The sequence below is a fragment of the Sinohyriopsis cumingii genome, chromosome 15 (assembly GCF_028554795.1).
Source record: "Sinohyriopsis cumingii isolate HCF-2022 chromosome 15, ASM2855479v2, whole genome shotgun sequence".
Taxonomy (NCBI): domain Eukaryota; kingdom Metazoa; phylum Mollusca; class Bivalvia; order Unionida; family Unionidae; genus Sinohyriopsis; species Sinohyriopsis cumingii.
This window is the reverse complement of record NC_142975.1, coordinates 150,683,023-150,755,111: the sequence shown is the minus strand read 5'-3', so window position 1 is coordinate 150,755,111 and position 72,089 is coordinate 150,683,023. Positions and strand designations below refer to the sequence as shown.

Genomic DNA, 72,089 nt, shown 5'->3' with positions numbered 1-72,089 from the left:
TTTAAATTTTACTCACGTAGCAGATTTAAAGAAAAAGAAAGAAAGAAAGATAGAATATTGATTTTCATTCAAATCAAAAGCTTCATGAAAATTTTGAACCAATTTATGTAATGCATAATTGGGTATGATGCAATGGATACGTATTTAGAAGCCGTAGGGTCATCCCAAAATATGTTTAGGGATAACTATAACACCGGAATGACCGTCAAACATATGGGGAAAATAGGCAATTGTCGGACCCTAAAAAGAAACAGAGTAGTGATTAAATGAGTAAGAGAAGGTGTGAAAGAATGAATAAATGTACAGGTGATTAATGAATAAATGTACAAGTGAATAATGAATGAATGACTTAGTGAGTTGACGAGGGAATGAATAAATGGTAATTTTAATGATTTTAGTGCCTGACACTCCGTGATATAACAGAATCAAAAACCATGTTGTTGTACATGGAAAGGTACATTAATTATTTACATTTCCTAACCTTTTTTTGGGGGGTGGGTGGGTGGATTATATGGATGACGGTAAGAATTTAAACGTCAAGATATGCTACAAAACTGAATATGATGTTCAGAACATAAGCAAATTTTAGCATATGAAATAATTAGAAAATCTTCATGAAGACAGACAGGTAGACAGACAAAAATCACAATAATATGCACATAACAATCCACTTGATCTGAACAGTTACTCAAAGCAATGCATTCTTGAAATATGCTGTATAAAGTGGCAACTACTGACGAACATGAAATGTGTCATCGAAAATGACATACGTGTATTTATTTATACAACATATAGCATTGCGAGAGATCTGTTCAGTCTGATAAGTAGAATTTTGATTTCGTTAGTCAATGAAATATGGTGAGATAGATAGATAGATAGATAGATAGATAGATAGATAGATAGATAGATAGATAGATAGATAGATAGATAGATAGATAGACAGATAGATAGATGGATGGATGGATGGATGGATGGATGGACGGACCCACGGACGGACAGACAGACAGACAGATAGATAGATAGATAGATAGACAGACAGACAGACAGACAGACAGATAATAGATAGATAGATTTTTATTTTTTAAATTAAGTCATTCAGCAATAAATATATTTCAAAATGCTATACCACACACTTTTCTTCGAAGCAGAAATATTTAATCCAAGCTTTAACAGTTTGCTATTCAAAATGTTCTCCGTGTATCCAAACCCGTGTTTTGTTTATTTTGCTTTATTTCTTCAATTTTTGTGGGAGGGGTGTTTTCATTTCCGGGTGGAGGTTGTCCATTTTAACCCAGATGCATTATGGCCAATTTGTTTAAGCGTCTCTTCAATCATATTGTATTTCAAATCTTGTTAACTCAATATTTGCTCATCTCTGTATTGTATTTTCGAAACACTTATACCAACTGACGTGCAAATTACTTTAGCTTTGAATTGTTTACTAAATAATTGCCTTGTGTACACAGACAAGAAGACCCTTTATAATGGAATCGATAGGTTTTTAAAATGCCTTTTGAAAAGCTACTTACACCCCACAGAGATAGCTCATGACGATGATTTCAGACATCGGCGACTGCCCTTTTATCAGTAATTTAAAGAGTTATCATTTTCTTATAACAGATTCTGACCCGGTGGACCAGTGGCGTAGTTAGGATGTTTGGGCTCCTATGCAAGTCCCTATGTAAAGCTACCATTGGGCCCCTGCAGCGTTCATAAAAAATTTGGGGGTCAAACATTATGGTATTTGATGGTTGGTATATTGTCTGTTCCTAGTTTTTTCTATAGTGTGAAAAATAATTTGTTCTGATTGGCTCATTGGTTTCTTGTATTAGTGGGCCCTTATGCTTTGCATTCTCTTTCTATATGGTAGCTCCCCCCCCCCCTGCGGTGGACTAAAGATAATGAATTAGTACCGATAAACGTTTATTAGAGGAATTCCAATCTGATCTTAATTTATTGCTGAAAAGTTTCTGGTATCTTTATACCGTACATCCCTTGTATTTAACCCAGCGCATCGTCGTCGTCGTCTTTAACTTCATCGTCGTCGTCGTTATCATCATTCGCTTTTAAATTTGGGATAAATACTTGACCTATCGACTATGTCAGGACAACTCATAAGAAAATCAAATTATACAAACGTGAGAGATTTTATTTGCAAAATTGACAAATATACCTAGCTGGCACATTTTGGTACATAGTGAAAATGTAGTCAAGTAGTTTTTTCTCTACTAGACAGTTCTTGCGTTCGGAAAGAATACATTTAAAAAAGTGATGACGTACGGTTGAACATGTGACTGGCAACTTGTCTGGTCATTGCTCCACGTAAATCACTTCAACATGTGACTGGCAACTTGGCTGATCATTGCTCCACGTAAATCACTGGTGAGCCGTATATTTCAATAGGTCAGTTTCGACTTCTTATAATTTACCGATAGTCGCACTGAGAACATTCTGCAAAGATAGAAGAACTCGAGTACAAATGTACATAGAGATATATATATACATATATAGATATATATAGATATATATATACATATATATAGAGATATATATATATATATATAGATATATATATAGATATATATATATAGAGATATATATATAGATATATATATAGAGATATGTATAGATATATATAGATATATAGATATATATATAGATATATATACATAGATATATATAGATAGATATAGATATATATGCATAGATACACACATATATATATATATATATATATATATATATATATATATATATATATATATATATATATATATATATATATATATATATATATATATATATATATATATATATATATGAATATATGCGCTATCTTCTTGTAATAAGTGTAATACGTGTGATGCGTGTAATGTCTTTACGTAATACATATCTTAAAAATGTTGAAAATGAATTTAGTCCTCGCATAAGTTATGTTGTTCGTAATCTTGAAGTCCAACATTCGCCGACAATGAGAAGAAGCAACTTTGTTAGAGCCGGGGAAAATTTAATTTATATTTCTCACAATTTATGTCAAGATTTAAGGCATATCGTTAGACAGGCGTTTTATATGGTCATCACATATGAGACATTTATTATTTAGCTATGGTTTGGGCTTTGTATGGATATCGCAACATGTTGCAGATGTTGGTGTATTTGTAACAGCATTCTCTCAAATAGCGAAAGATTGTACTAGTCAAAACTGCCACGAGAAAATCACGCAGTCGTCAAAATGTGGATAATATCAAAATTATGGAACATTATTAAATGTTGAGAAGTACCTGTCCATAGGATTACCTATGCATGCCCGTAAAACTCTTTTTCGAGATTCAGATGTTTTAGTGATAAACTTTATATGGAGACTGGTCGGCATGTTTGTGTTACTACCTCATATCGGGGACCCCGAGTGGCCGAATGGTCTAAAGCACTCTCCGTCACGGATCACTGAAATCTCACCTCTGTCTGCGTGGGTTCGAGTCTCGGGCTCGGTCAATGTGGATATGTGAGAAAGCTTGCCGGTAATATGTCGTGGGTCGGTGGTTCTTTATGGGGTTTTCCCGGGTTCTTCCTCCACCATTAATACTGGCCGCCATGTATATCCTATCTTGTGCTGGAAAAAATGGCGTTAAACCCTGTAACAACTACCTCATGTCATTTGCACAATTTTTGTCATCACAGTAAATTGGAATTCGTAGAAGATGAATGTCATGCATTTTTCATTGGTAAACATTATTAAAATCTAGGAGTAAATTATTTAGACAAATCTTGGAATAATAATCCATCCCTAGAGAAATTGTGTGACTTTATGGCAACACAAAATCTGTTAATCACAGGCTTGCATTATTTCAATACCGTTTGCTGTGTCGACAAGAAAATACATCCAATATTTAATATAAACACAATATGTACAGGTGCGCTTTAGGTGATAGATTTTGTCTTTGTTTAAATTATTGTAGTAAAAGCCGCTGGCGAAGATTACCAGTTAAAGAATCTTGAATCCTGATTAAGTGAATTTGAGGCAGAATTCAATTCAGTCGATCGGATAACAGAATTCTATACTTAAGCTTAAGTCCTGACTTAAATCCTGTTGGTGAAATCCGGTCCGATCTAAATAGACTTGGTTCAGAAGACATCCCTTTCAACCAATGACCTTTAGAATAAACGTCCACGAATCCAAAAGATAGTGTCGAAAACTTTTGCTCATCTGTTATATATTCGTAGCTGGTAAAACAACTATATGTATGAATGTATCACCATTTACAAAAATTTTGTTAAGTAGACTTACATTCAACAGCAAACCTACAAAATACTAGCAAAAAAAGCATGAATAATTGAGTTACTCCCCTACATAAGGGCGTGGGGTACTAATGATATGGAAGAATCGGAACCAGTCTAGAAAAAGGTGAAGATAAAATAGTGTAGGTAAGGGCTTGGCTGGCCAGGATTAGTTGATAATGAAAGTAAGATTTGGGTAAAAATAATCTTTCGATAGCTTATTCTAGTTGTAACTGAGAAAAGAGACATTGTTTTATTGATGGAATTCCAGTCCTTGTACAGTCATTAGTTTGGAAACCTCATTACTGAAATAAGCACCTGACTATTTGGTACGGAATTGAAAGCACGTGTTTCAAACACACGTAGATCTAGAAAATGCCGCGGCTAATATGGTTTTCTCTATACAGAAGCTTTGATGAAGGATTTGTCTATACTTATATATGTGGGTCTGATCATGATCACTCAGAAATTTAAAGTTATTTAATTTTTAATGTCGTGGTGTTTGCATAGGTTTACTATAATAATTGAATCAGTACCACGAATCATTAAATCTGGCGTGAGATATCTCCAAAGAAGGTATTAGAAAACTTGAGATTTCAAACGAAAATTAGAAGTGGCAATGCTAACTTTGAATTCTTACGATCTCTTTGTGTCCAAGTAAATATAATTTTATTACTCCAATGTTATAATTAGAAAATTTATTTGAAACAAATACAAGAATAGATTTTTATTTTATAAAACCATTTGATTTTAAGGATGTTTGAAGCGTCGTAAGAAATTATTATTATTATTATTATTATTATTATTATTATTTGCTGTTGTTATAGTTGTCACATTTGTTGTTGAGATAGCGTTATTGTTGTTGTTGTTGCTACTATTGCCTAGAATCGACCATATTTGCCGTATTTTTAGCGAAATCCTTTTTACATACAGGTGTTCGGCAGCCAATGTTTTCATCTTCCTTGCTCTCCAAATATTGCCATATAATTTCCAACTTCCAACGTTTCTCATCAGTGAAAAAAAAATATTCAACAGAGAAAGTCAGTACACATTTACCTACAGAACTGTATTTTTGGTGGTCTAATGATAATTTTCGCTGACATGTTATAGAGAGATAACGACAAATGCCTCTTCTTTTTCCAGCCTTGTTTTACACATTGGCCATGGATAGAGGAAAGATATCGCCTTGTGTCTACATCAATATTTACACCTGATCTCAGATTAAATCCTGTGGTGTTAAAGATCAGCCTATCGTCTGACGTAGCTAGCCATGAAGCTGGAAAATTTCATGCAATTTTCGTTTTCATAAAACAATGAGGACTATAACAGAAATAGAGAAAACTACGGCGTGATATTAAACGACAGGGTTAATATTGAAATAGCAAATTGCATAAAATGCGGCAACTTAATAGCTTGAGAATTATTCAAGGAACCGCCGACCAAATGCAGTACTTGGCACTAAAATGGGTTTATCGTTTCTTCATCGTAACTTTTTCTTTTTGATAAGACCTGGCGTTTGGGGTCAGGGCTAAATGCCAGTTACATTCCTTGTCAACACAAATCTGAGGATTTGTGCCTTAAGACAGTGTTGATAGCGGGTTCAGAAAAGACGAATGGTTACTATGACGATGAGCAGACACTGTAAATCCAGCATGGTCTATTATTGGAAGCCATTTTGGTGTGATGTGGCCTATAGACCAAAACTTGGAAGAAATGGACACTTCCTCTCAGCAAAATAATTCCATCATTTTTAACATGCTTGTCTCTTTCTATTATTCACGGTTGCTCAATTGTAACATGCCGGTCTCGCTGCCGAAAGGGTGATGTCTTGAATTCCTCCATAAGACAACTTCGGTCTGCTACCGTGGTGTGTTCCTTGGTAAGGCATTTTATTCCAATTGCCTTGGCAATAAATAACCTACTTGTGTTGTTGTGCCTTAAAACACCAAACCTAAAAGAAGCGTCTCTGTAATTTGTGATGAAAAGAAATGAAGGAATTCGCTTTTTCATTTTTTTAAGCTTTTCCCTTACGCGCTGTTCATACTTTAGAGAAGAAAAAAATCAGTTTCATTGAAGAATTTTTTTATCTTCCTACTTTGTATTCGTCAATAGTCTTATCCAACACGTGACAAACCCATGAAAATTATGACACAGTTAGCCAAAGCATCGGATCTCAAGGTCATGCACCACAAATATTCCTTCTCAGTGAAGAGTAATTTTCGACCGTTCCCGTATCTAGGTTACTTAATTAAGTCTGATGTATATACAACGCCCAAACCAAATATTTATTACTTGCAATGTGTACACCGACTTTTGCTTACCAGTCAATCTTACACAGTAAAATATTGCGACAGGGGAACAATATGTATCCATATATGTATGTGGTAAAATACAAACACGAATTCCCGTCACTAACTCGAATCTAGATTCTGCACAGATGTAATATTTTCTGGAGAATTAGTTTTGGTAGGAACTGCGTCTGCAATCATTTAAATCATCGTACAATCGAGTATTTAAGGAATTATGTATAAATAATACCAATACTTGTTTATAAATACAGAAATCACAGAGAAAAAGAACAATATCGACGACGTAAAATACATTTTAATTCAACATGGGTGAAAATCGTTGAATAATGATATATGCCACTCGCCGCATGTAATTTATGTCATGTAATATTACTCAACTCGTTGCATAAGTTTCATACCAAACAGACACTCGTATAAGATCACGTATATCGGAAACACGTTTAAATATGATCTGTGCAACAAACAGGAGCAAATGCACAAAATACAAGCGTACCTCAATGTTCTTAAAATGAGAATGTTCTCGAGTGTTTTAGATGTATTTGTTATGAGTTTAATGCCGTTTTTCAGCACATGATAGGCTACACATGGCGGCCAGTATAACTGGTGGAGGAAAATCCAGTGACCCACTGGAACATACCGGCAAGCTTACTTACATACTTACATTGATCGAGACTCGAACACAAGCAGACAGAACCAACACGTGCAGATGTGAGATGGCAGTAATCGGTAAAGGCGTGCGTTTTAGACCACTCGGCCAGCCGGGGCCCCCAAGTGTTTGATATAACATAATTTTCTTTTTTTATAAAATTACTTCTGGTCTAGTGTTAAAGAACAACAGCTAAATATCAAGGGATGAACGAATTCCTATGCGAGAATATGTATAGACCAGAATGAAAAGTATTCGATAGTAGTTAAATTTACTAATTTTTTTAATGTCATTTAGATACAGGGACTTCGGGTGGATGAGTGGTCTAACGCGGTCGCCCTTACCGATTTCTGCCATCTCACATCTGCGCGCGTTGGTTCGAGTTTCGCGCTCCGCCAATTTGTGTATGTAAAAAAAAAATTGCCATTGTCTTCCCGAGGGTCGGTGGTTCATACCGGGATTTACCCAGGCTCTTCCTCCACCAGGTATAAAGGCCGCCTTTTATAGACTAACTTGCGTTGAGAAATAGCGCTAAATCCAAAAGCAACAATAACAACATTGAAATACATAAAAACGACACATGGTACAATTTCATCCACGAACTATTGTGAATACAACGAAATAACTTTATGCAGCATAAAAACGTGCATACATACACACGTTGAACAATACAATAGGTTGATTTGAAAGAAAACAGAGGAAAACCCCTGCTGTGTGCTCAACAAGCAGAAATCAGTCTTGCATCAGGCAACTATGCCTGTACCAATTACTAGCGAATGTAATAATGCTCACTATCAAATATATCCTGATGGTTGGGAGATAACCCCGTTATCAAACGGCGATGGTACGTGGAGATATCAGGCTATGTTGGCAGCACTTGAAGGCGCTCCTGCTAGTTATAAAACAGATGGTTCGCCATGAACCTCACTTAGCCTGAATGCTATAACAATGGGCCCCACTTGTCACTCTGCATTGTGCTCCCTGACTTATCAACGGCCGGCAGAGTGACCCTTACACATATTGTTGCCGACATGGGAAGATAAGATATGAGATGATGGAGGTCGAATACAGCAAGTTTTTTTTGGACTACAGAAGAAGGCGGATTGGCGACGACCATGTTAGACGGCAAGGTGCAGAATGCGAAAGTTATCTGACGTATTCATGTTCAGAGTGAATGCCACCCACATCTGTTCACTACCGGTCTGCGGGTCTGCCTTGTTAGGCATACCTTTTCATTTTTAGAATAAAGGGGGTGGGATGGGATATTTCAAGCAGGAATATTTATTTCCAAGACACATTTTTCCACCTAAAAATATAACAGCAAGTGTATATCGCATCAAAAATATTTCCTCGTGAAACAAAAATATGAAGAAATATTTATAAACGCTTTCCTGACTAATCTTTGACTCCAGTATATCGCCTGGTGATCTGGACTTGGAATGGTCAATATATGTGTGTGTGTACGCGCGCGTGCGTGTGTGTATGTGTGTGTGTGTGTGTATGCGTGCGTGCGTGCGTGCGTGAGTGTGTGTGTGTGTGTGTGTGTGTGTGGGTGTGAAACAGAAACGAACATTAATAAATACGACATAAAAAATTGATTTCTCAGCATAAGATAGGCTACCCGTGGAGGCTACTAGTACTGGTAAAGTCAGAACACAGGAAGCCCCGGTAAAAACCACTGACCTACGGGGAGCTACTAGCAAGCGTTATCACCTACCAACATCGACCGTATCCGAGACTCGAACCCACGCGGACAGACGTGAGATGGCAGTGATCAGTAAAAGCGGGCTCTTAGACTACCAGGCTATACGGTGATTAATGATAATACATTTGCGGGGTTGGGGGTTGGGGGGTTCCATGTAGAACACATAGTGTTCCTAACAATGAAGTATGAACTGGAAGAGCAATGTGTGTGTGGGGGGGGGGGGGCGTGTATAAGCTAGGATCTCTAAGATCGAAATGTTTTGGATACGCTAGAAGAAAGTGTTCTGCTGTATCTATTTCACCACTAGAGCAATACTTATTGTTATAAGCATGGTTCGAATGAAAATCGTAATGTATACCAATATACATTGTTATTCAACCAATACGCGTTGTTATTATACCAATACACGTTGTTATTAAACCAATACACGTTGCTATTAAACCAATACACGTTGTTATTAAACCAATACACGTTGCTATTAAACTAATAAACATTGTTATTATACCAATACGCGTTGTTATTATACCAATATACATTGTTATTCAACCAATACACGTTGTTATTAAACCAATACGCGTTGCTATTAAACCAATACACGTTGTTATTAAACCAATACACGTTGCTATTAAACTAATAAACATTGTTATTATACCAATACACGTTGTTATTAAACCAATACACGTTGTTATTATACCAATACGCGTTGTTATTAAACCAATACACGTTGTTATTATACCAATACACGTTGCTATTAAACCAATACACGTTGTTATTAAACCAATACACGTTGCTATTAAACTAATAAACATTGTTATTATACCAATACACGTTGTTATTAAACCAATACACGTTGTTATTATACCAATACGCGTTGTTATTAAACCAATACGCGTTGTTATTATACCAATACACGTTGTTATTAAACCAATACACGTTGTTATTATACCAATACACGTTGCTATTAAACTAATAAACATTGTTATTATACCAATACACGTTGTTATTAAACCAATACACGTTGTTATTATACCAATACGCGTTGTTATTAAACCAATACACGTTGCTATTAAACTAATAAACATTGTTATTATACCAATACACGTTGTTATTATCTTAAGCTATATGACTTTTGACATTTGATCACCAACGTAATGGTAGCAAGGAGCGTTTTTACTTCTCGATTCAGGTATGAATGATTATTTCCTTCTTTTACAGGTTAATGTTTCCATGTTTGAATCGTAGAGGGTAAAAACGAATTACCCAGTACTGTTTGCTCTACAAAGTATTGATAGTAAAACGTTTTTTGTTCATCCAGTGGAATAGTATCTCATTGTATGTAGGCATAGAATGAACTAACAAATGATTCAAGCGTGCATTATTAAAAATATTATTATTATTATTATTATTATTATTATTATTATTATTATTATTATTATTATTATTATTTATATTATTATGAATTACTTTAATTATTAATGACGATGATGATGATGATGCACAAAGCAGCAGTGTGATTAACCAATTTCTTTTCTCCGTCATCTTCTAAATTTTAATATTTTTCTACATTTTTACAAAGTCTCTTAAAATGAACAGTTTATATAAATCGTTTCTGAAAATTTCAGAAAAATCACATTTGCAAAATGTTGTATCACAAGTATTACAAATTCACATTGGCAAAAAAGTTATTACAATTAATAAGAAATACAAATAAGAACACATTTCTTTGAATCCTATTTTAATATGAGTCATTCTTAAAATAAACAGTATAGTTTCTCTCACATGATATATATGAATCAAAAGATACATTTTTTGCATACCTCTTCCCTACATTTATTCTGGGTTTTGCAGTTAGTTTGTGGATATTGTTGAACTATTTATATTTCCATCATGTGACACAGGTAACATGTGTCTTACTCATCTAACCTTTGAATGAATGAATTTGACAAACAGGAAACACCGAATGATCTCGCTGCTGATTTGTTACAGATTTATAAGGTCTCAATCTGAGAGAATGACATGCAGCATGCGCTTGAATATCACCTTTGACCCCAAAGGCCAAGAGGTCATCACACATTGCCTAACTTGATTTATATTTTATATTCTATAATCTGATCTATATATATTAGACACGAACATCTGGGCTCATCAATGTCTTCGAAGTGGATATCCTCCATAAATTTGAAGTGACGATTGCGCAAAAACTATAACTGACTTGGACGTTGAATTTCATTCATGAGATGGAATTCAGCAGCGATTTAACAAGGTAACAATCATTAATGAAAAATGAATAACAGCTGTTTACACCCCCACCCCCCACAAATCTAATTGCAAGTATACAGTCCTTAATGGCCAATTTCAATAATAAATTAAATCAAGAAGATTGTCTAAGACACTGTCGCAACAGATGTATATCAGTTACAACCGTGAGTAAAATTATGTCCTATATAAATTACGTTACCTTTATATATTGTGCTATTATGAATCATTCAATTACCTTTATATATTGTCCTATATGAATTGCTTTAATTACCTTTCTGTATTGTCTTTCATGAATTACTTTAATTACCTATATATGTTGTCCTATACGAATTACTTTGATTACTTTTATATATTGTCCTATATGAATTACTTGAGTTACCTTTATATGTAGTCAATTTATTATATGTAGTCAATTTATTTCTGTAACGATGTTCATGAAAAAAATTAAAATTTTGAAATTCTTGAGTACACTGTGGAATGTATACTAAATGGGCAAATTAGATAGCACCGAGATCCAATCCTTCATCAAAATAAAACGTTAATTGATTTCAACATAAATCTTTATTCTTGAACTCTCTTTGGTATTAAGTCTCCCTTTTCCTTCGAATTCATACATTTACAGACGTCGGGACATTTTGTCCCAATGTATAATTTTTCAAGCTTAACAACACCTTATATAAATTGAAGAAGAGTATAACTCCAAAATCATAATTGGTAAATATAATAGTTTTCTATCTGGTTTCAACCATGCGAATTTCCAATAAATCGAATAATAATATTAACGTATTCATCAGGATATATGTAGCCTTTCAGGTTTTCGATGATCATTACACTGATTTATTTTTATTTGTTCTGCATGAAATTAATTTTACATTCTTACCAGTAGGACCCATATACCTACCTACCTGTGGGAAGGCACATGTTCCAACCATCAGAGGTATACATTTATGTTTAATGTGTCCGTGTCCCACAATATGTCCGAGAAATGTTACACTAACACGGCAGAACTCACTTTTGGATAAATTAATTGTCAAACTTGTATCAGAGAGTCTGTCAAAGAATTTCCGAATTGTCGCTAAATGTTCTTTCCAGGTGTCATTCTAGATAACGACATCATCGATGTAACCATCACAATTATCTAGACCAGAGGTAATCATATTCATTTGACGTTGAAAAGTACATGGCTAACCTTTCTATTTGACGTTGAAAAGTACATGGCTAACCTTTCTATCCCAAACGGCATCACTTTATATTGATCCAGTCCATCTGGAGTCACGAATGCCGAAATTTCCTTTGCTCTTTCCGTCATTGGAAGTTGCCAAAATCCTTTCAGAAGGTTACATTTGGTGCCATATTTGGCATTTCCGATTTTATCAATGCAGTCATCGAATCTTGGTAATGGAAATTAATCTGTTTGAGTTATAATGTTCACCTTCCTATAATCACGCAAATACGGAAAGTTGTATCTGGTTTCGGAAAAAGTATACATGGTAAACTCCGGTCACTTTTACTAGGTTCTATGAAATCGTTTTCCAGCAAACACTGAAATTCTTTTTTCAAGTATTCCTGTTTGAGAGAGTTCATCCAGTACGGATGTTGTTTCATAGTTGTGGAATTTACAATTTCAACGTAATGGAAAATTTTGTTTGTTCTTGTAGGAACATCTGGAATAAGTGTTCTTCTTCAAATAATGACCGTTAAAGTTCATTCCTTTCTTGCTGCTGCAAATGTAAACGTTTCTGGTCTAGATCTTTCATAATTTCTGAATTCCGAAGATTTGTCACTGCAGTATCAGTAGAGTCCGATGTTATTCCTTCACTTAAATCTGGGACAAGTACAACTAAATTAATTGCATGTTTAACCTGGATATCTCTCTCAATATACTGGTACTCCTATAATTTATTTAGATCTCAGGAGTACTATTATTATAATTTAACTCATTTATTTTCTTCTTTGCTTTGTAAAGGCCGTAAGACCTAATCTGAAGAAAATTTTGAAGAATGAGCAAGAGAGAAAGATCTCTGTTACCAGACTCAAACGTTCTCTCCATTGTAATTCTGTCAAACTTATAATTTCACTTTTCACTTGCATTTAGACGCTAAATTCAAACATATTCAGCCGGAAAGTTCCAGACATGAAATTTGACTCTTGATCAGATTGAACAGATTTGGGAAGGCAAAACTGAGTTTTCAAAAAACAAACAACTTTGTCAAAGCTTTTGCTGTGTTTTAGTTTTAATATTCCTCAGAGGAATTCCCTCTGGAAACCTTGTTGACGCACACATTATGGTCAACAAGTATTGGTTACCTGACTTGGTCTTAGGTAAGTGAACAACACAGTCTACCATTATTCTGCTAAATGGTTCTTCAAATGCAGGAATAGGTTGCAGATTAGCCTTAGGTATCTTATGATTGGGTTTTCCTACCATTTGACAAGTATGACAAGATCTACAGCATTTACAAATATCACTTTTAATTTTTGTCGATGGAAGTGAGTCAAGATCTTGTGATAAGTCTTATTAATCCCTAAAATGACCAGCCAAAGGAGTTTCATGGACCAGACTAAGTATTTCCTTTCTGTAAGATTTTGGAACTACAATTGATAGTTCGCTGACCACTCGCCACCAGCAGGAACCTCAGGAGGTCTCAATTTTCTCATAAGAATTCCATTTTTAATGAAATATCATACAGGTACTTCAATGGCCCTTTAAAACAAACCGGAGATCTCATGATCTTTTTCTTGATCGACGACAAGTGATTGTCGTTTGTCACCCTGATTAGAATAAAGAGAATGAGTAGTTAAAAGAGGATCATTGTGATCAATACCTTTTGAATGATCCAAACAAGGAGTGAAAGTGACCAATACATGTGTCATCTAAAGGAATGCTTTCCTGATCAACATCATTCTCAAGAGTTTTCTTTGCCATAGCTCTAGTAACGGAACAAGCTGGGTATAAATCAGGGAATTCTTTTTCAATAGGATCGACTTTCTGATCGAAACAAGGCTTGTCAGTTACAAGTGAATTAACCACTACCTTGTCTCCAGCTAGGTCGTTGCCTAGTAATAATGGAATGCCTTCAACGGGTAAAGCAAACACTATTCCGACTGTCACAGGTCCTGAGACTGAATCTGATGACAAATTTACACAGTGAAGAGGAACATTAATAAAGCAGCACTCTACTCCCTGAATAAGAACACTCTCGTTAGAAGAAGACTTCTTAGAAAACGGTAAAGTACCTGATAATAAAAGACTCTGAGAAGCCCCTGTTTCCCTTAAAATTTTAATAGGGATAGGATTGGCCGAATCACCCACGTGTGATATAGAACCCTTCCACATGAATGGTTCTTAATTCTCCATAATAAAACCAAGCTGGGGTTTGTTAGACCCAACAAATGTATTGCTTTCAATACATGACCGTGATCATGACCTCTTAGAAATAAGAGCATTTGGAATAGGTCTGTCTTGATTCTGATGCTTATTTGTTGATTTGTAGCAATCAGAAATAACGTGTCCTTTCTTCCTGCAATAGGTACACGCAGGAAGAAACAAGGATTTTTGATCAAGCTTATCAGCAGCTTGATTTTTTAAAGTGGTGCCATATTGAGATTTGGAAGGTCTTGTATTAGGCTGAAATACTTTTCTGCCAGAAGAATGCTGAGTGGAAGACATGCCAAAAATAGGAACTTTATGAGCTACAGAATACTCGTCATCAGCACGAGTAGCATTTTCCAAAGTTTCGACCTTATGCTCATTAAGATAAATTATAATGTCACTATGGACACAGTTTTTGAACTCTTCAAGTAATACGAGTTGTTTGAGATTTTCGTAAGCTTCATCAAATCTCTTGGCTAAGCACCATCTATCAAATAACTGCTCTTATTCTCTTGCAAATTCGACATATGTCTGGTCAGTTGATTTTCTAGAATTCCTAAAACATTGTCGATAATCCTCAGGGACTAACTCATAACCCTTCAATATATAGTCCTTAGTAACATCATATTCAGCGGTCTGCTCTAGTGGTAGTGAACTGTAAATATCACGAGCTTTGCGTGTGAGTACACATTGCAATAATATAGTCCGGTACTCTCTTGGCCACTTCAAATTTTCAGCTATTTTCTCAAAATAAGGAAAATATTTGCCTACTTCTTTTTCAAGAAAAGAGGGTGTTTACGAAAAACAGTCAGTTCAAAGTGAATTTCGGGAAAATGTCAAATCTAGTAACTAATGTTACATTACAATAGCATGTAATGGAATATAAAAAAATTTAAACTAACAAATAAATAATTTAATTAAATGAAATATAAATTAAATCAGATATACAATACTTACATACATACATACACACACACATACATACATACATACATACATACATACGTACATACATACATACATACATACATACATACATACATACATACATACATACATACATACATACATACATACATACATACATACATACGTACATACATACAGGCAGACAGGCAGACAGACAGCTAGATTGACAAATGCATATATGTAGATCTGTCTGTCTTATTTTAGTCCATGACTTTCTGTTGATGATTGTCAATTCTGCCTCCACTGCAAAAACAAATGGCGGAAATTTTAGTCAAGTAGATCAGAGAATAAGACTTGTAAGTTAGAGCTTGGGAGTTATCCTACCGACCTTGCATCCTATCTACCAACCTACCTTGCATCCTATCTACCAACCTATATGCATGCGTATTATTGCAATAATAACACAGCACAAATCACTACTGTAAAAACATAAATTTGTAACCAGGTTATTCATTTTGTATTCGAACGAAAATCAGCCAGAAGCTAAGGTAAAATTTTAAAATCTGTCATGACAACTGCTCTTTCCTTGTCATTATTTCTTTTGTTTGTCTGGGCTGTCTTTAAGTTGTTAGTTTGTGTCAAAAATGATAATACAGCGGGAACACAACTGAGACTATTTTTATTATAAACATCTATTGTAATGAATTAAATGATATCTTCTCGTTTGAAGTTAGTGGGTAACTGTTAGTAAATCCGGTAGTTTGAAATTAATGGGAAAATGTTAGTCACTCGGATCTCTTTCTAAATTAATGGGAAAATGTTAGTCATTCTGATCTCTTTCTAAATTAATGGGAAAATGTTAGTCATTCGGATCTCTTTCTAAATTAATGGGAAAATGTTAGTCATTCGGATCTCTTTTTAAATTAATGGGTCTATGTTGGTCAAAATTCATGAAATCTCTATATACTTATGACGCAGCATCAGATGATATATCGTGTACCACATTTAAGAACGTTTTTTAACGGTCAGTGTATTTTGTAAATATTTTATATTCTCCAACACATTATTCTTTGCAGCTCTCAGCGTTGAAGTTATCTGCGATGCAACTATGTACATCTTATCACTAAAGAAATTGTTCCATACCGTATGTGAAGTTTTATCTTCATGGTTAAGGTCACATGTTAATATTTATAATGGTGTGCATTTTTTTTTTCGTAATTGAAAGGCTCGTTTATTTACTTGGATGATCCTTGATACACATTTTCTTTCATATATAGACGGTTTGCCACATATCAGAGTCAGTGTGATTTAAAGGTCAAAGCTACTGGTCAATTTTACTCATTTGTTTCTGTTCTTATATATTACTATAAGTTCTGTGAGAAGCCAAACCTGGCTATTTAGATAAAAAAGAGACCAAGTCTAGATCAAAACTTGTTACTGAAATTTGTAAACAAATGAAAACATCAGCATATGATCTTGACCTTGGATATAGGACTCCAAAATGTGAAATGAGGACACTTGTAAGTGACAAATATACTAACAGAGTTTCACCCATTCATCGAAAACGGCTTTAAAGTTTGAGAGCAGAAGCATTGAAATAAGAGACGGACAGAAAGACGGACTGACAAAAAGGCGAATAAAATAACCCCACCCCATCACTTGTTTTGTGCAAAGACAAGGGGGAGTTGGTAAAGAACTGACCAGATAGTGGTCTTCATTCAACAGCAGTTGGAATGAGGTGAATATATTGCCTGGGCATCATTGCAATAGCAGTCCCAGTTGTGCTCATGTAATTATCGTTATAAGCTAACCATGGATTATTATCATGACAATAGATGTGTATATGCCTTGACAGGTTTTGAATTATTATCATGACAATAGATGTGTATATGCCTTGACAGGTTTTGAATTATTATCATGACAATAGATGTGTATATGCCTTGACAGGTTTTGGATTATTATCATGACAATAGATGTGTATATGCCTTGACAGGTTTTGGATTATTATCATGACAATAGATGTGTATATGCCTTGACAGGTTTTGAATTATTATCATGACAATAGATGTGTATATGCCTTGACAGGTTTTGAATTATTATCATGACAATAGATGTGTATATGCCTTGACAGGTTTTGAATTATTATCATGACAATAGATGTGTATATGCCTTGACAGGTTTTGAATTATTATCATGACAATAGATGTGTATATGCCTTGACAGGTTTTGGATTATTATCATGACAATAGATGTGTATATGCCTTGACTGGTTTTGACATTTAAACATTCATTCACAAGCGTTTTGCTGCGAATGCTGCATTCATCAGCATGTTACTATCGTGAGTTTTCTTACAATGGTGGTATTACAATGTATTTTCTCATTGTTTTTCTTTACAAGTAGAATTGCTAAATTCTTTTAAACAAAAAAAAAGGTTTACATTGGAGATCGTTTGGAGCCATTAGTAATTTTAAGTTTATTAAAATAGCTGTTTCCTTTCCACTTGTCACCACTGTTATAATTTTAATAAACTGAATAATAATTGATTTTTACAATTCGTGTCATGTCATCACATTTGTTTAGAAAATTACATTGTTTAGAAGTTTTACAACAGTGAATTACAAAGGATAGTAGTTGGAACCACTGTAGGTAGGTATAGGTATTATTTCAAAGATACCGAAAGATGTATTGTGGTATATATCATGACATTAAGAGGCTTACAAACCAGTGAATAAAATAAACATAGAGTGTGAGATAGATAGATAGATAGATGGGTGCATGGATGGATGGATGGACGGTAGATAGATCGATCGATCGATAGATAGATAGATAGATAGATAGATAGATAGATAGATAGATAGATAGATTCACATGATGCCACCAAGTAATTTCTCTGTGAGAAGAAAGTTCCTATCTTAAATGTTTGCATATTGTGCTATATTTCATTTCATTAATTTTTAAGTATTTTGCTTAAAGAAGAGGAAATTGGTTGTCATGATTTTTATATTAGACTAAACTAACACTGACGCGAAAAGAAAAATATGTTTGACAGTGATATTTTAGACATATATATAGATAGACAGACAGACAGACAGACAGATAGATAGATAGATAGATAGATAGATAGATAGATAGATAGATAGATAGATAGATAGATAGATAGATAGATAGATGGACGGACGGACAGACGGATGGTTGGATGGATGGATGAATAGATAGATAGATAGATATGTAGGTAGATAGGTTGATAGATAGGTAGGTATGTAGGTAGATAGGTTGATAGATAGATAGATATACAGACAGACAGATGAGAGAAAGATAGATCGATAGATCGATGGTGGGTGGAGGGGTGGATATATAGAGAGGTAGAAGACGTGTGGCCTTCAATAGGCAATCTAGAAGTGCTAAGGTGAGAGACGATGAAGACAGTAAACCTGGTAATAGACAATACATTTCATTAAAGATTTATTTAATTGATTTTGCTAGCATGTCGATGAAACTGAATATTTATTACATCAACAGTATTGTCTTTGAATAATGGCATGGACACATACAGGATATCCAACGCGATAAAGCGCATTGACAAATTCCATGCATTGTGAAAGTTTGAGCTCTGTATCAAATTTTGTCACCAACTGTCTAGAAAACATCAATTTTTTTAAAATTAAATAAGTATTCAGTAGCGTCTCAAAAATTATACTGTTTCGTGGGATTTTTGGGTCCTCACTCCAATGGGTAGTCCGATAAATCAACCCCACAAATCTGTGTTGATACTTATAGATGATGTTGTGGGTCTGATGTCACCCGTTCAATAAAATATGCAATTTTGATGCACGCATATCATTCCGAACAAACCCGCGTATGCTTTAGAAACATACCGTTAATTGGTAATAGCCATATCAAGCGCGAAATTCAAAATGGCCACAGGACAGATGGTTGTGCTATTCCAGGTGGATTTACAAGTCACCAAACATATGATTTGCCCAGGAAATATAATCTAAATGTCACCAAAAGAACACTTCAGCCGACGGAAGCTGCAGTCACGAGAAATACCGGTAAGTTTATAAAATATACATCGATGTGTGCATCCAAATTTGAATGCAGATATGTGCAGCTTTTAATGATTAGGTGATATCAGCACCTCGCCCGAAAATCAATATCATCACGAGTGAAGGGCTGATTTATCGGCCTGTCCAAGGGGATGCTTGGGCTGTTTTAACGCCACTGTAAATGTACTCGGGGTATATTGTATGGTCATACTGGAAGCAGTCTATAAATGGGTGAACATAAGATAGAGTTACCATGGGTTCGGAGGGGTATGATTAATTGATAATGAAAAGAAAACGATAATTTTTTAGCAAGCTGAATATTTTGAATCCAAATTTAATTTGTAATTGAACTTAATAGAGACAATATTTTATAAATGGAATAGATCTGATTTTGGAACAATCATTACTGAAATTAGCACATGATTCTTTATGTGCGGAATAGAAAGCACATGTTTCAAATACATGAAGATAAGAAGAAATGACGCAGGACATACGGCTTTCTGAACACAAAAAATTGCATCATAGATGGGTCTAAAATGAGAAATATAAGATATGTTCATGAGCATTCAGACATTTAAATTTATTTAACTTTTATTATGAAGATGTTTCCATATGTTTAATATGTGAGCTGAATTAGTACCGCGAATCCTTCAGTGCTGATTGTTTGGCACTTCACAGCGATACTGACATTGAAACTGCGTAAGTAACCTAACTTGATATTGGCGTTACTGGATTCTTACACAACACGGGCAGTGCCTTTTACAATAAACACTTACACAATGAGAAAATGTGTCGAGATTTTTACATGGGGTCATGTTTAATGGTTGCGAACGTGAATATAGTTAATCGTTCAGACCAAAATAGTCTATTATGAAAAATGTTGAATTGTTCAAAATATACACTAGTGCAATTGAAAGACAACGAACACCAATTCCAAGAAATAATTTACCACCAAATCTTGGTTAAAATTACATACATTAAAAATACATATTAAGTTTAAAGTTCATCATTTTGGTAGCAACTTCTTTGTTTTTCTATTATACGAATATTTAAATCAATTAAAACGAGGAAAAAGCTACTTCCTTTCTTTCAAAGAAATACCAAACAAAGGCTCCATACATAACTTAATAATTCATTCTTTCTTCAGCAGAAAACAAACAACTTCTTAAGATGTCATTTAATCCATATTGTGCTGATAACATATAGGCATGCCACGCAATTTGGGCTTGCTTGTCTTTAGCATATAAAGTGACAGACGAATTCGGGATAACGGAAGAGACATGTTATCCTTGCGACAATACAACTTACACATTATATTTATTCGGAAATAATACGAAATCTATTGCAAATTATTTGAAAGTATTGCAAATACATGTGGCTTTGACAACAACATTTGCTTATTTTCAATCTGCAGCTTCTCCAAACAGCAGAGTTCCTCGAGTTAATGCATGTACATAACTCTGGTTACACGAAAAACTACCGTCTTCTGCCTTTCTGATATTCTCCTTGCCACGTTATAGGAGGTGGGGTGGGGCTGGCTGTAATATAAATTATCTACGCCTGGTATTATTACTCAGCTACCTCACAAAATCTGTGGAGAAAATCTGTATTCAGCTGTAGATACATGTACATATGTGAAATCGAATCCACTGTATTAGGCAATAATAATAATAATAATAATAATAATAATAATAACTGACCTATGAAAATTCGGCCAGATTCAAAAGCGATGTGCCAATAATGTTTTGACATACCATCAACATTTTTGTCGACTGGCAATGACAAAATGTATTGTGCATTGAAGACTACATTTAAAATACTATTTTTCTTTGTTTTCCTTCTGATTGTATGAAAATAGTGAGAGCTTTTGACTCGTATGAGACAGACACATTAAAATAATTAGCACTACAGAAAAGAAAAATCACATATTTAAAATACGAACACAGCTCTTACCGTAAAAGTATCTGCTAAGAGTAACTAGGAGCATCTCCTTATCGAATTGGATATCCGTGATATTTTATCAACATGACTATAAACGTGTTTTCTTCTCACAGCAATTAAACGAGGTTCTGCTATGAATTTTATTGTGACCTTTGTTAATTTGCATACACTGAAACAATCATTCTATGTTTTGTAAATATGAGACAGTATACTCCCTTTCTTTTCTTCTATATTTTACAAAATCCACAATTATTTACAATTAATTTATGACATTGGCATTTTCTTTATAAAATCACAATAATTAGAAGTAAACTTCACATTTAAGTCATCTTTTTCTTCAAGTGAAATGGCTCTTTGTGATACAAAGATGTCAATCCCAAAATAGTTTCTAAAGAATGCTTTATATAAATTAATGCATACAATAATTAAGTTTACGTAAATCAAACAGTTTTGCCTTTAAATCAAGGTGATACCACAGTAAAATTACTGTAGTGTAAATTGCCAATATGACATGTTAATTGGACATTTTTGCTTGACTGACAGAATTAAAAGTCTAATAATTCATATGCCTTAACTAAGATGCACATACAACTTACAGAACGTAAACAAATGTTCCATAAATATTACTTTTTTAGATTATAAATGTTCGCTTGGGTTTGTATAATTTGGGGTACATAACTGTTTGTTATAGCTGATTTTCTCACATGAAACATTATTTTAGAAACATCGTTTATTGATGTCCCTCTATTTTAGTAGTACATCTCTGACTCACTACGAAATTAAATCTAGTTTCCTAATATATACAGAATTTAAATAAAATGACGTTGTCATAAACGAACACAGATATCCAGTTTATTACAAATAATGACATTTGAAGATCAAACATCTTTCTGTTAACGTTGTTTTATTAAATGGACTATCCCTTGGGGTAAATAAAGTTATATTACTTGCCGTTCAGTTGTCAGTAAGTCAAAAGGAGCTGACACTAATAATTGATATATATAAAACCGCATAATCTCCTCAATTCTACCTTGGAGAGACGAGTCCGTGTAACAAGTTTCGCACATAATTCATCTGTGCGAGACAAGAAGTCTTTCAGGACTCCAGCATTAGAGAATTTCTCGAAATAATGGAAGGATCTGCTACCGCGGGCGAAGCAATTTCCGCTTCCAACATTGCAAAATATTGATTCTGTAAATGATACTCAGAATCTCTCGTCTTATCAACAAATTATCATTGCCTAAATAAGACATGATTTCTCAAGAACCAGTGGTTTTTAGTCGCTTTCCATTAAATAATTCTAGCCAATTAATCGTTCACAGCGTGTTATTGGTATCAACATAATACGATTTCTTCAAAAGATTTCTTCACTATGCGGGAAAACTGATGTGTCAAATTATCAAAATGTAATAATAATAATAATAATAATAATAATAGTAACAATAATAATAATAATAATAATAATAATAATAATAATAATAATAATACTGGGATAATTATAGAATACGGAATTGCTGTAAATTATGTCATTTTTGTTGTTGTTGTTATTATAATTATAATTATTATTATTATTATTATTATTATTATTATTATTATTATTATTTCCAATAGAGTTTTACAGATTTTCTAAGATCTGCATGGCAAAAGATAAGATTTTATTTATACCTCCAACTTTTTCTTGGAACAGTTTTTTATGATTTTATCAGTCCTTCCTATCATGTCAGGATCTTTAATGATCAAAAAGTATTCGCCAAAATAGCAATAAAATGTATCCTGCAGACGCTGTTCTCCGTATTATCTAGTTAGTCAGAGATCATTGAAGTAAATCTGCGAATAGTATGTGCTTGTTTTAACTTGTCCATTCATATTTCGTGTAGACTGCTTTTATGAATGTTTACATTTCCTTTTCTTCAAACAGTCCCGAAACAAGAAGTCACGGAGTTTAAGAAACCCGTCAACCTAGATTATATCAGCTCGAATATCAAGCCTGTCATTACAGAGGTAAATGTCACATGGATTCGAATAAATTTGTGTGATAGAGCGGCAGATTGTACCTGCATAGTCCGGTCACATGTATAACCAGAGCAAGATCTCTAAAATATATTTGAAACCCAGTCAGACACATCCGGTTCCATAACACGTTTAGTTATGCGTCCGCTTGAGTCCGTAATCATCATACTTTTTCCACTTTCACTTGCAAAATCTTAATTTGATTTTCAAAACGCATCATTTATTTCTAGGCACACAAGTGCGAAACGAATATGTTGTACATTGTACGGCACGAAAGAATTGCAATTCCGTCATCCAAAATGCTAAACGAAACAAACATTTTGAATCTCATTATCTTGTTTCGAATGTAAGAACGTTTTCACCACTTGAATGTTTGCGCTTTTAATGCATATTGACATCCTTCTTGGTTATCCAGTCACACCATCTTGAACGGACACTTGACTGTGGAGCAAGTCATTTAGAAGCGATGTTTCACCACTGGTTTCCACAAAATGAAGAATTAACTATCGAAATATTTACAAATTAAAACTTATGTCCAAAGGTTAACCGAATACATTCTAGTGTAAAATATTTTGTCTGCACCTAGCTACATAGATCGGACAGCTTGTCCATGCCTCTTTTAGAAAGATCTCTAACGGGAGAATATAGAGAAGACACTGAAGAGTAGGGGCGGGCAAGAGATGGTGTGGAAAACCCATTAACTCCCGACATGCCATGGTTTGGTTGGTTTCCGTCCTTGAATCTTGGAGTTCCAGTTGAGTTATTGTAAGACGACATTGGCGTGAAAATAGAGGACCCGACGTTAAATGAGGAATCGATCCAAGGGCGCATTGTTGACGAGGAATGAACATAGGATGGGACCTTGGAAAGATTTAAATTCGACGATTGGTCCTTAGTATCCGGATGTGAAGCATTTGGGGCATTTCCAGAGATCGATGTTACGACGTTAGCAATAGACCAAATCCTTGGGCGCAGGGAATCAGCGGGGTCAGTGTTGTGTCCGTTGGCAGAGAGTGTGCTGTTGATGTCGCTCAGCCCAGAATCGCTGCTGTTAGAGCACGGGGACTCCAACCGCTTCAGGTCGGATTGTAATGATGTTAGGTCATGTGACAGCGGTGAGACAATCAGTGGGTCATTTTGCATGTTCAGTGATTTGTCAGATGGCTTGTCCATGCTTATAGTGTCCGGAGACAGAGGAAAATCCGGTTTCTTCAGTTCCTCTAAAGGGCTAAATGGTGGCTTTAAGTCGATATCTGCAAAGAAAATAAAGTTTTAGATGTTGATCCCCCAAATCTCCATATTTCAACTATTTAATAGCTAAAAACATTTTCAGGAAATTGCATATATTATGTCAATCGAACCACCTTTGTAACCTGCTAATTAAACCAAACTTTTGTTTAAATTTGTAGCAGGTTCGGTTTTTATTTTTAATAATAAACTTACTCATCTTCGACTGGTTTGTGCAATTATTGAATATTGACTTTTCTAATAAATTCTTTACTTCCACTGTAAAATTGACCAGGCTTAAATGAACTGTGTATTTTGAGTTGTATCGAAAGTTATAGCATGATCTTAATCGGGGTAAATATTTATTCAAATTTAACAACTCAAATTTTCTTCTGTGAAAAAGAAAATCTTCTGAGGAAAAATCCTTTTAAAAAATTAAGGTTTCAGGTGTTAGATACGGGAAAGGAGGCGGGGTGTTCGGGATTACCCCTCAATGTACCGAATCATATTTTTATTTATCCATGCTACTCTCTTAGAACATAGCAGAGGACAAATGTTCTCTCCCCACACTACAATCTTACACAAAAGTTGCGAAGATGAACGTACGTAACAAAGCGAAAGTTTCCATATAGTAATGCATGTACTACTCATGAAAATAGGTATACCCAGACAACTTGTTATGGATAATATCCCGGGTTTAAAAAAGAATGAGATTTGAACGCTAAAGTTAAATCTAGAATACGTTTGTGAGCAGCGCCAGATTAAACCCTTTGGAAACCCTTAGGCAGTCGATATTTTGGGACCCCCCTCGCCCCTACATTAATACAGTATTTTCTCTAAGGAGTCTTTAACGTAAAGTTTTCGTTTCTTTGAAATATTTTTTTTTTATATCTTTTGGAAACAATTTAAGAAAGCTTGATTGTAATTTTCTTTCAAAATCAAATCAATATTATTTTGATCCGTTGTCGCGGGGCCCCTAAAAGACCTGGGGTCCATAGGCCGGTGCCTACTGTGCCTATTTGGTAATCTGGCACTGTTTGTGAGCTAATATTTCTTTTGTATAAAAGAATGTAAAGGCTTAATCACATCAGTGCTTAGATTGTCACAAAGATCGATCTAGCCGATAGCATCCTTATCTTCCAGCGCGATAAATGCCTGGATTTAATTTAAGGTTTGCCGAGTTAGTAAATTTGTAAAGCTCTGATATAAATTGTATGGACTTTTCGTGCACAAAATGCAGTGGGAGAAACCAAGATAGTTTTATTTATAAACAGGAAGCATATTGCCACAATGTGCTGTATCGACATAATGGACGGCATGCCATTTTAGTGACAAATGTCATTTTCAATATGGACACTTCAGAGATATAATTTTATAATCTGAACAGAGCAATTTTTCTAACTTACTTTTTTTCGCGGCTAATCAATGTTCCCGGTTTCCAACTAACGATCATTTTCGCGGCCATTCATTCTTGCTAATATGTCAATACCAATCTATATTATGTGATGTCGATGAATGTGTTAATTTTGTAGTCATCCGAGTGTTCCGTGAAAAGAAACATCACGCAAAGAAGCAGGTTTACAGCATTCATCAGGTCATGATCACAGGGCATAAAGGCGGAACATGGCCCGATGCTATTATTTCATGTGCCTAACAATATAATTTGGAACATGGACCACTGCAACTCATTCATAAGGGTGTAGTAATGTAAGGGTGAAGCATGGCCCAGTGCTATTATTGTTGTCTCAAATTATGTACCTAATAATATAAGGGTGGAAAATGAACCCATGCCATTCGTTTTACCTACTCACGTCGATGCTAAATTGATAACAAATGTTAGAAATAAGTTTAAATCCGTCATCTGATTTGTCAGAAAACAAACCCATTTTTGGGGGGTCCTAAGATTATGAAAACATGACATTTTATCTGTTGTGTTTATTAACTTTATTAAAAGAATGCAGATTGACCAAAAAAATCAAATACGATCCTTTTTTATTATTATTATTATTATTATTATTATTATTAAACTGCGATATACAAGTGCATTAAACAAAAAAAAAGGAGTATTTAAGATTGGGATAGTGATTTTGACACTTTTTATTCAAAAAATGTAAATACCTTTTCTTTTGATTTGGAAATATTTTGACTGCGTAAAACAATGAGTCTAAAGTAAATTTCTACAATACTCTTAAGTGTTATTTCTCTACTTGCATGCTATTTTATTTCAATACTTGCATGCTATTTTATTTCTCTACTTGCATGCTATTTTATTCCTTTACTTGCATTCTACCTTTTATTCCTCTGCTCGTATGCTATGTTCTACTCCTCTGATTTCATGCTGTGTTAATAAAGTACATTTTACTCTCATTAATGTACATTAATTTAGACTGACCTTGAGTTTAGAAACATTCTCAGAATATAGAAGCATAAATGACACATATAATAAGCATATTGTATTTGACATGCAAACATGAAATGGACAATTAAATGACTCTCAAGCGCGCATTGGTATTATTATTATTATTATTATTATTATTATTATTATTATTAAGCTGTGATATAAAAATGAATGTAACCAAGTAAGGAGTATTTAAGATGGAGATAGTGAATATAAAACTATATATGTACAAATGCAAATATCGTTCTATTTGCATAATATGTTTAAAGTAAATCTAATGTTAAAATTATGGCCGATAATGAAGTGAAACTTTCAGTGTACTCTGGGTCAACATTTTTTCTCCAAAAATGTCATTTGAAGAAGTAATGATATTTGGACAAATTCTGTACTGAAGACAATACATACTGAAGAACAATAAAAAAACATGATAGTTGTACTAATATTATTGTCATTATTGTCTCTCAAGTCAATTAGCTGTGAAATCTTTTGCATAAGAAAAACCTTTCTCGTGAAGTTGTCGCTTAATTATTTTAATCTACTGCTACGTGGTAATGCAGATCAATATATGCATTCTTTTAAAAGAAGTTACGATGAAGAGATTTTAGATGACCACCATTGCGGCCACGTTAGAGATCAGATAAACAGCTTTTTCATATAGGTCCGAACTACACATTGCAAGAAGTATGTTAATGAAAACTCCACGTCAATACAACTACCCTCTTAAAAGGAGCAGAGATAGCAAGACTTTTATGACGACAATTGTGGAAGCCATGTTGGAGGTCAGTTCATGCAGACCTAACTAACTATTGTATGAAGTGTTTGAGTGAAAACCCCAGACCAATATAAACATAAGTCTAGGAGGAATAATTATAAGAAGATACTTATGATGGCTGCCATAGCGATCATGCTGAAGGTCAGGTCAGCAGAGTCCTCATTATTACTAACTATATGGCTCGAGAAGTGTTATATTGAAAATCCTCACTGAATATAATCAGGAGGAATAATGCTAACAAAATTTATGAATTTCCGTGGAGGAGGAGCAGTGATAAAGGGTCATACTGTTACTAACGGACGACGGATGCAGAACCATCGTATAAGCTCATTTTTCGACGATCGCTAGAGCCAAGAATTGCCTTTAGACTAATTAAATCTGGGCGAGCTTGCTGAGCAGTTTGATCATAGCCTGACACCAACTGGACCCCAATTAAGCAATCCTTGTCATTGTTTAATATTTGTATCAGTTAGTACTATTTACAATGTAATTGCTGCGACTGGTTCAGGTTTAAAAGAGATGGGGCACTTTTTGGGCCCTCCTACTGAGCTGACTCCCGTCATTTTCTAAGTTAGGCGGGTCTCGTTCAGTGGTCATTTTCGGTGTTAAGTGTCCAAATGGATTTCTTTCCTCTTTCAATTCGTCCCTTCTCGTGTTGTCTTTGTTCCCTATCAGCGAACGGGCAAGAAATGAAGCAAAGTCTTTTTGCCTCAAACGTTTAAAGCTTTAGGATCTAATAGATTTCAGGTACATATAGGGCACATACAAAAATTTATAACTATAAAGTTTTTTTAAATACTTGTCTCTGGTGGTTTCGTATATAAAGTTTTCAGTTATGCTATTCAATTATAGCGGTATATAAGGGTGGATATGCATTAAACAAGAGATGAAATCTTTGCAGGAAGTTAATTTATATAGCAATGGAATAAAATTAAAGGTGATATTTAATTACTTCATCATTTATTTCATTATATTTACTTGTCGTACAGACATGGTATAAAAGGTTAATTCAAAGTACATATGAATGTCAAGGTAGCTATAGCAACAAAAATATTTTAAAGGAAGCTAGTCACAGTACGCAATAGCTCCGTTTTGGAAATATCATCAAGCCTCGTTTTGGATGTATCTTTTAGCCAAAGAGCAATTTTTCTTTTTTCATCCAGTATGGTCGTGGAATGAAGAGACTATTATAAAAATTAGTTACTATCGATACTGATAAACCGAAACAAATGCCATTACAGTTTGTTTCAAATAGTCTTAGAAATTAATTAATTATTGAATTAAAAATAAATAAGTTCGTAAGTAAATAAATAAAAAAGTATTTGAGAGTGATTGAAGCAAACAATTGGTTGTGTACTTTATAAAATTCACTTGATAAGAAACCGTGTGGAAATTTTTGTAAAAGTAAAATACGTGACTTTAAAAATTTCGACTTTTGGCTCAAGACAATATTAAAACCAGAAACCCTGGCAAACCGTTATCACAATTCCAGCAATAAAGAAATATATATATATATATTTCATTAAAATAATATTCCTGAAACATATTTTTTTTTTGTTTTCTCTGACGTATTAATGAAAAGAATTTATGCCCAATTCTACATTTTCTTTACCAAAAATATAGGCATTTTCCTCAGTTTTGCACGCAGAGAGAACCGATAAGTTTTTTTTCCTTTGCGACCTTGCCGTTCTCTGGCAGCACTTGCACAAGCCTGTTCAAGAAACGGCGTTTGTGAACTCTCCATGTAATTTTGAGACATGAAATATTCCCTCCCGTCAAAGAGGAGTGTGAGTCATATAGTAAATATTGGCATGGACACAAGTTCCCTTGATAAAATGCAGGACATTTCAAGTCATTGTTAAATACATATATGTGGAGATATCGACACGTTATCTCTTCAGCTCGTGTGAAGTTTTGTCTACAGGTGATATCTAAATTCCCTTTTATCTCTTTCTTGTTATTCAGTCTTCACTTTTCGCCACTTTACCGATCTTGGGGGGTCATTCATATTTGTAATTATCATAACTGTTTATGTTCTCGATCCGCCAATATTAAGTGCAATATGATATGCACGAGATAGCACGAGATTGGAAATCAGGATGATGGATAGGTGTAAAAGGGTCATTTCGCTATCTACAAAGTGGCCCCAGTGGTATTGCGATTGATTCTTGTTTAATCAAAGCATTAGCTTGTTTAATTTAGAATCTATCTCGACACATATAAAAGGTCACGTGTCGAAACCGGATGTGTTTCTAAGGAAAGAAGTTAAAAATGGTCCACAATCACGATTCCGCTCTTCATAAAGACGGACTGTAGGAAATGCAGACGGTTTGTATCGGTGTAATATAGAAACAATGATATTATCAAGGTTTCATGCCCGCTCATGCGTAATTGCTGCCATAGAAAAAATAAAGGAAATGAAAGCCAGGCAATTCAAAGAGTCGTATTCTTTGGATTCAAATATTGGTCTGGAGTTGCATTTATGTTAAAGCCACGTGTCATACGTCTGTTGAAAAATGAAATAATCAAAACAAAATTTACAATATAAAGCTTCCATAGCGTACAGACCTCCGTCGGATAATCTACTTTTAGAGACTTTGTGATAAAATGGAATTGGCGGTCGATAATTACACCAAATTGGCCTATCCATAACAAAGTATAATGTTTCGCCACCATTGGGATATGAAAACGCGCGCAACGGCGCACAAAAGCGCACATTACAGCCACGGCGCGGCATGTGTCAGCGTAATTTTGTCAACCTGTCATGGTATTTGAGCCAATACACTGAAGTCTGCTAGAACATTTTTGCATTTTACGATTAGATGAAAGCAAATATTGTTATGGGAATGAGTTTTGTTAAAATGATTTGACTTCGATGTTCATGATAGTGAAAATATTTCATGTAAGTTCTAAAACGTATTATAACGAATATAACATCTTCGTATTTCCGCATATGATAGAAAGAATGAATCGCGACAGATGATTTTAGACCAGTATAAGACTTTGCAGCTGAAGCTATAGATATATACAAAAACAAAAAAGTTTTAGCAAAATCGAATTTCAGGCATCTCATAACAATGAATAGATTGATTCATTTTTTTTTATTCCGTATAATTAATAGAGTCACACATATAGTTTCCATTGTACACTTGTGATATCGTGACAAATAGAAATACATGCATAAATTATCATTTTGTGGCAAAATATATTTAATTGCATATTTCACTGATTCAAATAAACCATAACGCTTGAAATACTTGAAAAGATGTGTTTTTATATAACTGTACGTAATAAAAATTATGCTTTTGCCACATCTTTCAAAATTTTATTTTGTTATATTGTTTGCTTTATAGTAGAAAGTAAACATCAAACACATTACAACTATTTTTCCCAATAAACCTGAAAAAAAACCGTTTCGTCTAATTGTTTAATGGTGTGTAGATGCATCCAGTAGAATTAAAAGTCTGCACAAATTCGTTTACAGATATATACCTGAAAAATGTACACGTATGTTCTAGTGCAAAGAAATGTACACAGATGTTCTATTGTAAAATAGAGCCTAATAATTCAGGCTTAAAGGAACTTGCATATAAAATTGAAATCTATTGAATTATAAACGAATGTGATTGAAGAAATGTTGCCAATGTAATATTTTGTTTCCTGGTGGAAAGCATATAGATATGATAAATAAATGTTGAAAATACGCGTCAAAAATGTACTCCTCTTGTGATATTTGCTGCACAGTTGTTTTTCCCGGTATTTAGTATTATTTGACATGCTAAGTTTTTCACTCATTTTAGTTTTTCCTGATTTTGTATTTTACGGAGGAAATGACATTTTTAACGATAATTCTTATATTTTCTCCACACTGGATTGAAATGACATTGTACTATCCTTGAAAGCTGAACATGGCGCAGTGTATATCATAACGTTGCAACATGGTGCAGCGTAGTACATTAATTTGCAAAATGATGCAGTGTAATATATTACTTTGCAACATGGTGCCGTGTATTTAATTACTTTGCCACGTGGTGCAATTTAATATATTACTTTGCAACATGGTTCAGTGTACTTAATTAATTTGCGACATTGTGCAGTGTAATACATCCCTTTACAACATTTTGCAGTGTATTCATTACGTTGCAACATTGTGTAGTGTAATACATTACTCTGCATCATGGTGCAGCGTATTTTATTAATTTGCAACATGATGCAGTGTATTTCATTTCGCTGCAATATGTTATGGTTAATACTTTTTATAACTCTAATTTATGCTTTTAAAAAATCACTAAAAATGATACAGACACCAAGATAAAGCAGATGTCTTTATTAAAATTGTTATTCGACGTTTGTCTGCGTTGAACATTTTTAATTTGCCAATATTTGCCTTGAAAGCGATTTGGTCTCCAAATGTTCCCTAGGCTGCGGTAAATTGCCTCAGTGTGTAAATGTCTGAACTATACTGCATTTTGTCAGGCAAGAAAACGGTAAGAAGACGGTCTGTGGAGCATCTTGAAATTTCAGTGACAGTAACTGTCTTAAAGATGTGAGTGACAGATTCTGTAATATATCTGTTATTACGTTAGCCCCTACAATTAACCCTTAATCAGGGCCGCCTCAAGTTACCGCCCTGCCACACAACAACTCCTCAATAAAACTCTAGAGACTTCATCAGTAATTGATTGACCCGCGTAGTGCCTAGCAGCCAGCGATGTTTCTTAACGTCATTGTCAAAATATGTAAAATCGTCTCCTGATGTTTACATTAATTTACAAAAGTCCATATTGAGATGCTCCTTAATACACTCGAATGAATAAATAAACCTTTTAGCAAGTGCAAACAATATCACATCCATAGTGATTATTACACGGGAGAAAATTACACCCATTAAAAGGGTTTATTTTCTATCTATGAGTTTCCATTAAACCTGCCATATGAATTTATCGAGGCGGCGCAAGCCATTCCAGACAGTCAGATACGGAAACTGACCCTTTAATTACGTGGTTTGCAGTCACCCTGGACACGGGCTGCCGAGCGGAAAACGTTTCATTATAAAAGTAGGACCGTAGCAAAAGCCGGCGGCGAGGCTAATAAAACATGGAACATTTCATTAAATCAATATTTAAAATGAAGAAGTAAATTCCCAGAGCAGAAAACAAACGCTCGACCATAGACGCGATTGTTAACACCGTCATATATAATGTGTGTGTATGTGTGTGGGTGGGATTTGGATTTTTAACGCAGCTTTGGCAGTTTATAGTGATGTCTAGCACTGGTGCATCATGCCGCAGACATGTGGCATCATGTCCCACCCAGTCACATTATCCTGACACCAGGCCGACCAGCCCTAACACTAACCTCTTAATGCTGAGCGCCAAGCGAGACAGCTGTTAGTACCATTTGTATAAGTCTTTGATATGAGTCGGGGATCGAATCCACGACCTCCCGCATCCGAGGCGGACTCTCTAACCAATAGGCCACCGGAGCGTCTCTCTTTCTCTCTCTCTCTCTCTCTCTCTCTCTCTCTCTCTTTGAAATAATATATGCATGGCTTTTTTTCGACGTAAATATATATATATATATATATATATATATATATATATATATATATATATATATATATATATATATATATATATATATATATACACGTAAGTTTAATTTCTTATAACACTTTTATAACATGACCAGTTACAAAAATTGAGGACAAGATGGCCGATGGGTCCTTCATGACAAATTTTATCCTCGTTAAATAAAGTATTATTATTATTATTATTATTATTATAGTACTGTAAACACGCTTTCCGATAATGACTGTTCTAAACAAAATACTGTCATATTGACAAACCCTCGCAGATTTGCACAATTATCTGTTTGAAAGTGCCTAATATTTCGTCTTGAAGCTCAAAATAACTTTTTATTCACATCTGGCCTCTTTTTCTCAACCGCCTTCATTTTATGTCATCATTTTCTTGCAATTTTGTGAAATAATGTTCCACAGTTTGATAATCCAATTATTTTGTGGTTATTTTGGAACGCCTGATATAACTTCTTTCGTTATTTTTTATAATAGAAGGACTTCTCTTTATGTTCCGGTAACCTACAGTTTCATCTCATCTCCGTGTGTTTAGGAATACAATAATATTTACAAGCAACCCTGTAATACATTTTGTTGCAAAGAAGTAAATCAGTGTTAATAGACTAGATGAATTGTAAACATTTATGTTCTGTAATGAATTCTGTGTTTAAGTGGAGATGCATTAATGACCTTAGGGATTACACATTTTTGCCACGAACATTTGTCATCGAAACATTCAACAAGTTACAAAAGTGGGTGCATATGTAATTGATAATAATCTGCATTGTCGTACAGTTTAAGACATGAGTTATGACTGTGTAAAAGGATTTAACATTACAAAGGTCAATGTAAATATTATATCTAAGTAATATCAGGAAAGGAAACGTTATTCAATAAAATGGATATATTACAGCTGAGATATGTTAATATATATGTTAGCAATGATTTGCACTGTCTTTTTGTTCTGCATTTAATTAGTACTGACCTTTATCATCCTTATTCTTTCCCACTGCCCTCTCCTCGTTGTTCTTCTCTTCATCATCTTTATCGTCGTTGGAATCATCATTTTTATCCGCGGAATCGTCCTCGTCATCGGCACATCTGTTACGAGGAGACCAGGTCATTTTATTTTCTTTCTTAAGTCGCCGCCTGGCATTCGCAAACCAGGTTGAGACCTGAGTTAATGTCATCTTTGTTATTATCGCCAGCATTATCTTTTCTCCCTTTGTCGGATAAGGATTTTTTCTATGCTCATAGAGCCAAGCTTTTAATGTGTTAGTTGTTTCGCGGGTGGCGTTCTTCCTCCTCGCAGCTCCATTGAGGTCCATTCCACCGTATCTGTGAATGATGGCAATTAGTTCAGTGATAAATAACAAAATAAATTTGTGATGCAAGAAGAAACCGGAGGAGACGATATGGAGATGACAAAAGATTGAGGAAGAGGAGGACTACTAAGACAACGGCTATACTAATAATAATGATACAGGTAATTATGAAAATAGTACCAAAAAGTCAGCAGGGCATGATGTATAGCATGGATATTTTTACCGATTTACAATTTTCAAATAGGTGTTTCAAATGTATTTTTTCAACCATGGAAATTCTTTCAGTTAGCATGAACTGCATAATACATAGACATATATTGATTCAAATTACGTCATCTTTTCTTTCTTAAAAGAAAATGTATGATTACCATAAAAATCCGGGTACTTACGTATTTCCATACGGGTAGGCAGCCATCGTCGGATCATAGGGGTAGCACGCCGTCGGTTGGCTGATGCTGCGCCATGCGCTCTCCGCGTTGTCTTTGAGGGAGTCATAGTGGGCATTCTGGAAATAAAAGGAAAGAAGTAATGGAGAGATTGGAATCGAGATAGAAAATCCCATTGAACTCAATCGTAATGTAATTTAAGATTTTCAGAAAGGCAAACGTTGATGGTTAATTTGATGAAAAGATTAGGAGCTATCGATAAAGCAACATAAGGTGAAATTTCTCTTTATCCAGCGACATTGTTACAGCCATACTGCCGAAAGCAGATATAATTAGTAATGAAAGGAAAAGTAAAGAAACAGTTAAGGCAGGAAAAAGGGGTTGGTCTAGAATTCATCTGAAATTATGGAAAAGTAAAGTCTCCAGGCCGAGATTTTTTCAGATTAGTTTCCATCCAAACGACATGTGTACACTGATTCCAGTGTGTTTCCTTCAGATGCTTACAAAACTATACATCTAAGGCAGATCCAAACGTTTGGCCGAATCTGGCACGTTTTCTGATATTAAATACTGTATTCCGCATAGAACCCAGCTTGTTTTAAAACGGAAAGATTATAGCTTGATCACTGAACGTTTTAATATTTATTTTATGTTATTGTTCAGTCTTCAAGGATGCCATGAATATTGTAGAGCCTTAGGTCTAGAATTAGCAAGTATGACATTTACGCCATTTATGATTATTTTATCTCCCCACGAAACCTATTAAAAAGTATTGTTCAACAGTTACGAATTTGAACGAAAAATTGGAAATGTATTGAAAGAAAAAGGATTAACATTTAAAAGAGGAGACAAACAATCGTAGTCACTTACAGATTTCAAAACAATAAGCTAAATACAAGAAAGTTGTCGAAACGCTCAAACGGGTCTTGAAACAATTTTTGCGATTCCTAGACAAAAAGTGTATCACCAGACAAAGATTTTAGCAATCTCTTTTTTAAAAATCATTATTTGGATTGTTAGAAAAGATGTTCGATGGAAAAATCAAACTTAGCCACAACCAACAAGGAAAAACATCTCGATACCAGTTTTTTCTGACAGCAAGTGAGATAATTTTTAGAGAAAAACAATCAATAAAATTCAGACGATATACCATGCAGACAGGGTAAGGTGATTTCCAGTACGTTATTCGTCACATACGTTTATCGCGTGTAAGAAAACTCTCAAAAATGTCTGGCCCCAAAATAATTTGAAGTTTGGCAGAACAAATTATAGATCACGTGCACTCTATATCCAATATGACAATTTGTGCCCAATGTAGAACCTATTTATATGTATACGGTGTTCCAATGCATATACGTCATCAGGCGCCGTCCCAACCCCAAAACAAATAAACAGGCAAATATCCCCCCTCCAAAAGAAAACCCCGATAAAAATAACAAGAACATAAATAATAACACACAAACAAGACGTCAATATTAAATAAATAAAATAAAATAATCCAACTGGACAATAGTTGGATTGTGACATATGTATGGGGTGTAAAGATCAGAATCGTTATATTAGTTTAAAATTTATTTGGGGAACGCATGTCTTTAAAATGCAAATGATACAAGTTGTTAAAATATATTTCATCCTAGTAAACAGTTGCATTACAAATTATCACCGATAGTTATATTAGGCCTTTCATATTTCTGTTTAGTTTGTATATATTGTGTAACATTTTAATATTTTTAGAGGAAATAATCCTTGGTAATACATTCTGCATGTAAATATGTAAATCTCCAAGCAAGTACACCCATGCATTATTGTATATGTGAGACAAAACTTAATTACTAGCAATTTTGATACTTTGTTTTTGCATTAACCTGTACATTTAGATTACATGAGACATGTTTTTATTCGTTCTCTGCTTAGAGGCAAGAAATTAAGCTTTTATACTTAAAGACGCGAAACTTAATGTGCATTAAAAGAGTACAATGAAATAAAAAAAAAAAATTAAAAATAATTTGTAAATAAGAGCATTTGTAAATAATCTAAAATAAAGTGGACTAAACTACTTCGAACTTTTCAGTGACTAAAATCTGTACAATTTTATATTTCCCTTTCAAGTAGTACTGTACTGGCTCAGGGCGTTGTACTTTTTAGTGGACTTAGGGCGGTGTAGTTTTTAGTGGACTCAGGGCGGTGTAGTTTTTAGTGGACACTAGAAGCTAAAAACTCTGTTAGATGATGCTGTGTTTAGCTACCTATTTAGAAATTAAAGTTTTGTGTCAGTATATTTTAAGAAAATCTGTAGAGCTACGCTTTAAAGATCAATACAAACAATAATACATCATTTAAAGGTATTAATTACAGATTATTTAAAACTAGATTTAGGAAAGTTTATTTTTTTGTATTTTCCATATATATATATATATATATATATATATATATATATATATATATATATATATATATATATATATATATATATATATATATAGTTTAATTGAATTTAGAACTGCAACTCATAGATTTCCTGTTGAAACTATTAGATGTGTTATGTTTCCAATAACAAAATATATCTTACACCGTCAACTACCAAAAATATGTAATGAATATGACACTCAGCTGTCGTGTTCTTATTTTAATGATGGAAGATAAAAGTTATACCTCATTTTTGCACGTACAGGACTTACGTTTAGAAATTAAATCAGTTAATGAACACAGGTAACAGCAGAGTCTTTAAACTTTTTTGCAGGTTGCTAGATTGAGTCTTCATCAGTTTGCAATACCTGTAAAGCATTGTTTAATGTCGGATTTTATATTTATGTGGATTTTCTTTCTTATACACCCATATCCTGTCAGCTTTACAACCCGAGTGTAATAAAATCTTGTCTTAACAACAGACCACGGTTTTATTATTATTATTATTATTATTATTATTATTATTATTATTATTATTATTATTATTATTATTATCACTATTTTTATTATTATTGCTATTATTATTATTATTATTATTATCATCATCACCATCATCATCATCATCATCATCTTTATTATTACTATTATTATTATTATTATTATTATTATTATTATTATTATTATTATTATTACTTTATTTCCTCTTGTAAGAGATTAATAACAACTAAGATTAAAAGATAAAGATATTAAAATGATGAGGACATTAGGTACGATTACATATCTCAATCATCAACACATATACAAACTAAAAGACAAACTTTTCTACTTGATTTTAAGGACCCTACAGTAGACAGCGTTCTGAAACATACAAATTTCTTTCAATATTCATTAAAATTGTCTATAGGAGCTAGATTTCCTAGTAAACATTCAGTTCAATGAAATATTGTTCCACGTTCATAACAGGTTTTATCGGCATCGCGTTAACATTCATCTTCTCATATCACAGGTGAAAATCTCTTACTCGGTGTTTAGAAAGCCTCTCGGATTTTCACTTGTTTCCTGCGACGATGGATAACGTTGTAAACTTTGTATCATGCAATTACGTTTTCAACTAATTTTCTACCAAAAGTACAGATTGGGTTGGGGATTTTTCTCATTGTCTATTACTGATAATTTGAATATGCTTTAATCAATAAAGACATGAGGAGAAGGAGGAGGAGGAGGACGATGACGACGACGACGACGATGTTGATCATGAGCATACATCATTTCGAGATTATAACAAGTATCCAGCATAATTTGGAGTCAATGATAAAAAAGATCACTGCGAATGAGCTGAAAGCCAAAAAATGCATTATGAAAACATCCATCTCTTGCGGATCGGAATTTCTCAGGTTTAAAATGATATTGGGTCAGACGCCGAAAAGTGACAAGTTAATCCGATACAAATTTGACACTAGGGGGATCCCGCGTAGTCTCGCTGGGATTCCAGTACCAGGAATCTCATTTAAAGAATAGATGCCAACTGGAATTAAAATTGCTCTTCACCAACGAGCAGTACAGTTATTTCACATTCTTATTATTCTTGAACGCAGCGGTATTTTCAAATATTTGCAGCCCGTCCCGTTGGGTTTGGAAGTGCGTGATCAGATCCATTGTATAATCGGGGGGGGGGGGGGGGGGCAATTTGTTTCCTTTGCGGAGGCCTCTTGAAGCCAGACAGTCGGGCTTTTAATGATTTTTATCTCGATGCAGTAAAATGGTTCTTTATCTCAGAAGCACTTAGTCTTCTGCAGTTCCAGGCGATACCGAGGATAAAACATTTAGTGCGGTACGGACCCCCGGATGAGACTCGTCAGATAGGGAACAGCGATGGGATGATTAGCTTTTTGGTCGATCTTGTATCTGTATAAGTTTATAATTGATGTTTCATCTAATAATTTTAATCTGACAAAGGGATAAAGGATCTAATCAGAAATATGTCGATTAAAAAGCAATAAGTTTAAAGTTAATGCGAAATAGTGAACGATGGAAATGATTCTCTCACTCCATTTAACGTATTTGCATTGTGACTCTGTGTGTGTGTGTGTGTGTGCTTATTTTTGTAGTATGTTTGTATGTCCAGTTATTTTTCAATGTATTTATGAATGAATAATTTATTAGTGAGATATAATTTTTGTGAAAAATAAAAACTAATCACGAAAAAAAAAACCATTAATTTCAGTTATCTTGCAGAGTGACCCCAAAACATGACAGAATACCCACACTTGCCATGCAATCGAACCCACAAAAATACAAAAGTTAAAAAAACCTGCTACTTTAACCAAGAGGAAATCCGATTTTGCTTATATCTAGAAGCGTACGTTTAAGTTTCTTTTTCTCCAAACCTTCGATCATAAAATAGTTTTCCTTGATTCCACTTGCAAGCATTATAGCATTATCAAACGTGGGCTCACATCGACATGGGACCAATCAGAACAGAGTGATTTATAATATACTTCGGTATTTAATCCAATAAAATATGTTTATATTAGCCACAGTAATTGCAATTTCCTAAAACACTAGAAACTAAGCCATTTCCATTATGGCACCAAAACCTTGCCAGTGATATAAAAATGATACAAGAAACATTTTGTCAGTATTACTCTCTTCTTCATTTAGTTCATATCGTGCGTCCCACTTGTTTCTCTAAAGCGTTCTACTACGGTAAAATTTTGCGGGATGTCGCTCCACTTCACCATCGTGCTGTTTTTGTAGTCTGTTAGTTGGGAGCAAATTGCTAATTCCCGCCCATAAATAACATGAGTGGAGTGGGGCTTTCATAAGATGTCATAAGATATAAGATAAGTGATGGTGCATTTCAGTGCAATGTATGAATCAAAGTGTAGGAAGTAAAGAAAAGAAAAATGTAGCAAAAAAAATCGTGGTTAAAACTCCAATCTGAAAAACAATGCTTACAACTAAGTCACATAGCTTTTTCGTCGATGAATCATGCTCCTTGGACATTCTACAGATTTACGTAATGAATTAACATTGTATAGTGAACAGTTACATCGTACAATGCAGACATTATCTTAAATAAAGGCTACGTCGTGTGTATGTGATGCCTGTATCAATGATAAATAGAGGTCACTCTTTTGATGTATGTTAATTTATGGTCAGCATCGCAGTGAATTGACATTTAGAAACACCCTGAACCTCCCCTCTCTCTCTCTCTCTCTCTCTCTCTCTCATCTCCTGCTCCCAGCGTCGCTCAAATTAAGCGAAATTTATTACACACACATTACACACACACACACACACACACACACACACACACACACACACACACACATATATATATATATATATATATATATATATATATATATATATATATATATATATATATATATATATATATATATATATATATATATATATATATATATATATATATATATATATATATATATATATATATATATATATATATATATATATATATATGAGACAAGTATTGTGAAACAGCCGGAAGTTGACTTAGCTGAGATTGATACTGGCTACTGGCGGTATTAATCTAATTTACTTTGTTCATTCTTATCTTTCATCGTTATTCATTACGTAGAAAATAAACCTACTGTTACATTTTATATGCCATTAAGCTGATATAAATCACTTCAGACAATACAGATACCCATTCATGAAAGCCTTTGTTTTAGTTTCTCACAATATTACATATATTCATTTATAGATTCTGGCTGTCATCATTTTTAAGACAAAAAGTGCTTGAATGAGTATTGTGTGTGTTTATTGAATTGTAATGTATAATCCAATGAATAATTTCCGGAGAACTGGTGTTCTTGGTTTAAATAATAATAATAATAATAATAATAATAATAATAATAATAATAATTCAAGACATGCCAAGATTCGGAAGTCCAACATTGTATGAACAATCTATGGTTGGAACAATTTATATACTTTATTAATTAAAACAATTTGCAGTACATATTTGAATAGAAGAATATAAATGGCCCTCCTAATCTGTTCCTTTTAAAAAGGTACCGAAGTGGTTTGATTTACTCTGTGTGGAACCCCAAAACATGACGTCTTTACATAGACTAGTTTAAAAGATAACGATATCTTTGCAAACCAATGGAAACGGAACTCAGATTGTATGTATGATAATGGATTCGAAGGTAAACAAATGGTTTCTTATGATTAGGTAATAGCCCGTTCAGATTCTGTCTGCATCCGCTGTCAATAATGCCTCTTTCTTGTCAAAATCTCAAACGAGAATGATTAATCGACCAATGGTGTAAAACTGAGCGTGTGCACATGAATGGCCCAGAGGATGTGGTAACGGCAAGCAGAACATGGCGTTTGTAAATTAATGGCCCAGATGACGTGGTAATTTCAAGCAGGCTAGTATGTGTGTACATGAATGGCCCAGAGGACGTACTGGCCTTCTGAGGGCAAGCAGGCCATCGCGTGTGTACACGAATGGCTCACAGGATGTGGTAATGGCAAGCAGGCCATAGCGTGTACATGAATGACACAGAGGACGTGGCAATGGCAAACAGGCCATAGCGTGTGTACATCATGGCCCAGATAGCGTACTGGCTTTCTGATGGCATGCATGCCAAAGCGTGTGTACACGAATGGCTCATAGGATGTGGTAATGGCAAGCAGGCTATATTGTGTGTACATGAATGGCCCAGAGGACGTGGTAATGGCAAGCAGGCCATTGAGTATGTAGATATATGCCCCAGAGGACGTGGTAATGACATAGGAAGCCATAGCGTGTGTACATAAATAACCCAGAGGACGTGGTAATGGCAAACAGGCTATAGCGTGTGTACATCATGGCTCAGATAGCGTACTGGCTTTCTGATGGCAAGCATGCCAAAGCGTGTGTACACGAATGGCTCATAGGATGTGGTAATAGCAAGCAGGCCATATTGTGTGTACATGAATGGCCCAGAGGACGTGTTGATGGCGTGTGTACATGAATGACCCAGAGGACGTGGTAATGGCAAGCAGGCCATTGAGTGTGTAGATGTATGCCCCAGAGGACGTGGTAATGGCCTAGGAAGCCATAGCGTGTGTACATAAATAACCCAGAGGACGTGGTAATGGCAAGCAGGCCATTGAGTGTGTAGATGTAGAGGACGTGGTAATGGCAAGTAGGTCATCGAGTGTGTAGAGTATGCCCCAGAAGACGTGGAAATGGCAAACAGGTCATTGTGTGTAGATGTATGCCCCAGAGGACGTTGTAATGGCAAGCATGCCATCGAGTGTGTAGATGAATGCCCCAGAGGACGTGGTAATGGCAAGCAGGCCATTGAGTGTGTAGATGTATGCCCCAGAGGACGTGGTAATGGCAAACAGGTCATTGAGGGTGTAGATGTATGCCCCAGAGGATATGGTAATAGCACGCAGGCCATTGAGTGTGTAGATGTATGCCCCAGAGGACGTGGTAATGGCAAGTAGGTCATCGAGTGTGTAGAGTATGCCCCAGAAGACGTGGTAATGGCAAACAGGCCATTGTGTGTAGATGTATGCCCCAGAGGACGTTGTAATGGCAAGCCTGCCATCGAGTGGGTAGATGAATGCCCCAGAGGACGTGGTAATGGCAAGTAGGCCACTGAGTGTGTAGATGTATGCCCCAGAGGACGTGGTAATGGCATGTAGGCCACTGAGTGTGTCGATTTATGCTCTAGAGGACGTGGTAATGGCATGTAGGCCACTGAGGACGTGGTAATGGCAAGCATGCCATCGAGTGTGTATATATATGCCCCAGATGACGTGGTAATGGCAAGTAGGCTATCGAGTGTGTAGATGTATGCCCCAGATGGCGTGGTAATGGCAAACAGGCCAGAGGACGTGGTAATGGCAAGTTGGCCACTGAGTGTGTAGATGTATGCCCCAGAGGACGTGGTAATGGCAAGCAGGCCACTGAATGTGTAAATGTATGCCCCAAAGGACATGGTAATTACTAGCATCAGATACTGATTAAAACTTTAATAAGTACTTTCTGAAATGCCTTTTTACACGGAACACATTGCCAAAATCTATTTTAACGTGTTACGGATATTTGTAGAACTCCAGCTGAAGTGTCGCATTTAAAATCACCATCGATCTTTATTGTTAGTATTATAAATATCAGTAGAAGCAGCAGTGACTTAGCAGTAACAATGGTAGTAGCAATAGCAGTAGCTGTAGTGGTGGTAGCATCAGTAGTAGTAATAGTGTCAGTGGTAGTAATAGTAGTAGTAGTAGTAGTAGCTATAGTAGTATTAACTTTAATTAAAAAATTTGTATCGATTTACTTGCTAACCTACTCGCCTGCTAGTTCAAGTTCTTTATGTGTACTAATACTTGTAAAATGATTAATTGACTCACTAACTGTTATTCCGGTACAGAATAAATCTCGTAGAAATCAAATTGTAATATGTTTATAGCACGAATCAGCTTCTTAGGATTGGGCATGGGGTAAACTTTCAGTTGAAGAGACAACCATACTTTTCTTAATGTTTCTGCCTTACTATTTGCAGCGGCGTTAAGAATGCATGATTTAATGTTGAATGTACAAGGGGATACTGAAAGCGCAGAAACTCATTTGTGTTGCCGGGTCCAGATCAAAGATAAAACTGAAGAAAAAAAATATGTTCAAGATATATGAGAACTTTTCAAGATGGAAAATATGCAAAAGATGCAATCAGATTTTCTTGCCTTTTTCCAGATATTTTCTTTGCAATCGGAACATCTTCTGCTTATCCCGTCAACTCCAGAAAGACACATCGAATGTAATTCGCCGCCTTTGACAGCTGTATTTTGAACTTTCTTTTGTTCACATGGCTCTGGCGGCGAAAGGAGACAACTCACATTCAGAACATTGTCGGCCTTTGCTGTCTTAACATACATCGTACACTCCGCCCGATGCCAAACACCAAACGCATCAAATTGATGTACATTCCTACAATCCCCTCCAATGTCATTTCTAGTATTGATAGAAATCGCCGAGCGATGTTCTTCTGATCGACTATTATTCAAGATTTTCCATTACCTACATTACCGATGACGTAGTGAATGGAACATTTCTGTTATGCCCTTTTTCTTTACATCAGATGATTTTTTAGTTAATAAGGAAATAAGAAGCGTAGCACTTGAATGCAAAAAAAAAAAAATGATTTTCACAGTTAGCATTACTGTCATAATCTGAAACTGTAAATAACATATAAAACTGACTATTGGCAGATAACACGACATATTCTGTTCATGTGATGAATACGTCACTCCCTAGTGTTAGGATCCAGAGTGGTCGCTGATGGTTGAATTTCGATTAAAAAAGTAAATGTTCTATTTCCCCCCACCCCCCAAACCTAGTTTGACAATCTCAGTGAAAATGAATGGTCCCAATTTTTACGTATGTCTATGCTTTCTTGTTTCTTTTTTTTTTACAAAGGACCAAGACGCAAATAATTTCTAAACTTTAGCAGCGCATAATAAACACATACTATACCGTATGTTCTTGACAGAAATTCCAATAAGATCGACAAAACATACTAAACATGACATAAGATACATATTTTCAGCGTATGAGAGAACTCAACTGGCATCGTTGATAATCTGTGGACGTCGTCAAACACAACAGTATTGCCAAGTGGGAAAGATAATGTCCTCCCGTCATATGACGTAACAATGTTTTTCTAGGTGACATTACAGGAAAAACTAATAAACTACATGTATTTGATTTAATTTTACGTATATAATTCACGACAAAGCCTAAAAGGTTTAAACAATAAGTGTATTCAACTTCGAATCGGCCTTTCCCTTAATACATTGGAAATATAAAACATAAGACTTGTCATCAAACTTTATTGTGGGGGGGGGAGAGGGGGAGAGGGATGAATAATGTGAGGGCATTATTATGTTTAATAGAAGTGCAAACAAATGTCTTGATTCTCGTCACTGATAATAGAAAACAAGCTCACAACCATTGATGAATAGTGACTAACGATGTGTTATATCATGATTTACCAATGTTCGTTACCCAACCCAACTCTGGCCCAATTTTGTAATGTTCTCAATAAATTTAATTGTACAAAAGTCATGGTAGATATATTAGGATTGATATAAGTCAATGCCGCTCATTCTAAGCGTCTTTATTCTTAAACAACGATGAACACTCCGAATATTCGTACAGTTTAAATAAATAAGGTAAAATGTCAGTAACTTCGAATCTACAAATGAAACCTAGCGACTGCCCATTTCATACCAGCCCTGTTTTAGTCCTTTCCCGTAATTTTCGAAGTGAGTGATTTTGTGGGAAATAGAAAAATTCATTATCCACTCTCCTCTTTATTAAACCATAACCTGAGACACAACAGTCACCAACTTATAAATTAAGTATCCCTGACTTTGTTCTGGTTAGGTTCTTGATAGGGTTTTGTGAATTTCCATGTGATGCGGGGAGGTGGTGATGAAGTGATTCTAAATAGGGTGATCGAAGATGAATCAGCTCTGTCATACTAGTATTTATACTGATCCGGTTGGTTATTTTCGTTCTATGAAAAGTTTCAAAATGTATACCTGTCGATGGTTATTGAGTTTTCTTGTAATAGTGGCTGGTTTCAAAAGTGAGAGAATACATCCGCCACCGCAGTTATAGCCTAAAATTTTATATTACTACGTTATTAGTATTGGACTTTCATGTGAAGAAGAAAGAAACAACAATTGATTGTAATCTCCATCGAGTGTGTCATCGAAAATTCCCTTATTATGTAATTGCTGATTGACTGAGATTTCATAAATATTACAGCGGAGGATAAAACGCCCTAAAAGTATTCTTATGTAAGAAGACATACAAAATCAAAGATTAATCTCTATTTTTCTTTACTTCAAAAATAATTATAAGGGACATAACCATGAGCAAAGGTTATATTGCTAGAAAAAAACTTAAATGACAATATATTTATTTCTTCTTTTGAATTAGTTAATTTTTATAAGTTGTAGGAACATAATTTTCTAAACAATAAAGAACATAATTATCTTCCTGCAGAGCTCATTTATGTGATATGGTCAGTGTACCATCCTGAGATCTTTAAAAATATACTGTTCATTTGAATACATTCTGTCCGGGTATTTTTTGAGAGGGGGTCATTGTTTCTTCCCAACACTTTAGTATATTGTAGATGAAGTGGAAGCTAAGTGCCTTTTTCCAAAGACACGCCTAGGCAGCCACTTCGTGCTGGTATCTTGCCCGAGACCCTTGGGATAGAGTCCCACCTACTACCAACTGAGCCATCGCAACTCTCGACCTTTTTTCCGTCTGATATTATGCATTGCGCATTGATGCTAAGTGCAAACAAACATTCATTGGCGTGAACTTGGGCCTCGTTGTAAATCGTACCGAATGGGCCTAGGACGTTGAATGAAATGATTGCATTCGATCTACAGATTCAGTCACAATACATTTTTTGTCATGAAAACACGTATTCTTTCGGTTCTGACATACATTGTTGCATCACAAGTCAATTAATACAGTACAAAGTCTTAGTAGTATTCTGAAAGAGATTAAATTCACTAAAGAGAACGTGAGACGATCAAACATTATGTGAGATATTAAGGACACGTATGCAGATATCAAATGTAAATTAGCTGAATTTGTCAAGTCTTTTCAAATAGTGACGCATGTTCTAATTCTGTACTGCAACATCCGTTCAGAAACATTTTCAATTCGATATGTGGGGCAATGTTTCCGATACTAACTGTCATCATTCACTCATAAGTTTTCAAACGCATTACCAATAAATTTACTCTTAGAGCTAAAACCAAAGTGTTATAGGTCGATGGCAACTTGGTCAACGTCAAATGGCTTCTGTCATCACGATTCAGAAAATAATTATTGAAGCATGCATAAATTGGCCCCTGTCGGCTTTCCCGATGATTTCCAAACTGAACCCGCTACTTCTGTAATTCACTGAATAGGATTGTTAATTTCCTTTCTCCGTCAAAACTGACATCATAAAGTATACCATACCCGCCGGAATGTTTAAATCTTGAAACCAAACAGTCCGCAACCTGGGTTACAATGAGTTTCGGAAACACTGTAACCCTGTTTAGTGCCTAATATTTAACCGCAATGATAGGATTTAGAGTTGCACGGCCTGTAGATTTCAAGCAAATGCAGAAACTGAAAGAAGGAAAAAAAACTGGATGCATGGATGCTGACCAGTAGGTTCCCTTTTATTCTCTGGGTTGTAGATTTCTTGGCGTGTGCGTTAGCGTTTAATCAGTCACTAAAGCGTTACGACGGAGATCACTCGTGTGTCTGGTAGGCGCACGGATTATTGGACACTTCGGGGCGAAAGACTTAAGCGCGGGCTTCTCCTTATTTCACCGGATATGCAATATCGACCGATAATCCGGAATAATCCATTAGTTTGGAGCGCTAAGCTGTTTACATTATTAAAAACACAAATATGTACAGTGGGCGAATTCCGCGACAGTGTCTAACAACACCGATTATTAGTACAAAGCAGTATGCCGTACGACTTGTATTATTAAATGTCGACATTGCCTAAATTTGTTTGCAGTTTACAATATTAACAGGGGATGTAAGGGTAGCGGTAGGCATTTATACTTAATGTTGTTTGTATTGTAAGTCATTTCATTAATATATAGCGAACAAACAAATAACATATGTGATTCTTCCAATTTCCAAAATGTTTTACTCAAATAAAACCGGCTATTTTTCTTTACAGGTGAACTGTAAACCTGAATTTTCGCACTATTTTGATCTGTCATGTCATGTGTAAATTGATGGATAATAATAATAATAATAATAATAATAATAATAAAAATGTGTAGTGGTAGTAGTAGTCAAGCATTGAAACAAGAGCTCAAAGTTTCATTTTTAAGCAATTTTCTTTCAGACTGTTAATGTATGTAATATTGAGTGTAATCGAACGTATATTTTGATACACACAATATTGGGAATATAAAAGTATTCATTAAAAATATATGAATACTAATAACTTTTTTTTAAAAGAATGAGATGAATATTTTTACGAGAGAGAGAGAGAGAGAGAGAGAGAGAGGGAGAGAGCGCACTTGTATACAGTGGCATTGCAAGTGCGAAACATAAGCCCCTGCATTGTCACTGGTAAATTAATAATACTATCCGCGGTTGATAACATGACAAACCTGATAAAAATGAACACGATATTCCATAAATTTCATTAAATTCACAATACCTGCCATCATCAGAAAATAATGTCTAACACGTGCTGTGAAGGACGAATGAACAAACAAATTACCCATGTCAAATGACACGCTTTCGGTCTGATCAATCTATTGACCGGTTTTGTGAAATGGGATTCCATGTCGCATTTAATAGGAATGCTCGTACTATAAACAGAAATAAAATTCACAAGTAACTTTAAAGGATTTTGATTGAAAAAAGTGGACCTTCTTTTTCAATTTCGTGTTTAGATGAATCTATTTTCCACGTATAGAAGTGTAGAATTTCTTGATACAGAAACAATTGTTTTTTGCATGTAAACCAATATTCGTGTGAAAAAATAGTACATGCATAAACAAGGCAACAATGTGATGAAGGTAAACACCTATTAAAAAGTGTAAATCCCAACCAGTTATCTCTATTGAGATGTACCAGTGTTGCGTTACTGGAGGGTCCTTTGCTAGAGTCAAGATGGCACGGTCCTGTGTTAATTAAATTTCAACCTAATTATCCAGTTTGTAAAACATAAAAATCGGGAACAATAGTTTAGAGTTAAATGATTATTTATACAGGATTAGCTAATCTGAAGGCTGGGTTGGACAAAGTCGTTATCAAAATATTCCAAGAGATATAAAGGATTTGTGCAAAGACTATTTTAGAATGCGAAGAGTGTAGGACTTATAAGAAATAAAACAAAATATCATTAAGCGTTAAAAAGCTATTTTTTAAAGATTTTGAAATGTTTTAATTTTAGCAAAAAATGTTGAACAGTTGAGTAATCGAGGAAGGTTTGTTATGCATTTCTAATAAGAATATAAACGTAGCCATCCCCCAAATAATAATAATAATAATAATAATAATAATAATAATAATAATAATTATTATTATTATTATTATTATTATTATTATTATTATTATTATTATTATTATTTACGTATACAATTACTTTTTCTACCTTTATATCACCTCATGTATGCATGTACATTTATATGATGTCGCTTAGATCCAATTTTCTTATTTTTCTTACCGTACTTCAATAAAGTTCTAATTCTGTTATAATTATTAAAATATCTCTAAATATCTTCAAATGACAGCTGTACACAGCTCCCACCCATTAATACCATCGTCAAAATAAAAGATAAATAACGTAATGACGAGCAACATGACTATAAATCACACACAAACACACACAAATGTGCTATTTGTATTTTCTTGCTGAAAGAGTCTTTGACACACTTTACTCTGTGTTTCCATGACGGCCGAATATCAGTTGTTTTCTTTGGTGTCACTTCGACAGGTTGTAATTACCACTGTTTAAGTGGTATACAATGACTGGATATTAACTCTGGGGTTAATATGAATGGAATGTTATTATGTTTTTGTTACCAATGCCGATTCCATCATCCAAAGATATCAGCATAATTCCTCAATTGAAAGATATCAACACAATCAGCTTGCATAGTTTTTCATTTTCTTCCTTTCAACATAGTCAGTAAATACTAATCGACCGTGAAAGGTTAAGTAATTCTTTAGCTAATATTAACAATCAGAATTAAGCTTGTTTTAATCTCGATTTAATTGACAGTATTTGGACATTCTGGCAAATTTGCTTTAAGTCAATATTAAATATGCCACTGAGACTTCTTCATTGACATGAATGAAATCCAAAGTTGCTTAAGCTCACCACGTGGTTCCTGAGATCAAGACTTGAAGCTGATCAAGGTCTATAAGCAACGAATCATTGTTTGTGGGTCTACTAAGACGACGACACAAGACAACATTCTAGAGTGTAAGACAAATAATGGTAGTACTAAACCTATTCAACAGAGTTTGATTGGAGTCATATACAGTAATATAACTAAACGTATTCATCAAAGTAAGATTGGAGTCTATGCTGTAATATTATTAAACGCATCCAAAGAGTGAGATTGGATTCGTATTTTAATATTAATAAAACTTTTCAACAGATTTAGAGTGGAGTCATGTACAGTAATATTAGTAAACCTGTTCAACAAAGTGAAATTGGGGTATACTGTAATATTAGTAAACCTATTCAAGAGTGAGACTGGAGTCATATACTGCATTAGTAAACCTATTCAAGAGTGAGATTGGAGTCATATACAGTATTACAAAACCTATGCAACAGAGTAGTTTGGAGTCATATACATTTTAAATGTGCATCTTCTCAAACCGTAATCAGAAATCGGTGTAAAGTATTAGCACAATAAAACAATTTGTTTCCTTCCGATTTGTGGCAAAATATGGACGTGTTAAGTCAATTCTTTTCTTACAAATACATGACGCTCCATTACTTATCTTGAGCTATTGGACTGCCAGATGACTTTTCAAAACGTATATTAATCAAAAATGTGCTTTGACTTCATAACTTCAAGTTTCTTGTTCATTATCTGACTATAAACATTGTGACAAACCGGAACCCTGTCAACCGCAAAAGTCGCCATGGCATATCAACGTTGATGAAATGTGCTTTTAGTGGACATGCCCGGTAAAAGAGAAGACAAAACACAATTAGCTGATTGTAAAATTTCAACATATTTTGCGCACTGATTTCACAGCTGTGAGTTGCATTCTATAAAGTACACGTAACGGCCTAATTGACAGTGTGGTGTATTAGCACTAATGCAGTTGTACAGTTCCTGTGTACATGATTCACAGAAGCAAAATGTAAACATGGAAGACTGAGATAAACGATGTAATTGTTGGACTCGGATTATTAAAATATTCAACCTTCCTAAAAACAAATGTAACTTTAAGGTCGAGTCGTAAGGCAAATCTCGAGGACCTGCAACTGTAAACCATGCATCTGACAAGGAGAGCTTTATGGCGAAAAATAAGTCCTGGTTATTTAATCCTGGAGATAAACTGTTGAAGATGCCACGTGTAATGTAGAGTCTGTTGTAGAATTTGCCTGATCGGTCCAAAACCTTTGACACGAAACATTTTATAGGATGGTTACCTTCAATACGAATGGTGTGGCACTCACTCGTCAATTTTGCATATCCCTACATGGTGTAGATGTATAGAATAATACGTTTTTGTCCGAAGTCTATTACAAGCAACACTTTAAACTTGGGAACCAGACGACCCATATTACACTCACGCGCGCGTGTCATCTGTTGGAATAATGAATGGGATATTTCAACGGTGAAAGGCTGAAACTGGTATTGTTTCATGGTAACTTACCAATGGTGAGTAGAATGCCGACGGGTCTGCCGAGTTAAGGGACATGTATCCCTGTGTTGTGTAGTGCGGGGAGCTGTACATGCTGTCAGTGAGACCGGGAACCCGACTGTAAGCGCTAAGCAAACTTGAACCGTATTGGCAGGAACAAATACTTTGGCCCGTGTGAGGATCTGTCATAATAGGACGTCCATTTTCACAGCATGATGTTGTAATCGACTGGATAGCTGGGGTAGTAGTGGAAGACATTAGAATCTGAAAGAATAATTATAGTGTTGATTGCAATCGTTGTCAAATAAATACATAACAAAACTGGTTTCACAATATCGAGGAGTCATAGAAAAATTTACTCAGTTAATGCGAAGGAAACACTGTTAACGAAATACAAATAAATAATAATTTCTGCACGAAAAGAATTTCTCTCCGGAATTAATATGCTATTTTGATTATTTTACCTGGTTTGTATACAGTTTATAAGGTTAAAATAAATATAACGGTTTGGCACTTTTAAAATGGAAAATATAGACAAATTAGAATTTGAAAGTGGTTCTATCCTGTACCGGTTTAAAAGTCACGAGTCATTCGTTTACAAAGATAAATGACTCTTCTCTTCATGCTCGTGGTTTGCTTCGTGTATTCGTTTCGTTGCTCTCAAGGACTACCCAGTCCACCAATTTGAGCCGTAAAGTGTACTTAATATATAAGTTGTATAAAATTGATGTACACTCAGCGTAAAAATAAATGTTTGATAGTGGCTCTCAGTGTCTTCATCAGGGAGTCGCAATGAACTTAAAAAGCTACTGGGCACGCATGGACGCCCTAAATCATTGTACACGACATCATTAAGGGGTATGAAGGACTTCAGTTGAATAGTGACCGTTCAACGTTACACAATATTTCTTGTGTGTGCCTGGCGAATCCTGTCCATGATGTCGACCAAAAGGTTATTCCTAAGCATATGGATAAAAATAAATAAATAAATCTTGCAAACATTTGCATGTTTTTGGATACACTGTATGGTGGTTGGGGGTGGGGGGTACAATCTGAAGGGCGAATGGCCTGCAGGATTGTAATAATTAATGCGCGATGAGAGAGAGAGAGAGAGAGAGATAGAGAGAGAGAGAGAGAGAGAGAGAGAGAGAGAGAGAGAGAGAGATTTGTTAAATTTTAAAATAGTACATATCGACGTTGGCCTGAGAATTAAGTACTAAAGTTGGCTCTGCATTAAGTACCGTTACTTTCCAGTGTGTGTATATGCTGTGTTTTCATGACGACGCCGACGTTGTTGGTATGGTTGCCATTTAAAGCTGTGTACGGTTGTGTTGTTGTTTGTTGGTTTTGTTTTTTATTGCTTGTTGTTGGGTTTTGTTGGGTTTTTTTCTTTGCTTTTTGTTTCAGTATGAACAGAAAACTTTCCAAATTCAGTAAAACACAGTATCACTCAGAAGAACGCGTTAATGAAGTGCTCTGTTGGCTGGGAAAACGTGCTGAAAGATATACGTCTTTGATCTGGTGCTCTGCAGTGGGTCAAACCTAAACACTTAGCTGACGTAGGCCCTTAGAGTGCTAGGTATACACTTCAACATGGCGTCCATGAATCGAATGTGAAGCCATGTATAAATACTGATAAGAAGAAAGCATTGGAAATATCAGACTTTTGTCACAATTTTTGTTCATTTTTTTTTTACGGCACTGTGAAATAACAGCTAGCAATGTTATTAAACACAGCTATTTTATAATGCAATGTGTCTTTTATTTTGTGATTAAAAGAATCTCAAAGTCGCGTTCATAAGCCGCTAAATGTTTGAAACTCATCAATTCAACAATGTCTTTCACTGCAAGCAGCTCGAGCTTATATTCAACACTGGTACACTGTTAGCAGAGTAAAAAGTTAAATCCTATATGAAATAAAAACTCATATGAGATACAATGAGCTTTAGCTGGTTTGACTCATGTCAATTTTGGACGTCGGCCGCAACCAGTGTCGTTTTTGCACATTTGCACGAGCAACTTCGATACATATTTCTAGCATTTTTTAAAATTCTCCCTCTCTCTATATATCTCTGTGTGTGTGTGTGTGTGTGTGTGTAATCATGTATACAAAAACGATTATACACGGCTGCTGTATGTAAACATTAGATGGAGCAAACCCTGAGATATCTGGCTTAAACTCAATGAGCTTTAGCTGGTTTGACTCATGTCAATTTTGGACGTCGGTCGCAACCAATGTCGCTTTTGCACATTTGCACGAGCAACTTCGATACATATTTCTAGCATTTTTAAAAATGTTCCCTCTCTCTATATATCTGTGTGTGTGTGTGTGTGTGTGTGTGTGTGTGTGTGTGTGTAATCATGTATACAAAAACGATCATACACGGCTGTTGTATGTAAACATTAGATGGAGCAGACCCTGAGATATCTGGCTTAAACTCTTCACTCGTGATTCAGTAAACATTTGCACAAAGCAAACAAAGTTTAATCTGTGAATTACATCATTGGATTCGAATAATACATGTTATTCCGGACAAAGAAAGTGTACCTGAAATGTAGAAATGAAACCTTTGTAATTAATGGTCAGGTTAAAATTTCGAGTAAGATTTATGTCGAGTAAGAATTATGTCGAGTAAGATTCCTTTCGTGTTTAGTATTCAGGGATCCTGATTGTTGAGTCCAAACCATGGCAAGAAAAGAGTTCGGGTTTTGATGGTTTAATTCCTTTATCTGTGCTCCGACAAACGGTTGCACACTTTCATCTATGCTCCGGCAAACGATTGCGCACAGAAATTCGTGAATAACACTTATTCATACATAAAATCAGTCACAAGAAAACGTAAAGTGTATACCAAATACCAACATAAATACTTTTACAACTTGACGAACTCCTGTACTTAGATAACACGCACATTACATTTTAGATTACTAATGATGACATAAATAACCCGGAATAACTGGGTTACACACTTGGAATTACAATAGTATTGGTGTGTGGAATTACAATAGTATTGGTGTGTGGAATTACAATAGCATTGGCGTGTGGAATTACAATAGTATTGGTGTGTGGAATTACAATAGTATTGGTGTGTGGAATTACAATAGTATTGGTGATACTTGAGATACTTTGAATTCAGTGATGAATATTAACCTTAAATAAGAACGAAAGTTGCAAACATCATGTATCATCCTAAATATTTTCTTCCACAAGCAAACACTGTTTTTGAATTATAGGAGTTAAAGATTGCTGCATTATAAGATGAGGAATGAGAAAGAATTTTACCTACGTTATACAAGACTCATGCTCAACTAAATTATCAATCAATATACGAGGGAGGCCATATTTTATTCTACCTGATTTGCAGAATTACTTCAGACTTGTTTACATTTATATAACCCATATCTCTCGGTTGAATCCACGAGTAAGTTTAAGGTAACTCTTTGTGATATATATATATATATATATATATATATATATATATATATATATATATATATATATATATATATATATATATATATATATATATATATATATATATATATATATATATATATATATATATATATAACGTATTCTTTTGAAAGAAATAAAGTAGTGTTGATCTCGTTTGAACATGATTTGAAGTCAAAATTAAAAGAGTAATACAATTTTGTAAACAACCTTTTTAAGCGTAAAGCTTTGTCATGTAGGGCTGGTCTTAATTTGTAGCTATTGAAAACTTTAATTTTACAAGGTAGCAAATGACTACATTAGACCATCTGACTAAACTCTTTCTACAAGTAACCATATTGTTCAGTTAGTAAATCATTTCCACTTTTAAACTAGTTACGTAACGAAGGCCACCATACTTACAGTATTATTCAATAGGAAATTAGATTTGTGAGGCGAATATTATACTGACCTTAGTAATATATCTTTCACCGAATCCTTTTTTTTTTCATCAAAAGTTTGTATATAATGTATCAATGTTTGTACACTTAATATTCAAGTGCTCAACAACTTTAAATGTTCGGATTTTATTTATATTGTTCGGAGAATTGTTTCAGAAATGGTGGCCGCGTAAGTTGGAATTAGGTAAAGGTGTAAATGACGTCTGTGATTGGGAAGAAATGTAACAAAGGACTGTAGACAAAATCATACTTTGTTCAAATAAATATTGGAATATATTGAATTTGTTGTAATATTTGAATTTTATACTTTTACACGAAATTACGTGGCAACTGATAGATCTATTTTCTTTTCTTCTTATGTGTGATTACGATTTATTTGTGGTCATTGAATCGACATAATTCTGCAATTATATATTTGCATCTGCGTCAGTATTTAGTAACATGCTAGTATATCTCTACGTATTTCTCTCGCTGTATGTCCGTCCGTCCGGATACATTGTATCAACATAAAAAGTATTTCAATCATTCTATTTCTCTAAATTAATGTTCATATAAACATATCGTAATATAAGCTTTTCTTTTATGTACATGTGTGAATTCATAAATATACCATTTATAGTTAGCCTTTACTTGCATATTGTTTGTTTTTATACATAAACGCGTCTTAAAATGGAAATGTAAATTGTAAAGCCCGTGAACAAAGAACATGCATTTTAAGGCCGTACAAGCTGTGTCTGAGGTTGACACGTGTAGAGACAGTATTTTACATAAATGCACTTATTGTTTATGAATATGCAACATTTATAAGCAAGTGTCCCCCATCAGAAATGTTATCGAAACCACCAAGCGTGTGATTTATTTGTAAATATACAGCATTTACTCGCAAGTATCGCCACGAATACTCCCATTGCAAGCACTGGGCATATGGATCCAAACTGCTAGGCAGACATTAATGTTTTACTGTCTAAGATTTTCTTTTGTATATTTGTGACCGCAACATTCATCCAACCGCAAATCATTGACATTTGGAATATGTATAGTTTTCATAACTGTCATTATAAAGAAAGAAATTGTACACAACTATCTCTTAAGCTGTGTTTATAACGGATTGCAAGACGAGTCAGTGAAACACTCATGTTAATTGTTGCATCTATTTCTTTCTAAAGACCGACTGCATCTCGTTCTTTACACGTAGTGAGATTATGGGGATTAGTATAATCGAAGAAAAACGTGATGTTGATATAATACTCACACAAATAAGATCTGAATTTTTTTTATTATTTTTTTATTCATGTAAAATCAACGTGCAGCTAGCCTTCATTATTTGTGTTTTTAAGGCGATATATACTAAACTATATAAATGGTGTTAGAATGAAACAAAAATTTAATGGACATGCAAACAGAAGCGGAAAGAAACATTTCCCTCCAGTTTTAATTACTCTCGGATAAAGAATTTATGAATGACGCTTGTATGTTTAGAGAGGGACGGTGATTTTGTTTACATACGAACTCCAGAGACAAATAATGTACTAAACACACCATCTCAATAGAAAAATAACGTACCCTAATGCATTGTTTATCATGAACTCAGTAGACAGTCATGCACCCTAATGTATCAAGTTCAATGATCTCAACAAAACAAACCAATCAAATAATCTATCATAATGTATCATCTATTTAAAAAAAAAAAAAAAAACAACAGCAAATAACCTTCCACACTCGGGAGACAAATGTCTCAAAAGACAAATGGTCTTCAACGCACTCAGGAGACAAATAATCTACCAAAGCTGACTCAAGACGAGCCAGATTTTGTGGTGAGATGGAGATTTCCCGCTGTTAAAGCGGAGTATGGCCTTGCTTACACCCTAGGGACCAATCAAACTCCCAAACGACAGAAGAGTGACAGAAATATCTGACACGGAAGATACGTCATTGCTACCAGTCATCTTTACAAATGCAATCAATTAATGTTGTTTAACGCATTGCAGAACAGATAAGATAAGAAAATGGATGTCAATTTCTTTCAAAATTGACATCTCCCATATGAGACTGAGGAAAAGAAACGGATATCCAACCTAGGACAGTATTCTGCATAGTACGTGCATAACACGAAATAATGTATGCCATAAATGTGGTTTAGCGACTCAATAAAAATATATGTTCGATCAGAAAAACTAGAAACAAATTTATGCCTATTAATCGTTGATTTTCATACTTTTTAGGAGAAAGAAACACATATATATATATATATATATATATATATATATATATATATATATATATATATATATATATATATATATATATATATATATATATATATATATATACACCAAAAACATGTTCTTATCATTAAATAACACATATAAAGACGGTTTTACGATGCATAAAAATAACCCACTAATCAGGACGAAACCGCGTGTAAAAATAATCAAGGCATTTTCCTTCAAGTTCATTTATAATGTTTACCAAGAACTTTTTCAGATATCCACAGAAGCCACCCTAAAATTATAAGTACAGCACAGAATAGTAGTAGTAGTAGTAGCAACTGCAGAAATAGTAATATCATTAGCAGTAGCAGTGGTGATTATAGTAGTAGTGGAGGTGGTCGTGTTAGTAATAGTGCTGATGGTGACGGTAATGGTGTCTTACTTTATTAAACTTTTGGACAGTTGTAAGTGCCACATTTTGCCAAAAGAATAGTATAAGTACTTTTATTTATTAGTGACTTTACATTCGTCGCCATACAGCTTCATTGTCATGGTGAAGTGGAGACTGGAAGGCTCTCTAGTTGACGACCTGTCGTAAATCATCAATATCCAGCGGTCATAGGACTCCAGACAAATTACTTATCATTAGCTGTCACAAAGCACAAAAACTTGAGTCCCGACAAAAACGAGATTTTGTCTTTAAACACTAATGATAATAATTCATACTATTTATGAGACACCTAAGTAAGAAAACATATTACTATAGGTCACGAATGAGGAAAAATAAGTAAGGCCATAAAAACGAAGATATATATATATATATATATATATATATATATATATATATATATATATATATATATATATATATATATATATATATATATATATATATATATATATATATATATATATATATATATATATATATACATACATACATACACACATATACATACATACATACATACATACATACATACATACATACATACATATCATAATCTCATCCTTATCATGACATAGTCCTGATCATAATATAGTTCTTTATTAGCATGCATGGTCTTTATCATAACATAGTCCTTATCGTAACATATTCCTGTCATAATCTATTAATGAGCATCGCTTATTCTTTATCATAACATCGTCCTTATTATAATTCATAGTCCTTATCGTATTCTAGTCCTTATCATATTCTTTTCCGTAACATAACATATTTCTTATCATAACCGAATCCTTATTATGTCATAGTCCATATCATAATAAATAGTTTTCATCGTAATTTAGTCTTTTTTATAACATATTCCGTACCATAACATGGTCCTTATCATAATAAAAAGTCCTTACCATAATCAAAGTACGTATCATAACATACTGTTTATCATAATAGTTGTATCATAATACATAGTCCCTATCACAGTCAAGTCCGTATCATAGCATATTCCTTGTTATAACATATCCCTATACCATAACTCATTTAACGTGTTCTTTTTGATAACCTGTGTTTTCGTAATCCATTCAAAGATTGTATGTAAAGAAAAGGGTGTTTTTGTTTGATGTGAATTCATACGATTAACCATCACCATACGGTTGAGATAACATATACTGAGAAACGCTATTGTACCCTAGTACTTTATTTAAGTATATAGCTAAAATAAACAAATACTTTAAGAGCACGCCTTTTTTAAAGCAACCGATAAATTCCTTTCCAGATGAATATATATTTGCACATCAATTTTAAGTTAGTCGTTTAGTTATCATGTTTCTAAAATCGATTTGTTTTTCTTTCTGTACATAAATTAAATTCCAACTAAGGTCATAATTAGTCATTACCGTTGTCAATTATCAATGTTAATATATGAATAATCCATAATAAAATAGAAATCAATTATGCTGTTCACGTGCTGAATGACTGATTATTCAATGTGTGATAAGTAGATTAAGGTGACTCCTCTTCTGTCTCCTTCTTCGTGTAAATACTCCCGAAAGTATATTCGTGTGGTTTTAATTGCTTGTATTGCCAGCTTATTAAAGATCTTGTTTATTCCAGGTATGTAGTCATGCCTTCAATCAAATATTGGAATCAATATTCTCTTTGTTTGATGGCTGGAATTGGTGTGGTGTGGTGGGGAATTGATGGGGTGGGGAGTGGTGATTCACCCATATGGTATTATAAGCTGAGATATTGGATATTGTCCAAAAAAAATAAAAAATAATGCAAAATTTTACAAGAAGTAAGCAAAATAAGATAGATAGATAGATATATAGATGGCTGGATGGACGGACGGACGGACAGATGGACAGACAGACAGAATGATAGATAGCTAGACAGATCGATAGATAGATATATAGATAGACAGATAGAGATAGATAGATATATAGACAGATAGATAGATAGATAGATAGATAGATAGATAGATAGATAGATAGATAGATAGATAGATAGATGATAGAGAGATGGATAGAGAGATATATAAGAAATAAAGAAGAAATCATTCTCTTTGTTTTATTGCTATAATTTCCATCCAATTATTATTTAAATATACTTGATATGTTTACCTATCAACTAAGTGTATTGTATGGAAGACACCACTGGATTTTAAAAAATCTTCATGGAAAGTGGAGGTGTAATTGAAAAAGATAACAATGACCTTTCCTTATAAAATACTTTGTTTAAATTCTGAAATTTACGGACTTTTCATGTGGCTGTTATCTGTACAAATACTGTCGTTTTACAATTTTTATCTTATCGTAAAAATAAGATATAAATGATGTTAAATTAGTCGCTAACCTGTCCTTTATGTTCCTTTTTGTCAAACTAACAGTTTCTCACCAATGAAGAATTTACAAAACATGTATTCCCCTTCCCCTTGCAGGATCATTCTGTTAATAGGGTATACTTTACGTTAAAATGGATATCTACAAATTTTGCATGAATAAAAAGGAAGTATATATTAATAAAAAGGATATATATATATATATATATATATATATATATATATATATATATATATATATATATATATATATATATATATATATATATATATATATATAATCATTCATAATGGTATATAACAATTAACGTTATATACATGTTGATGATTTCAGATAATTTGGATGATTTTCAATGAAATAAAATGTATTCTATAGCTTTTGACTTTATTATATACATTTTGTTTTCTGATTCTATTCAGCACACTTTTTTGTAATCTCTTAATTTAGCTTAAATAAAATCGGCAAATATATTTAATTTCAATTTGATTTGAATGAATTTCAAAATAGTTTGCCAAAGCCGCCACAGTAGAGAACATCAGTAAATATTTTAGTTATCATGAACGTTTTGTTGCTGTGAGTTATATTATAAACAGAACGAAAAATTTTCTTGTTACGATAGAGCAAAGTAACATGCAATATTTCTTTTTTAATTTAAAAAAAATATATAATGGTCTCCAAATTTAAATGGTGGGTTAACTAATCAAAACTAGCAACTGATCTCAAATGGACTAGAGAAATATCCACAACTTTCACGTTTGTAGTCGAATTTCACTCCACATCAATGACTTTATTGAGATATTTTAAAAAATATGTGTTTTGTAGTAAAGTCATCAGTTAGCAGCTTACATGGAGTAAGTAATTTTAAAGTTTAATATTCCAATTTCTCTAAAGTATTAACATAGGTATTTTTCAACTCTAATCACATTAACAACTTTCAATAATTTCCCCATTTTTTAACGTCTAAATTTACCGTTCATCGAAACTCTCCACACAGACCTCTGATATCTCACTCTATATTCTCGGTAACTTCAATCTGATCAAACTAAATAACGAAACTTGTTCGCAAATAATTTAAATGAGTTTGCCTGAATACTATTCAAATATCGACGCGGTTTATTTCATGTTATCTTAACTATTTATCTACTGTAAACAAATTAATATTAAAAGTTATAAATATATATCTCCATCTAAGGAAAAAAAGGTTTAGCCTGCACATTCGGGACAGCCTCGTTATACGCTTCATCAATTAGAACATCTGGATGCAAGCATGCAGACCTTTCTACATATACCGTACCTGCTTACCTCCCAGTCTTCCTGGCTACACACCCACCACCTACCTACCTGCATGAGTGCGAATCTACCTACATACGTAACAAAATACCCGTACCCGCATATAGTCAGCTAGCGAGAAATCAAGCCAAACGTTACATACATACATACATACATACATACATACATACATACATACATACATACATACATACATACATACATACATACATACATACATACATACATACATACATGCATGCATGCATCATACATACATACATGCATGCATATACATACATACATACATACATACATACATACATACATACATACATACATACATACATACATACATACATACATACATGCATACATACATACATGCATACATACACAGACAGACAGACAGACAGTCCAACCATGGCAGATTTGTGTATCCTTGAATTCCAACATGTATTAAAAATAATGATCTATCGATATCTATGCATTATAGGCAATTTAGTGGATCTGATTTATGTTTATTTCTCGGGCAATTATATACGTCTATGGACATTACAAAATCTATCCCCGAAATGACACCCAATACCATTTTAATATTTCATTGTTAATAATCGATATTTTGACTTACCTGGGAGGAAAGGGAGGGCGGCGTGTTTGATCCAGTGTTATTAAATCCCAAAGATGGAACTGACATGTGAACGGACGGTTGTACCCGCAACAGTATCTTTAGATCTACACTCTTGTTTTATGTTGATCTTCAGTAATCTTTCAGTTACTCCCTGAAAGCACTGAATTCCAGCTTCATTCGGGACTGTTCTGTATCAGGCGTAACTGTGGGAGAAAATGAGTATATCTTGTAATACAATGCTGCAGGGATAGAACTATCCAAGAATGAATATGTTCACCACGATGCCTTGAACACTTGGGATAAGACCGTGGGATAATCCAAATATATTATCCTTCTCATCCCTCGACTTCACTTGTGAACAAATTTCAAACTCTGGTATTACGTCAGTGATTGAAAAGTTGGCAAACAAGTTTGTATTTCTGCGCAGGGCCAGCCTGGTACAGAAAGTCCATCAAAGATTTGGTTTCTTCGATCGAAACAGTCAACAACGGTATATTGGGAATAAACACCAAGTCACTTATCAGTAGTTGTGTTTATGGTTAAAGCATAAGCATTTACCGTCGCTAAATATTGACATGCTGTGTAACATGACATACGCATGTTAAGAACTTCTGCTGAAATAATGTACGAGCGATTTTTTTTCTATTGGTCGACTCTGTTGCCAATAGTGTTCTTTCATTGGCTGAAGCACGCACGTCTGATAGAGATGACAGTGAGAACCTATATCGTCTGAAATCCCGCCCCATACCAAATAATTGACACATGTCTCAGCCAATAAAGATAAGCCAAATAAAATGGGTTTTTCGGTAGCTTCAGGTGGATGAGAACGGCAGACCAGATTGAATTGAATATTGATCCTACGGACAAATTTAATTTAATTATATTAAATGCTTTTTAGTTATATTTTGTATGCGTAGTCAGTGATGTTTGGGATTTGAGGCGCATAGTAAATAGGGATTTAGCATGCAAAACAGTATTAACGAGCGATAAAAGGCAAGTTTCTGTAAAGGCCGAATAACACCGACGAAGGACCGGCAAAACTTGCCATTGTGTACACTTTATTGTTTCCTATACCTTATTAAAAGAATATGGGCATTCTTTCCATACCAGACTGTTAAAATAAATGATGTTAGTAACTTTGCATTATAGTAACTAACCTTTCACTGTTATTCAAAACGAAAGGTTAATTTATTGCATTTGTTCATTTATTCAAAGACTTAATCTTTTTATCCGAATATATGTTGTCCTTTTACCATCTTGCTGTCTCACTCAATAGCATGGTAAATGAAGCTACAGTTCGTTTAAAGTTTGCAAAAGTAAATTAGAATAAACAACTTTAAAGACGAAACGTGAACACAGGGTACTTAATGTTCTTGTACGCTTTATTTTATGAGCGAAAACTGGATTTAAATGAAAAATCTACATGAATAATATTTAGTCAATATTGCCATATTTGAATTATATTCTTCTCTGCATAGTTTCTGAAAATATTTCAAGAAATAGATAGTCATTCTATTATTTTTAAGTATTTAATAAGTTAATTGGAAGTGGGAAGATTTGTTTCAACGCCGGAAATATATTTAAAATGAGCACATCATAGAACAAATGTGTGAAGTAGTGTAATAGAAATTTGTTATGCAAGATTAGTTTTTGAACAATGGAAGCAAACCAGCCTTTGTGAACAATATACAAGAAATAACTGAATAGCAGGTCCGAATTTTCCTACGTTATTCTCAACAATCTTTCTACCTTATTCTCACAATCCGTATTTTTATCATATAGGTGTAAGACGTTTCCGGCAGATGCAAATATTAGATTTGATCAGATCTTATCCACAGTCCAGTGTTAAAATCTAATTATTTTCTAATTTTATTTAAATTAAAAGTTCAGAAAATCAGGGGAAGAAATTGTTCAGCTTTTTATGACACTCACATATCCTTAGTCAAAAGCTTGTTATGTTTAAAACTTATATTTTTCATTAAATTTAAGGGCTCAAGACAAATAAATACCGAATAGGTCAACTGTTCAATTTAAATGATATGGACCTATGGTTGGTTTATTGCAAGCATTGTGCTGAAGATACAAGTATGTATCCTAAACACGTTTTAAAAAAACACAAAAAACAATTGGTTAAGAAAATCTTGAAAGCTTTTGTAACTGAGATTATTGATTGGCCAGTTTGTACAAGTCGTGTAGAACCAAAAAAATAGAAATTATCCTACATGTATATGCCGACTTAAACATGGAGGGAACATTCTCATTAAATTTGGTTTAAAGTAGCGTTTGTGCAAATAATGTGTTGATGTTATAATATATCTGTCTGTCTATCTATCTATCTATCTATCTATCTATCTACCTATCTATCTATCTATCTATCTATCTATCTATCTATCTATCTATCTATCTATCTATCTATTTATCTATCAAACTATCAAATTTAATACAAAATAAATTAACATATTGCTTGACTATTACAAATTGCAATTGATCCGAAGGCTCATTTTATAGCCAGAATTCTGTCCTGAATAAAAAGAACTGAATAGGTCAGGGTCCCTAACTAACTCTGTCCCAAATAAAAAGAATTGAATAGGCCAGAGTCCTTGAATAACTCTGTCCCGAAATAATAGGAAGTAAATAAGCCAGGGTCCATGAATAAATCTGTCCCGAAATAATAGGAAGTAAATAGGCCGGGGTCCTTGAATAAGTACAGACGCAATCCAAAGTATATTTTGTGGAGAAAAGAACTTAAAAATACAACAATTAATCCTACATACATACATACATACATACATACATACATACATACATACATACATACATACATACATACATAGCCAGTAAGTCATACAATCATAAAACATGCAGAGAGACAGAGACAGACAGACAGAGACTTGACTATAGCAATATATTGTGAGACATCTTCATATATAAAATAAACGTTTCATGTATAAACAGGGTCATCTTCTTTAGTCATTATTTACGTGTATAGGAGGATGATGAAAGGAATGAACAGACAGAGCGCCTAGTGGAAACAATGTGACATGTCGTAGCTAAAATAATGATACGGTTTACGTGGAAGCAAGTAGAGAAATTATTCTCTAATTATATAATTATATAATTTCTATTTTATCGAAATATAGGGTTCTTTTTGTTCTATCAACGAAACATTGTAAACAAATTGTTATCATTAGACCCTTCTTTAAAAATTAGCCAAATTAGATTAAGGTTGATACGTGGACAATAAAGTCTTCTAATTTGTTTCAATATTCTCGAAAATACGCACATTCCAATTTTAGTGGTATATCAATTTCTCCGTTCAGCATTTATAGAACACATGCACTCTTCACACTGCACCCAAGATCATATCCCTTATGTCCGGCTACATGCCTAGTGAAAATTTTATACTGAACCCAAAAGAACTGACTTGGTATCTTAAGTACAGTGAATGAAACGTAATGTTTGACACCGATTCCTTTAGGCATCTAGCCTGTATGAATCCGATTCCTTTAGGCATCTAGCATGTTTGACACCGGTTACTTTAGGCATCTAGGATGTTTGACACCGATTCCTTTAGGCATCTAACATGTTTGACACCGGTTACTTTAGGCATCTAGCATGTTTGACACCGATTCCTTTAGGCATCTAGCATGTTTGACAGCGGTTAATTTAAGCATCTAACATGTTTGACACCGATTCCTTTAGGCATCTAGCAATTTTGACACCGATTCGTTTAGGCATCTAACATGTTTGACACCGATTTCTTTAGGCATCTAGCATATTTTGCACAGTTTCATTTAGGTGTGTGTGTGTGTGTGTGTGTGTGTGTGTGTGTGTCTGTTTGATTTTTAACACATCTTTAACAATTTTTAAGTCATATCTCTACAATGTCTGCAATGATGCCTAGCACTGGGGCAGTCGCAGACATGTAGCATCATTTCCCTCCGAGTCAGATTATACTGACACCAGGCCGACCAGTCCCAACCCTAACCTCTTAATGATGAGCGCCACGTGAGTGAACTTCTAGTGTCATTTTTGTAAGGCTTTATTATGACTCGGCCGGGGTTTGAACCTGCGACCTCCAGCATCCCAGGCGGGCGCTCTAATTACTTCGGCTACCGGAGCTGTCCCATCTAGCCTCTTTTACACCAATTCATTTAGGCATCTAACATGTTATACACAAATCAATTTAGGCATCTTGCTTGTTTTACACCTATTCATTTAGGTATCTAGCATATTTTACACCGATCCATTTAGGCATCTTGCATATTTAACACAGGTTTGTTTAGACATCTATCATGTTTTACACCGGTTCGTTTAGTCATCTAGCATATTTTACACCGATTCATTTTGGCATTTAGCATGTTTTACACCAATTCATTTAGGCATCTAGCCTATTTTACACCGATTCATTTAGGCATCTTGCATGTTTTACACAGGTTTATTTAGGCACTATCATGTTTCACACCGATTCATTTGGGCATTTAACATGTTTTACACCGATTCATTTAGGCATTTAGCATATTTTACACCGATTCATTTAGGTATCTATCATATTTTACACCGATTCATTTAGGCATCTTGCTTGTTTTACACCGATTCATTTAGGCATCTAGCATATTTTACACCGATTCATTTAGACATCTTGTATGATTTACGCAAGAACATTTAGGCATCTAGCATATTTAACACAGTTCATTCAGATATCTAGCATGTTTTACATTATTTAGACATTTAGAATGTTTTAAACAAATTCATTTAAGCATCTAGTATGTTTTGCTGGGATTCGCTTAGGCATCTAGCGTGTTTTACAGAGGTATATTTAGGCATTTCGCATACTATACACAAATTCATTTAGGCATCTAGTATGTTGTACACAGTTTCATTTAGGCATCTAACATGTTTAACAAAGGTTCATTCAGATATCTAGCATGTTTTACAGAGATTCATTTAGACATCTAGTATGTTGTATAGTTTAATTTAGGCATGATTTACACAGGTTCATTTAGGCATCTAGCATGTTTAACACAGGTTCATTCAGACATCTAGCATGTTTTACACAAATGTATTTAGACATCTAGCATATTTTACACAGGTTCTTGAAAGATACAGTGTAGTCTGAGTCTTCAAGAACTGAGTACAACTCATTATAGCTCATATGTTATTGAAAAGTGAATTATTTTTACTCATATAGCTCGTGGAACTGTGTGATTTGTACTAATATTGTCTGTGGTAACGGTATACATTATTTTACAAATGACTTCATTTTAAAAATATTCGCTGAGTGCCAAGTCGGCAAGAAAACGGTACTAAAGTCGTGTTTTACAAACATCTCATTTTAATGATAACTATAAATCAAATCTTGCTTTCGCGCGGTAATCAAAGAAAAGCGTATTAACGACAGATAGAAATGCCGCTCGACATTAAGGGTTTTTGACAGTGATTAAGTAGCAAATAATTCCCCAAACGTGTGTTCGGATATTACACGAGTTCTTTGCAGAGAATTTATAAAGTGGATAGGTCACTCAATGCCTAATGCTATTAAATGATATAAACTGTCTGTGGAGGTGGGAGAATTTCAAATAAAACAGAACAGAAGATCAACGTGCCTCTCTCAGTGTAAAAATAGTTTGATTACACTATGAAATTGTAGCTACCATGTTCTGCAAGTTATTTTATTCACAAAGTCATGGATTCCCTTCTCCATTAATGAAAGACGAAAACATCGAAAACTTAATCAGTTCAAATCATGACGAGGTAATGTCTTGAAAAATAAATGTAGTTTCATCCATAATAATATATTTTTCGTATGTATGTGTGTATATATGTATGTATGTATGTATGTATGTATGTATGTATGTATGTATGTATGTATGTATGTATGTATGTGTATGTGTCTGTGTGTGTGTATGCATGTGTGTGCATGCATGCATGCATGCATGGAGGAAGGGAGGGATTCTCAACACTGTTACGATTCTATGCTCTTCACAATTAGTAACAGAAAAGTGTCAAAGGAAACAAGCTTTTCAAAATTCAACAAATAATTTATTTCCCAAGAAAACAAAGTAAAAATGTAAGAAAAAGGAACTGACAGTATTACGAATTAAATACCAAACATTCCTAATGTAAAGTCCTGAATAAAATTCAGTAGAAGTCTAAATTAAATTCAAAGCTGAAGGTGATGATGTGTCTGTGGTAGCTCGTAGAGTATTGATGTGCCAACAGTTTTTTGTTGAATCACAGCAATATAATTCCGGTTTGAATTCACTATAAATTCCATTGAATGTTTCTATCCAAGAATTGTATGAGAGCACTTTTGTATTTCCAGAGAAAGTAATCACTTGAATTCAATAATTTTAAGAAATAAATTCCAGTCCAAAATTACTGGTCACAACATATAATACAACTTTGTTGTGCTAGATCTTTAAAGCACGAATGAATATTCCCTTCAGTGACAAGATTTTATTGTCTTCTACTTGATCGCAGGTCCCATTTGGCATTTTCTATAAATAAAAACAAAAACTATTACCTAATGGAAAATAACCTCCTATAACGAACCTGGTGTTTACAAAATAAAATGTTAGTTATTATTAGTAATATATTACTAATATTAAAATATTGAACCTGGATTATGTCAGGTACACTAGGTAATTTCCAATAATCTTGACCTAGACCCAAATAAACATATTTAGTTCTATTAATAACGATACTAATCCCAAGCACATAGAAAATATTTTAGCTATGTATTAGTTGTTTACAGAATTAAATTTTAAAACATCAATTTTGGACCAGGTCAAGTCCAACATACATTACATTACAACAGCATGTAAAAAAAAGCAAAATAACAAACCATACAATTAAATATACATAACAACGCAAAGATGCCAAACATGCTAGACAAAGTCATCCTCACAGTGCAATGTGTCATTTGGACTTTTAACGTAGCTTTAACAATTTTTCTGGCATATCGCTACGATGTCTGCAATGTGATAGTTTATAGTATGGTCTAGCACTGGGGCATCATGCTGCAGACATGTAGCATGATGTTCCTCCAAGTCACATTATTCTGACACCAGACCGACCAGTCCTAACACTAACTTGTCAATGCTGAGCGCCAGGGAGGTAGTTGCTTTGTGCCATTTTTATAAATCTTTGGTATGACTCGTTCGGGGTTCGAACCCGCGACCTCCCGCATCCGAGGAGGACGCTGTAACCACTTAGTCCGCCGGAGCGGCGCCATACTCACATACATGCTAGACAAAGTCGGCCTTACAGTTTACACATAAAGAAGTATGACATATAAAGTCATCTTAGGAGATCCGTCTAAACTTGGAGCTTTCATTTGCTAATATTCAACATAACATATAAATAATGACGTGATACACGTTCATTTATATTTACTATAATCATCTCTCGTTCTAAGTTCCTTGCATCTACCATGCAAAGAGTTTTTCCTTCCACGATTTGAATATTTTCTTAAGAGTAAATAATTCATGAAATCGCACAGATAATGTTTTCATATAAAAAATGTGTCGTTTGTACAAGTGGTTTTAACACACTGCAATTTGCGTCATTTCATATTTTTGTTTCAAATTTTCTATGTTGTAATTTTCACGTAATTTTGTATTTGTTTCTGTTACTCCTCTGATGTGTCACGTACGTTACATATGTTCAAGCATGACGACATTGTGATACTCTCAGACTGTACATCCGTCTGTCCGTTCCAACACTGGCTTCTAAACCGCAGGGTTTTGAAATTCACAAACATTTGTAGCATTGGGACGGGTGTGTCGATGCTGGGTCCTTTCGCTAGGGTTGCTGAGAGGAGTATTATGTACCAGTTTCAATCATTACGATGTTTTCACATACTTTTAGGCCAAATTTCATACAATTTAGTTCCTTACTGTCCAATTACAAACTGAAAGACAAGTCGCATGTCGAATCTGAGTTATGCAATTATATGCAATAATATAAGAATTATATTATGACAATTTTGAGCTATGCAATTATACACAAAGAGAATTACATTACGACAATTTTGAACTATGTAATTATGCACAAAGTTATTTACATTATGACAATTTTGACCTATGTAATTATGCACAAAGTGAATTACATTGTGACAATTTTGAGCTATGTAATTATGCACAAAGTTATTTACATTATGACAATTTTGACCTATGTAATTATGCACAAAGTGAATTACATTGTGACAATTTTGAGCTATATAATTATGCACAAAGTGAATTACATTGTGACAATTTTGAGCTATGTACTTATGCACAAAGTTATTTACATTATGACAATTTTGACCTATGTAATTATGCACAAAGTGAATTACATTGTGACAATTTTGAGCTATGTAATTATGCACAAAGTTATTTACATTATGACAATTTTGACCTATGTAAGTATGCACAAAGTGAATTACATTGTGACAATTTTGAGCAATGCCATTATACACAAATATAAGTGAATTACATTACGACAATTTTGAGCTATGTAATTATGCACAAAGTTATTTACATTATGACAATTTTGACCTATGTAATTATGCACAAAGTGAATTACATTGTGACAATTTTGAGCTATGCAATTATGCACAAAGAGAATTACATTATGACAATTTTGACCTATGTAATTATGCACAAAGTTAATTACATTGTGACAATTTTGAGCAATGCCATTATACACAAAGATAAGTGAATTACATTATGACCATTTTGAATTTTGTAATTATTGACAATAATATAGGAATTACAATAGGATATATCTAGTAGCACATACTCGTTAAGGAATCATTACTGTTACATGAAGAAATAAAGTTATGGTTACAGAAAAACTAACTGAAAGGGCACTCACCTAAGTTCGTGTGATAACTCAAATATATTGGACAGGATGACAGACAATGCTGGACTGGTGACTCAGATATGTTGGAAAGAATGAAAAAATATGTTCCTTTGATGACTCAGATATGATGGACAGGATAACAAACAATATTCCTATGATGACTCATATATGATGGACAGGATGACAGTATTCATCGGATGACTCACATATGATGGACAGGATGACAATGTTCATCGGATGACTCAGATATGGTGGACGGGATGACATACAACGTTCATTCAATGACTCAGATATGATGGACAGGATAACAAACAATGTTCCTATGATGAATCACATATGATGGACAGGATGACAGAAAATGTTCATCGAATGACTCACATATGATGGACAGGATGAGACAACTTTCAACGGATGACTCAGACATGATGGACGGGATGACATACAACGTTCATTCAGTGACTCATATATGATA

General features: G+C 34.2%; 1 protein-coding gene across 1 annotated transcript; it reads right to left on the bottom strand.

Moving 5' to 3' along the window:
* Positions 1-20,078: 20,078 nt before the first annotated feature.
* LOC149783062 (iroquois-class homeodomain protein IRX-4-like) lies at positions 20,079-63,349 on the bottom strand. The gene is made up of 5 exons (XM_089934665.1): positions 62,771-63,349; positions 52,001-52,252; positions 35,164-35,279; positions 34,435-34,787; positions 20,079-24,727 (listed from the first exon to the last, which is right to left on the bottom strand). Exons 1-5 carry the CDS (start codon positions 62,834-62,836, stop codon positions 24,057-24,059), a joined length of 1,458 nt encoding a protein of 485 aa, XP_089790791.1. The 5' UTR covers positions 62,837-63,349; the 3' UTR covers positions 20,079-24,056.
* Positions 63,350-72,089: the final 8,740 nt, after the last annotated feature.

Coding starts and splice junctions, on each gene's coding strand:
- LOC149783062 (XM_089934665.1), bottom strand. CDS start 62,836: ATGTCAGTTCCATCTTTGGGATTTAATAACACTGGATCAAACACGCCG. Junction 52,253..62,770: donor CGCCCTCCCTTTCCTCCCAG/GTAAGTCAAAAT, acceptor TTATTCTTTCAG/ATTCTAATGTCTTCCACTAC. Junction 34,788..35,163: donor GCCTACCCGTATGGAAATAC/GTAAGTACCCGG, acceptor CATCATTCACAG/ATACGGTGGAATGGACCTCA.